General features: G+C 48.0%; 1 protein-coding gene across 7 annotated transcripts; it reads right to left on the minus strand.

Moving 5' to 3' along the window:
• Positions 1-884: 884 nt before the first annotated feature.
• On the minus strand, positions 885-44,628 carry parp10 (poly(ADP-ribose) polymerase family member 10). 7 transcript variants are annotated; one of them, XM_070881809.1, is made up of 12 exons: positions 44,570-44,628; positions 34,436-34,522; positions 32,025-32,211; positions 30,532-30,777; positions 27,726-27,956; positions 20,419-21,278; positions 16,598-16,810; positions 15,278-15,410; positions 12,930-14,003; positions 8,159-8,295; positions 6,755-6,923; positions 885-5,350 (listed from the first exon to the last, which is right to left on the minus strand). In XM_070881809.1, exons 3-12 carry the CDS (start codon positions 32,200-32,202, stop codon positions 5,058-5,060), a joined length of 3,534 nt encoding a protein of 1,177 aa, XP_070737910.1. In that variant the 5' UTR covers positions 32,203-32,211; positions 34,436-34,522; positions 44,570-44,628; the 3' UTR covers positions 885-5,057. The 7 variants fall into 7 exon arrangements, with proteins under 7 accessions (XP_070737910.1, XP_070737911.1, XP_070737912.1 ...); XM_070881810.1 differs by having other exon boundaries at positions 44,566-44,601; XM_070881811.1 differs by lacking the exon at positions 44,570-44,628 and adding an exon at positions 43,945-44,266.
• Positions 44,629-72,089: the final 27,461 nt, after the last annotated feature.

Below are 72,089 nucleotides of genomic sequence, written 5' to 3' on the forward strand. Positions count from 1 at the left end.
CAAAAAAGTTGTGCATACTGGGGGTCAATTGCAGCTCAAGACAGATGGGGGGGGAAAAAAAATTAGGTAAGGATATCATGAAATATGGATCAAAAGCAGGTACATGGAGTTGAGATAATCAGCCACAATCTTAATTGAAGGGCTGAATGGCCTCCTGCTATTCCTATGATCCAGTTCAAGCACTTGCACCAAGGCCAATAATAAGATAAATCTAGAATACAGTGTCATGAAAGTAACAGGATCAAGGAGGAAAAAGAAATGGGTTGGACAGTCCCCTCTCAAACCCAGCTGCAAAGGTCATTGTATCTTTATTACTGTCGTATTGGGATTTGTTTCAGCATCATGTGAGCTGAATACTTTTTTTTTTTAAATGGCCAGGCCAGAGTCAAATTTAATTTGTACAATGGTCTTAGGAACAATCAGTGAACAGTTTCGCTTCAAATGGCAGGTAAGGACCTAGAAAACTGTAAATAGGTAGAAAATAGTGCAAGATGAAGTAAACAGTTAAATGCAAGTTACTGCACACTGGAAGGTAAAAGGTGGGCAACATACACAGTGCAGGAATGGCGTCAAACTGAAAGAGATCCCAGAATATTAGACATTGGCACTTACCACATATGGTACCTGTGAAGAAGCAAATTGAATTTCTCAGTAAATCCATATCATACCCAGGACGGTGCACTAACATTATGACACACACAATATATTCAGGACCCAGTGCCAGTATAGAGGTGAGCCACGAGACTAACCACCAGCATCAGAGATTTGGACTGTTCAGCCTTGAAAGGAGGGAGTTGAGAAGGGATCTTAAAAAAGCTACATTAAAATATAGCAAAGATAAATCCAGGATACTACATCAAGGTATATTATGAAAGTGGGACTAGGGCTACAGGATCAAACAGGCCAAAGGCAAATTTCTGACCAATGTCAGAGATATCTATCTTAGGAAATACACAAAACTCACATGCATGTTTATTTTCTTGTTTATTTATTAATCAATTTTCCAATCCCCCTTCCTGAGTGTGTTCACTCCTTACTACAACATGATTTGATATAATTGACACAAGTACCAGAGGGGTAATGAGGACACATTGTTTTACACAGTCGTTCTGATCTGGAATGCACTGCCTGAAAGAGTGGTGGAAGCAGATTCAATAGTAACTTTCAAAAGGGAGTTGGAAAGATTTACAGGGCTATGGGGAAAAGAGCAGGGATGTAGGACTAATTGGATAGCTCTTTCAAAGAGCTGGCACAGGCATGGTAGGCTGAATGGCCTCCTGTGCTGCACGATTCTATGATTTCATGGGTGTAACTTGGTCAAGTGTGAGCCTCGACAGACTATTCAACCACCACCGTCTAGCCGGCTTCCTGACCTCATTTCCGGCACTGGATTGGATAGCATGGTCACTGGATGATGGGCAGTCAATGGACAGGGTGACAACAGGAATCCTGCCCATTTTTCCACCTTCCTAACCCGAAGGTACGAAGTCAATGGTAGCATCCCGGCCAAGATTAGCTAACTCAGTATGGATCATGGACAGAACCTGGAGCCGTCCTGGTCGATGTGGCTCAGACTCCTAGAGCAGGCTGTGCAAAAGGCGTTTTGCTTTTCTCCCTTTGACTTTTGTTCACTTACAGCACCGCGGCAGCTGACCTGCTGCAGGGCCACCTCATAGTCACTGGCTGGAAGTTACAAGAGGGAGTCCCTGTGCCTCTCCAAGGCCACCTCGCCCCTGAGGCCACACGGTGTTCAAGAACTCACCAGCTTGAGTGAGTGAGAGGTGAATTTCTCAGTGCCATCTGCCTAGCCAAAAACAGGAGCATCTTACTCCTAGTCCTGATAACATGACCCAGGTGTGGAAAAAAAAGCAAATATCCCACAAAGCATTCACAGTTCATTTGGGGGGAAACTTTAATAAATCAAACAGCAGTTAGATTTGCTTCAACAATTGAAGAATGGGTCATGTAGCAAAGGGAATGCAGATACTGCACAGGGAGACTCCAACAGTGCATAGCTTAACGTCTCAGTTTTAAAAACGGATTCACTCATTAATCTTTCAGCTCCTGCTGTAAACATTCACAGTTTGGATATGAGACAGCTTAAGACATTCAACATTATATAGAGGGGCAAAATTTAGGGGTCCAAATACAGAAATCAACAGGTCTGGAATACAAAGGGGAGGAAGTTATGCTAGTTATATGGGTGTGTATTATAGACCCCCAAACTGGGAGGGAGATAGAGGAGCAAATATATAGGCAAATTGCTGTGAAACTGGCTTCGAGGTAGGAAGCAAAGGGTAATGGTTGATGGATGTTTGTGTGACTGGAAGAATGTTTCCAGTGGGGTTCTGCAGGGCTCAGTACTGGGTCTCTTGCTTTTTGTAGTATATAATCGACGATTTAGATTTGAATATAGGGAGTATGATTAAAAAGTTTGCAGATGACACTAAAATTGGCTGTGTGGTTGATAATGAAGAGGAAAGTCATGGGCTGCAGGAGGATATCAATCTACTGGTCAGGTGGGCAGAGCAGTGACAAATGGAATTTAATTCAGAGAAATGTGAGGTGATGCACTTTGGGAGGGCTAATAAGGGTATACTTAGTGTAGATGAACAAAGGGACCTTGGAGTGCTTGTCCACCCATCACTGAAAGTAGCAAGCAAGATGGATAAGGTGGTTAAGAAGGCATACGGAATGCTTGCCTTTATTGGCCGAGGCATAGAATATAAGAGCAGTGAGGTTATACTTAATTTGTATAATACTTTGGTTAGGCCACAGCTGGAGCACCGCGTGCAGTCTGGTCGCCGTATTATAAGAAGGACGTGATTGCACTGGAGAGGGTGCAGAGGAGATTTACTAGGGTGCTGCCTGGAATGGAGAATCTTAGTTATGAGGACAGATTAGATAGGCTGGGTTCGTTCTCATTGGAACAGAGGAGTTTGAAAGGAGAACTCATCAAGGTGATTTGAGGGGCCTGGATATAGTGGATAGAAAGGGCCTATTTCCATTGGTGGAGGGGTCTATTACAAGGGGGCATAGTTCTAAGGTGGTTGGTGGAAGGTTCAGAGAGAATTTGAGGGGGCTTCTTCACACAGAGGGTTGTGCGGGTCTGGAACTCACTGCCTGTAAGAGTGATGGATGCAGAAACCCTCGCCACATTTAAAAGATGGTTGGATGGGCACTTAAAGTGCCGTAACCTGCAGGGTTATGGACCTAGAGCTGGTAATTGGGATTAGACTGGATGACCTCTTGTTGGCCAGCGTAGATATAATGGTAAGTATTGCAGGGAATAGAATACGGCCAGGGTGATCTGGACTAGTTTCGATCGCCTGGATGGGTCGGAGAGGAATTTTCCCAGATTTTTGCCCCCCCTAAATTGGCCTGGGTTTTTAAATCTGGTTTTTGCCTCTCCAAGGAGATCACATGGCTCCGGTTGGGGTGTAGTGTAGAATGTTTCAGTATAAGAGGTGTCGCAGTTGTGTGGGGGCGGACTGGTTGGGCTGCTTTTTACCTTTCTGCCATTGTTGATAGGTTTATATGTAACCTTCAGGGCTGCTGACCGAGGGCCGTGCGGCTCTTTGTCGGCCAGCGCGGACACGATGGGCCGAAATGGCCTCCTGTGCAGTAAATTTCTGTATAAAGCTCTGGTCAGACCCCATCTAAAGCACTGGGTTTAGTTCTGGGCATCGCACCTGAGGAATGATATATCGGCCTTGGAGTGGGTTCAATGCAGATTCACCGAAATGATACTGGGGTTAAAATGGTTACATTATGAGAGACAGGTTGAACAGACTTGGCTTGAGTATAGAAAATTAAGGGGTGATCTAATTGAGATGTTTAAGGTGATTAAAGGAGTTGATAGGATAGAGAGAAACTATTTCTTTTAGGAGTCCAAAACAAGGGGACATAACCTTAAAATTAGAGCAAGGCTGTTCAGGGATGGCGTCAGGAAGCATTTCTTCACACAAAAAAGGGTGGTGAAAATTTGGAACTCTCTGCCCACAAAGCTGTTGAGGCTGGGGGTGAATTGGAGCTTTCAAAACTCAGACTCTGATAGATTTTATTAGGCATGGGAAATAAGGGTTACGGAAACAAGGTTGAGGGGCTGAATGGCCTCCTCCTGTTCCTACGATTTCCGAATTTACCACTTAATCACCTTGATTAGATCTCTTAAATCTGTTGTAATAGAAAAAGACCGAATTTTATTTTCAATATTAAACCCCGTCATGTCTGGTATCCCCGTAGTGAATTTTCTCTGTACCTCCTCCATGGCTTGCTGTGTTTCCTAAAATAACGTGCCCCAAACTGAACAATATTCTAACTACAGCCTAACCAATGATTTGTATAGGTTTCATTTTATTTCTCTGCTATATACCTATTTATAAAACCTAGGGTCCCATGTGTTTTTTTTTTTAAATGGGAAGACAATTTGATAAAACTGAAAGTATTTGATACTTCCCAGAATGCTGACGGAAGTCAGAAAGGAAATAGCAGAGGCTCTAACCACAATCTAGCACCCTTCGGAGAAGGAAGATGTGCCAGAGGAAGGGAAAACAGCCCCTCACCCAAGAAAAACTGACTACTCCCCAAACCTTAATTCTAAAAATGTGTTTTAAAAAAATGAAACACATACATGTAAACACATAATATAATTTATAACCTCATCTCCCAAAATGAATAGAAAAATGGCAGTAAGGCAGCTCGCTCAGAATGCAGTTGACAGCAGAGAATAAGTCCAAAACCTACCTGACCCTACGACTGGAATTACTTTTCAATTTACGATTCTAAAAGGAGGAGGAACCTTGTGATACAGAGAAGCTGACTCAAGCAAGCGAGAGCTGTGGGCTGGAGAATTAAAGAGACAAATCGGAGAATCAGCCTGCTACAAGCACAAGCACATCCACTGCCTGATTCGCTATCCCGGGTCACGTGGATGGAGGCAGACCTCCCGGGACGAGGGGTAGGATTCAGCGAGACTAAAACAGCAGCAGAATAATCTGGATACGCTGGAAAGTTGCAGCACAGCAATCTTCACTAGGAGGCGTTGTGCTGAGGTATCAGTTCCTCTGGCAGGTGATGAGGTACTGCGGGTACGCCTGGGTGTCATTGAAGATGACAAATATTTTAGGGTTTTTGCAATCGTCAACAACGGAGTCATATCTGAGCGGCATCTCACCGTTCTCTTTTAGTGGTGGAGTCTTCATCTCGAAGGCCCCATTGGTGTAGGCTCCAGTCAGGACTTTCGCCACCAGCACAGATTTATGTCCATTGGCATTGGGTGGGGTATACTGGTTCTGTACCGACAGGGAAGCGTTTACCGCAAAATAAACACCTTGTCCGTAGACAGTCGCTGAAAGATAATCGCATCAAACAGTTTTAGTCTCTTTATTTTCCTCCCCCGTCAATTTCCTCCCCTTCCCACCCGAAGGCACCCATTCTTGCTGGAGCGACAGTTCTACAATAAGCCAGTCCAATACCTCAGGCATTGAGAGGGGCACAGTACAGATTCACCAGAATTATACCGGAGCTAAAAAGGGTTAAGTTACGAGGATGGTTTGCATAAACTAGGCTTCTGTTCCCTTGAGTTTAGAAGGTTGAGGGGTGATCCAATTGGGGTCTTTAAAATGATAAAGGGATTCGATAGAGTAGATACACAGAGAAGCTTTTTCCTGGGGGAATCCTAAACAGGGAATAACCTTAAAATTCGAGCAAGACCATTCAGGAGGGAAGTCAGAAAGCGCTTTTTCATACAATGGGTTGGGAAAATCCCCACCCCCACCCCACCAAGACTCTGGGTGTTGTCTCTATAAACATTTTCAAGACTTTGAGATCACTAGATTTGTTTTGGCAAGGGTAACTAAGGAAGGTAAATGAAGTTGAGGTGCAAATATTTGCCATGATCTAATTGAATGGCTGAACAGGCTCCACAGGCTGAATGGCCGACTTGTGTTCCTATGATACTCTGTTCACAGGATGTGGGCAACATTGAAAAGACCACATGTACTGCCCAACTCAACTAAGTGGTGGGGGTGGCAAGTTCCCCTTTCTGAAAGATGTCAGCGAACCAGTTGGGTTCGCAACAGATTTCACGGTTCATTCTTTCCAATGCCAGTTCAAGAGGCCACCCAGTGCATGCCTGGTATGCTATTTAACTGCAATGTCAGACAATCCTGTCCACACACACATACACACACTGTATTTATTAGAAAAATTACATGTCAGGGAATAAACTAAGGAGCAATCAGATTTTACTCAGCTTGGTCACCTTGGAGCAGCCTCCTCAGAATGTTGATGAGTTTGCTCGCTGACCTGCATTGACTCCCGGTTAAGCAATGCCTCGATTTCAAAATTCTCTTCCTGGTTTACAAATCCCTCCATGGCCTCGCCCCTCCCTATCTCTAATCTCTTTCAGCCACTGCCCCCCCCCCCCCCCCCCCCCGCCCCCCAAAAAATTCTTCCCTCTTGAGCATCCCTGATTATAATCGCTCAACCATCGGTGGCCGTGCCTTCGGCTGCCTGGGCCCCAAGCTCTGGAACTCCCTCCCTCTATCTCTCTGTCCTCCCTTAAGATGCTCCTTAAAATCTACCTCTTTGACCAGGCTTTTGGTCATCTGCCGGTAATTTCTTCTGATGTGGCTTGGTGTCAAATTTTTTTTTTTTGTCTTATAACACTCCTGCAAAGCGCCTTGGGGTGTTTTCCTACGTTGAAGGCGCTATATAAATACAAGTAGTGGTTGTTGTTGATGATTCTTACCGTTCTTCCCACAGAAGCTCCTGTTGAAACCGTGAACATAGATCTCTTTGGCGCTCTCCTCAGTCGTCCCATGGTAGAGGACCCGTTCGACGTCGGGCTGGGTGGTCACCATGCTGGCCTTCTTCAGCAAGTATTGTTGGTACAGCAATGGGTTATTCACCTTCTCCACCTGAGTCAGGGACACATTCAAAGTTAACCCCAGTCTATCATTCAATCAGGGAAAGCTTCAGTTTAAAAAAAAACAGCACTATTCAATCCCACAGTACCATTTAATTAAACCATAATTTGATTTTCTTGTTCAACATAAATATTTTCCGACATTATGTGGCATAACACCTCTATGGTTATAAAATGCCAAATTCCTGATTCGCATGCTGTGGAAAAGCCACCAGTATCGACGGCAAAAAAAAACCAATCTGGCGACAGTAAGTGTCCTTCACAAGTCTGGCACACAGTTACAAATGGAAAAAGAATCTTAAAGCAAAGTAAGCCAATCACTGTCCAGGAGCTTGCGATTCACAATCAGTTAAACCTGCTTGTGAATGACCTCAGCCACGTACAACCAATTGCAATGACTTGAATGTCTAACAAAAAAAGGCCCAAGACACGTTGGCAGGTAAACATCACAGTCCTACTCTAGACCCCAGACTACCAATCCTACGGGATGTTCACTAGTACCTCAAAAACAGTTTACCTCATCAGTCACCGCATTGCTTTGTGTGGTTTGTACACAACGGTTGCCATGTTGCTTTACATAACACCGCTCCCTGCACTCGATAAGTAATCTCTTGTGTGAAGCACTTTGAGACATTGTGGCATTATGCATTATACATCAGTCGATCTTCTATAGTGTTGGAGCAAATACCAAGCATAGTCTTCAGGTGAAGTGGGGTTCACGGGTGGAGGGGAGGGGGAAGTTATTAGACCAGGATGTAATTCAGTCCTCATGAAAATTAATATTTTCTGTCCTTATGTTTATGTAATATTTGATATTATTTACAAGAATTTTACATCTGCGTGCACTTCCCATCAAATATACTCACATTTAGAATGGCAACTGCCTATGTGAACTTTACACACTGTAATTACATCCTCCCCCCAGTGGGGGTGATAGTTCTCAGTGAGATTGCCAATTTAGTCGATTGTTGCTGAATCTGGGACGCTTTTATCTTGTGGGTGCATGTCCTGTGCAACAGGTTAAACTGTGCCACTCTTTGTGTAGAACTTTACAATCACCATAAGGAGTGAACTTTCACACCATAGGTTGGAGGCAGATTGAAGACCGCATCCTGGAAGTGAAACGATAGCGTGCATGACCCAGCTAGCCCTTTCCCCACAATAATCATCTTCAGCAGTGCGCGAGTTTGACAATAAGTACAAGTTGAAAGTGCTTCATATTCTGACCTTTATAATGCGTATTTTATTGTGCAAGTCTTGCAAGGTGTCATAAAAATGTCGGATCATTTTAGAATATTCCTCGGACGCTTCATTCAGCCGGATGAGCTCTATCCGACCCGAGCCCAATGACGACACATCTGTATCTGGGAAAATGACATTCGGTTCCCAATCAGTAAATGTACAAGAGTCTGATCATGTGACATCTAACCTCTATGCCCCCCTCCCCGTAGCTGCTTACAGTCCTCTTCACTATTAACTAATTGTAACTACATACCGAGGACTAAATACTGCAGAATCTTTAAAGTATAGAAAGTGCAGGGGTGCAATTAAAAAGGATATTGGGAAAGTGAAGAGCATGAAAAATTCTTGGCAAGTAAAATCAAGGAAAACCCAAAAGATGTTTTATAAATATATTAAGAGCAAGTGGATAACTAAAGAAAGGGTAGAGCCTATTAGAGGCCATAAAGGTAATGTGTGTGTGGAGGCGGGAGACGTCGGTATGGTTCTTAATGAATACTTTACGTCTGTTTTCACAAAGGAGAGGGGCGATGCAGACATTGCAATCAGGGAGGAGTGTGAAATATTAAATGAAATAAACATAGTGAGGGTGAAGGTATTAAGGGGTTTAGCATCTTTGAAAGTGGATAAATCCCCAGGCCCAGATGAAATGTATCCCAGGCTGTTAAGCGATGCAAAAGAGGAAAGAGCAAAGGCCCTGACCATCATTTTCCAATCCTCTTTGGCTTCAGGTGTGGTACTGGAGGACTTTGTTTAAAAAAGGGAGAAAGGGATAGACTGATAATTACAGGCCTGTCAGCCTAACCTCGGTGGTGGGAAAATTACTGGAAAGAATTCTGAGGGACAGGATAAATCTTTATTTAGAAAGATACGGATTAATCAAGCATAGTCAGCATGGATTTGTTAAGGGAAGGTCAGGTCTAACAAACTTGATTGCATTTTTTGAGTTGGTAACAAGGAGGGTAGATGAGGATAGTGCATTTGATGTAGTGCATATGGATTTTAGCAAAGCTTTGGATAAGGTTCCAAATGGCAGACTGGTCATGAAAGTAAAAGTCCATGGGATCCGGGGCAAATTGGCAAGTTGGATCCAAAATTGGATCAGAAACAGGAAAGCAAAGGGTAATGGTTGATGGATGTTTCTGTGACTGGAAGGCTGTTTCCAGTGGGGTTCTGCAGGGCTTAATACGAGGTCCCTTGCTTTTTGTGATATACATCAATGATCTAGATGATGATGAGGAGACTTGAACATAGGGGGTATGATAAAGAAGTTTTCAGATGATACTAAAATCGGCTGTGTGGTTGATAATGAAGAAGAAAGCTGTAGACTGCAGGAAGATATCAATAAACTGGTCATGTGTGCAGAACAGTGGCAAATGGAATTCAAGCTGGAGAAAGTGAGCTAACTTTGGGGAGGGCTAACAAGGCAAGGGAATACACATTAAATGGTAGGACACTGAGAAGTGTAGAGGAACAAAGGGACTTTGAAATGCAGGTCTATAGATCCTTGAAAGTAGGCCAGGTGGATAAGGCAGCATACAGAATACTTGCCTTTATTAGCCGAGGCATAGAATACAAGAGCAGGGGGAGTTATGCTTGAACTGTATAAAACACTAGTTAGGCCACAGCTAGAGTACTGTGTGCAATTCTGGTCACCACATTACAGGAAGGATGTGATTACACTAGAGAGGGTACAGAGGAAATTTGAGGATGTTACTGGGAGTCGAGAATCTTAGCTATGAGGAAGGATTGGATAGGCTGGGTTTGTGTTCCTTGGAACAGAAGAGACTGAGGGGAGACCTATTTGAAGTGTATAAAATTAGAAGGGGCCTAGATATCATGGATAGGAAGGACCTATTTTCCTTAGCAGAGGGGGGGAAAACCAGGGAGCATTGATTTAAAGTAATTGGTAGGAGGTTTAGAGGGGATTTGAGGGGAAATTTCTTCACACAGAGGGTTGTGGGGGTCTGGAACTCACTGCCTGAAAGGGTGGTAGAGGCAGAAACCCTCACCACATTTAAAAAGTACTTGGATGTGCACTTAAAGTGCCGTAACCTGCAGGGCTACAGTCCAAGTAACTCTCCCCCTCCCTGATGTGTCGTAGTGTCTGCAGCTCAGATTCTAGCTCATCAACACAGAGCCAAAGTTCCTCCACCTGCAGTCGCCGTGGACCTCAATGGCATCCACCAGCTCCCACAAGCTGCAGCAGTGACGCATTGCCTACCCTGCAGAGAAGTCCTGCTACAACTGTACAGGGTATTGGTGAGGCCACACCTGGAGTACTGTGTACAGTTTTGGTCTCCGTATTTAAGGAAGGATATACTTGCATTGGAGGCTGTTCAGAGAAGGTTCACTAGGTTGATTCTGGATTGAGGGGGTTGACTTATGAAGATAGGTTGGGTAGATTGGACCTACACTCATTGGAGTTCAGAAGAATGAGAGGTGATCTCATTGAAACATAAAATAATGAGGGGGCTCGACAAGGTGGATGCAGGGAGGATATTTCCACATAGGGGAAACTAAAACTCGGGGACAGAGTCTTAGAATAAGGGGCCGCCCATTTAAAACTGAGATGAGGAGGAATTTCTTCTCAAGGGTTGTAAATCTATGGAATTCTCTGCCCCAGAGAGCTGTAGAGACTGGGTCATTGAATATATTTAAGGCAAAGACAGACAGATATTTGAGCGAGAAGGAAGTAAAGGGTTATGGGGAGCAGGCAGGGAAGTGGAGCTGAGTCCATGATCAGATCAGCCATGATCTTATTGAATGGCGGAGCAGGCTCGAGGGGCCAAATGGCCTACTCCTGCACCTATTTCTTATAATGTATTTAATTAATTAGATTTTAGTTTTTAATCCCTGCCCCTAATTTAAGGCCCTTAATTTAAGCAAGAGGGGGGGGAAAACTCACCAACTAATCACTTCCCTGCTTTCCTGTGACCACAAATGTAGTTGCCCTGTTTGCCTTTGTCGCCCTCTCCAAGCTGCTCTCTGTGGTGGCTGACTGGGCTGACTCTTTTATCCCCGCTGCTCCCACACAGGTTGTGGGATGGGGAGGGGGGGGTGCAGGTCAGCCGGGGTGGGGGGGGAGCCTGCTGTGTGCAAATTGCCTGCTGCGTTTCCCACAGTACAGCAGTGAATACACCTCAAAAGTACTTCTTTGGCCACGAAGTGCTTTGGGACATCCGGAGGTTGAGCAAGGTGGTAAATAAATCTTTCTTTTTAGATGAATGCCATGTGCAAGTGGCAGCTGGGTTTCACCTTTCTGACCCTACACTTGGCTGACGCCCTAAAGCACGACACTCACTGCAGGTCTGTAGGGCAGCGAGCCTGGTTCAAACATTGTTTCAGCTAACAACGCCAAGGTCAAAGGGGTGCAGCCGTGATTTACGCGATCACGGGGAACCAGTCCTTGCGGTAATGAAGAAAGCCCCAATTTATTATGGCCTTTTTTCATTGAAACGAAGGTGGCTGGTGGGACACAATCGAAACTTGCAAAATGAGGAGAGGATTCGGAGAGTGTGTGAGCAGCAAACGATGGTTTCCGCCGGTTAACGAGCTGTAAACTTGGGGGCATGAACTACCGATTATAACCAGAGGAACAAAGTGGAAGCAATGGGCAATTTTTTGTTCCACAGAGCGTTATTGTACGATGGAATGTTTTACCACAAGTGTGTCTTGAGGCAGAGACTGGAACGTAATTTCAGAGAGAATTGATAGGTATTTGAAGAGACTATAAAAGGAAATGGGATTACAGCAGACAGCTCCAATTAACACTGGCACAGGTGCGATGATCCAAATGGTCTCCTGTGCTTCCATATTTGATGGAACAGAGGAATATAAGAATCGCTGGACAATAAAATTCCAAGATCCATCGAATTCCCCATCATGGTAGTCACATGATACAATGATAATGGGGGTTTCTGACTAATCATAGCAATCAATCAATGTCTATTTGTTTACAACAGATAGAGATAGCACGAAGAAACCTTGGACCCAATTTGGGGCCAAGCATGCTATACTCGCCACACGTCATGTCTCAAAGTACTCGTATTACAATCTACAAGATGCACCGCAGCAACTCGCCACAGCTTCTTCAACAGCATCCCCCGACCTTGCGACCTCGACCACCTACCAGGACATGGGATCACCGCCACCTCCTAGTTCCCCTCCCTCAGTCACACACCATCCCGACTTGGAAATATATTGCCATTTGTTCATCGTCGCTGGGTTTAAAATCCTGGAACTCCCTCACTAACAGCACTGTGGGAGTTCCTTCACCATACGGACTAATGAGGTTCACCATCACCTTCTCAAGGGCAATTGGAGACAGGCAATAAATGCCGGCCTTGCCAGCGACACCCCTATCCCAGGAACAAATAAAAAAAAAATGATTCCATGAAGTACCCCAAGATATATGAATGCAAGAACTTTTGAGGAACAGGAAAAGGCCACGAGGCCAAGCAAGCCTTTTCCTAGACCAGTCCACCTACCCACCATATCCCCCAATACCTCCTGTCCAGGGATGGCCCCTTTGCTGCAGGGATGGAAGGGAGTAGGCCAGGGTTGATGAATATTCTCGAGCCTTGTTCAATTATCTTTGGAGATCAAGGATTATTTATACCGAGTTTTCCTTCAGACAACTAAATGAGGGGGGTAGAGTTTGTAATATAGCTGCAAATCGAGCACTGTTTTCACCTTCTATGCATTGCTATGTTCTTAATGAACATCTGTACAAAATAAACATTGAAAATATAATTACCAACTGGGCTGTTGAGAGACTTCCTCTCAATTGGAAGTGACACTGCTGCTTTCAAGCTATATTCCTCCATTTGTTCAAAGTCAATAGTGTAAGGCTGACTGTTGAATATCACATCGATCTTCTTCTGCTTCTGCTGAAAAGCTTTCTCTATGAAAGCGCCCGCTTTTGGTGTGTACGGAACAGTGACACCCTGCCGAATATGCTTCACCCATTGGACAGATTTAGCTATCGTAGCTCCTTCAAGCTCGGACATCTCTTCTTGGACAGCCCAGTGCATGAGTTGAGTAATGCTCTCCTTGGCGTGTACAGTGTAGTCTGCAAACCCGCAAACCTTGATCTCAATCCCTTGTACGGTGATTTTGACGGCGTGCTTCCGCTGAAGGTATTCCAGGTAACTCTGGTAATCGTTGGACAAGTTTTGGAAACATTTGTGCTTCACTGATTCTTCCCGCAGATGTGACCGGATGTTCCTCTCCAATTCATCTATTAATCGCTCGAAATCCATGTCAAAATTGCCATAGATTGTTAACTGGGCAGAATTGGAGGTCTGTGCAGCTTCAGCCATGGACATTTTGATGGCTTCCTCAAGGCTGGCCTCCGAGGTTCCAATGTTGGCAAGTTCCAGATGGTTTTCCTGCTGGCCCGAGGCCATTTCTTTTGAAAGTTGAAGGACTTTCTGAAGCTCTTCCTCTTCTCTTACCTGCTGGTATCTGTTGTCCATGGAGTATTGCAAGGCAAGATATAACTGGGCATCATCATCCACATCTTTATCGTCTACAGTCATCATCGAAGTGTCATCCAAAGGGCTACCATCGCCTGCATCGTCCTCGTTGTTGCCTCCATTTTCTTCCTGCTGCTTCTTATCAACGTCAATGGGATCTTCCTCCTCCACGACATCATTTCTAGCACCAGAGCACACACGAGATGGGAGGTCGGTATAGAGATCTTCTTCAATTGAAACATTTTCACTGCCGTCAGATGCTCGTCGGGGAATCAAGACATCTTCGCTCTTCCTTCGTTGGCTGGATGCAGCTTCGGGTTCTACGATTGATGCGAGCAAACTCCGGATCGCATCTGGAAAAAAAAAAGTCAGCATGAAAAATGTGCAAGAAAGTAACGTTTGTGCTAATTTTACTCCACATCACAGCCACCCCCGCCCCCCACCCCCCCCGACTCCACATAATTACGCACATAATTAATGTCAGAAGAGAATCATTAAACAAGAAGCACATTTGGTTCACGCCGAGATAGTGACATAGTTAGTAGTTTCAGGCAAAAGAACACCATTGGTCCATAGCCCACCTATCCACAGTGTTCCCTTGGTGGATTTCAACTAACCCTGGATCCCAATTGTTGCCAAGAACCTGTTTAGTTCCTTCTCAATACCCATGAAGATTTCTCGTTCCGCTACCCATACCACCCTTTTAGTAAAAATTTTTTTTCCTGCATTATGCATTTTCCTTTATTGTTCTTAATTTGTAAAAGTAACGTCTTTGGGTATAAATTCGTCTTGGGCGAGGTAGCGCAAAATGGGCGCCAGCAAATCGCCTGGCCATTTTGCTTTTCTCGTAGTGAAAAACAGACCAGTGATGTGCTATCGCTCGTTGGGAGCACGCTATGCATTGGTACCCTGCCAACCTGTGCCACTGTGCATTGACACACCAACCAGACTGATTCCTGGGATGGCAGGACTGTTGTATGAGGAGAGATTGGGTCGACTGGGCCTGTATTCACTCGAGTTTAGAAGAATGAGAGGGGGATCTCATAGAAACGTATAAAATTCTCACGGGGTTGGATAGACTGGATGTGGGGAGGATGTTTCCCCGGGGCTGGGAAGTCTAGAACAAGGGGTCACAGTCTCAGGATACGGGGTAGGAAATTTGGGACTGAGATGAGGAGAAATGTTTTCACTCAGAGGGTGGTGAACCTGTGGAATTCTCTACCACAGAAGGCTGTGGAGGCCAAGTCACTGAATATATTTAAGAGAGAGATAGACAGATTTCTAGACACAAAAGACATCAAGGGGTATGTGGGAGAAAGCAGGAATTATGGTGTTGAGATAAAGGATCAGCCATGATCATATTGAATGGCGGTGCAGACTCGAAGGGCCGAATGGCCTCCTACTGCTCCTATTTTCTATGTTTCTAACTCTGTTCCAGCATGCTCCCTGTTGAATGAAGAGGCAAATCCAAATCTGATTGGTGCCATTTTTTCCCTCAAACCCATTCACGCTGTAAAGTAGAGCTCAATAGCCAAGAACCAACACAATTCTTTTGCCGTTTTATAGCTCAATAATCAGGTTGCCCCTGTTGAAACACAGCATCATAAACAAGATATCTTGCACTTACCAAGATCCGGGAGATTCCCATTTGGATCAGTAATATTCACCGACTGCTGCTGCCGTGCTGGGAGCTTTGTGCCATCGGAAACATCTCTTACAAAGCTCGGTGTTGCCTGGTTGTTTTGGATTTCCAGGGGATGCTGATTAGAAAAGGACAGCGTTAGTAGCAGCAGCAAACTGAGCCTTTTCCGGTCTAAGTACAGTGGCTGCCTGCCTCGAACCACCACACTAGCAACCCAACTCGGTCACTGATGTCATTCGGGTAAGTGAACCTGCAGTCAGTCCCCCACTACGTAGTTGGTTCTTAATTCTCTCGAACATTTTTTTTTAAAAAACATGATCTGTTACCCTACAGTGTACAGGTGTTCAGGGATTTTAACCTCCTACCCTCTACCACCCCTGTTGAAATTAAAATATTGAAACATTAATCTATCTTTCTCTCAAGCTCACAAACTATCTGTGCACTCCCACCATTTTTGGTTTATATTGCATGTCTCCAGTTTTTCTTACAATGCAGGTTTGTACAGCACTGGGTTCCTGCCAGTGTAGTGGTTGTGTTACTGGACTACTAATAGTTCAGAGAACACGAGTTCAAATCCCGCCTTGAGAATTGGAATTCCGTTTTTAAAATAATTTGGTATCAGTGTAATTGGCCATGAAGCTGCCGGATTGTCGTACAAACCCGAAGGGAAGGAAACCTCACAGGTTCATCACTGGTCTGGAGCACAAAAATCTAGGCTGACACTCCAGTGCAGTGCTGCTATGTTGGAGGTGCCGGCTTTTGGATGAACCGTTAAGCCAAGGCCCCGTCTGCTCTCAGGTGGACGTAAAAGATCCCATAGCACTATTTTGAAGAAGAGCAGGGGAGTTATCCCCAGTGTCCAGGCCAATATTTATCCCTCAATCAACATAACAAAAAAAAAAACAGATTATCTGGTCATTATCACATTGCTGTTTTTGGGAGCTTGCTGTGCATAAAACGGTTGCCGCGTTTCCTACATTACAACAGTGACTACACTCCAAAAGTACTTGATTGGCTGTAAAGCACTTTGGGAAGTCCTGAGACCGTGAAAGGTGCTATATAAATTCAAGTCCTCTCTCTTCTTTCTTTCTGTGCTTCAAGATTCTACAGGGGGGGGTAATTTTAGCCTAATCCACCCATCGGCAAACTCACAGGTTCAGGTAGAATGCTGGTTTTAGACCCTGCCCAATATTACTCTGTGACTTCAATGGAAAGTACAATCAGACAGGGTTTAAAACCAGCACTGCACCCGACGGGCAGGTTAGGTTAAAATTGCCTCCGATGGTTCAGTGAATGACTGCGTACCTCATACTGCAGCATTATCCAACGCACTCTCTCCAGCCCGATCGCACACTTGTATTTTGTCTCCAGCTGCTTCAAGATATTGGCCCCGCGTTTCTCCAGCAGGAAGCGAGCGATGCCGGGTTCCTGAAGCCCCACCGACCTGCAGCAGATGTTTGAGATGACACTGCGGAGCAGCTCATCCACAGCTTGACAGGCCCTGGCCTCCCCGGTGATCTGTGAAAAGACAAGGGCAGGAGATGGTCATCGGGGATTTATTCCATCCATCAGCTGTACAGGCAACTTTGAAGCAAAAAAAAAAAAAAGCTCTCAGCAAATTCATTCCCAAAGATTTTGTTAAACAAAAAACAACTTGCACTTACTTGCGCCGTTAAACATAGAGAAATATCCCAAGGCCCCACCACGGGAGTTTAATCAGACAATATTTGATGCTGAGCCACATAAAAAGCTAGGACAGGTGACTAAAAGCTTGGTCAAAGAGGTAGGTTTTAAAAATGTCCTAAAGGATGAGAGAGAGGCAGAGTGGTTTTAAGGAGGGAGTTCTCTGGCTTAGGACCTCAGCAGCTGAAGGCATGACCGCCAATGGTGGAGTGACAGAATGGGGGAAAAAGAGCAAGCGACAGATTTTGGAGGCATCCAGAATGTTCTCGGGGGTGGAGTTTACAGAGATAGGGAGGGGGGAGGCCACAGAGGGATTTCAACACAAGGACATGGATTCTAAATTCAAGGTGTTTCTGGACAGGGAGCCAATCTCGGTCAGCAAGCACAGGGGGGATGGGCAAGTTCGGTTCTCTGCATGAGCGAGAATACAGCAGTACCTATCCGACATTACTGCTGTTGGTGGAGGCTCTCTGTGTCTTCACAGTTTCCTGGGGCGGAGAGCTCCCTGTGTGTTTACCGCTGTATTCATGGGTACTCCTGGTGGCCTTAAACTAAATAGTGGGGGTATAGAGGGTTCAGGTGAACGGAAATTTAAAAAGTCAAAGAGCAAGGAGAAGGCAACAGAGCAGGGTAGCGGTGGGGGCAATGATAACCAGAGTGTGACAGGAAGGGACAGAATGTGTAAAAATAAGTGCATCAGAAAGTGGGGTCAAAGTAGGGAAAAATGGTCAAAAGGCAAAATTAAAAGCTCTTTATCTGAATGCACGCAGCATTCGTAACAAGATAGACGAGTTGACGGCACAAATAGATATAATAGGTATGATCTGATTGCCATTACAGAGACGTGGTTGCAAGTAGGAACAGAATATTCAGAGGTATTTGACAATTCAGAAGGATAGACAGAAAGAAAAAAGGGGTGGGGTAGCTCTGTTAATAAAGGATGAGATCAGTGCAGTAGCGAGAAATGATTATTGGCTCAGAGGATCAAGATGTAGAATCAGTTTGGGTGGATAAGAAATAATAAGGGGAAGAAGTCACTGGTGGGCGTAGTCTAAAGGCCCCCTAACAGTAGCTACACTATTGGATGGAGTATAATTCAAATAATGGAGGCTTGGAAGAAAGGTATGACAATAATCATGGGCGATTTTAATTTTCATATTGATTGGACAAATCAAATTGGCCAGGGTAGCCTTGAGGAAGAGTTCATAAAAGAGTGTATCCGGGATAGTTTCCTTGAACAGTACATTGCGGAACCAACCAGGGAGCAGGTTATCTTGGATCTGGTACTGTGTAATGAGACAGGATTAATAAATGATCTCATAGTAAAAGGATCCTCTAGGGAAGAGTGATCATAGCAGGGTTGAATTTCAAATTCAGTTAGAGAGTGAGAAAGTTGGGTTTCAAACCAGTATCCTGATCTTACATAAAGATGATTACAAAGGTATGGAGGCAGAGTTGGCTAAAGTGGACTGAGAAAATAGATTAAAGTGTGATACTGTTGATAAACAGTGGCAGACATTTAAGGAAATATTTCATAACTCTCAACAAAAATATTCCAGAGAAAGATTTTAAGAGAAGAGAGAACCATCCATGGCTAACTAAGGAAGTAAAGGATAGTATCAAATTGAAAAAAATCGGCATACAAAGTTGCCAAGATTAGTGGGAGGCCAGAGGATTGGGATTTTTTTTTTTTAAACCAGCAAAGGACAACTAAAAAAATAATAGAGGGAAGATAGATTATGACAGTAAACTCGTAAGAAATATAAAAACAGACAGCAAGAGCTTCTACAGGTATATAAAAAGAGAGTAGCTATCGTAAACGTTGGTCCCTTAGAGGACAAGACTGGGGAATTAATAATGGGGAACCGGGAAATGGCAGAGACGTTGAACAAATATTTTGTATCGGTTTTCATGGTCGAAGACACTAAAAACATCCCAATAATAGATAATCAAGGTGGTGTATTTGGATTTCCAGAAGGCATTCAATAAGGTGCCACATAAAAGATTACTGCACAAAGAGTTGGGGGTAATATATTAGTTAGCCAATCTTCTATCCATGCTAACAGAAAACAGAGATTCGGGATAAATGGGTCATTTTCCGGTTGGCAAACGATAACTAGTGGCCTGCCACAGGGATCAGTGCTGGGGCCTCAACTATTCACAATCTATATTAATGACTTGGATGAAGGGACCGAGTGTAATGTAGCCAAGTTTGCTGATGATATAAAGATGGTGGGAAAGCAAGTTGTGAGGAGGACACAAAAAATCTGCAAAGGGATTTAGACAGGCTACAGTGAGTGGGTAAACATCTGGCAGATGGAGTATAATGTGGGAAAATGTGAGGTTATCCACTTTGGCAGGAAAAATAAAAAAGCAAATTATTATTTAAATGGAGAAAAATTACAAAATTCTGCAGCACAGAGGAACCTGGGGGTCCTTGTGCATGAAACACAAAGTTAGTATGCAGGTACAGCAAGTAATCAGGAAGGCAAATGGAATGTTGGCCTTTATTGCAACGGGGATGGAATATAAAAGCAGAGAAGTCCTGCTACGACTGTACAGGGTATTGGTGAGGCCACACCTGGAGTACTGCGTACAGATTTGGTCTCCATATTTAAGGAAGGATATACTTGCATTGGAGGCAGTTCAGAGAAGGTTCACTAGGTTCATTCCCGAGATGAAGGGGTTGACTTATGAAGAAAGGGTGAGCAGGTTGGGCCTATACTCATTGGAGTTTAGATGAATGAGAGGTGATCTTATTGAAACATAAGAGATACTGAGAGGGCTCGACAAGGTAGATGCAGAGAGGATGTTTCCCCTTGTGAGGGTATCTAGAAGTAGGGGGCATAGTTTCAGAATAAGGGGTGGCCCATTTAAAACCGAGATGAGGAGGAATTTCTTCCCTGAGTGTCATAAATCTGTGGAATTCTCTGCCCCAGAGAGCTGTGGAGGCTGCGTCATTGAATATATTTAAGGCGGAGATAGACAGATTTTTGAAGGATAAGGGAGTGAATGATTATGGGGAGTGGGCGGGGAAATGGAGCTGAGCCCAAGATCAGATCAGTCATGATATCTTATTGAATGGCGGAGCAGGCTCGAGGAGCCAAATGGCCTACTCCTGCTCCTATTTCTTATGTTCTTATGTACACAGGTTTTATTTAGGGGAAGATAGCAACGGTTCCATGATCTCTTTGGGGGGGTCGAGGTGGTCATTGTGGAAGCTGTATTTATGGGCACTTCTGGTATGTTTGTGAGTTTTATGGGGGGGGGGGGGGGGGGGGCGCAGGATTGGCAAAGATTCTCTGAATGTGGCGGGTCCCTGTGGTTTAAGATGTGTTTGTGGGAGGTTCCTGTGGTTTTAGAGGTGTTCGGACCCTAGCAAGTATTACTGCTCGAGTAAAGAGAAATAAAATAAAAGTGATGTACATAAAGGAAAGGCCTACCCTTAGCCCTGTGACATCGCCTTCCAATGGGAAAATCGAAACCTGACCAGTCCCAATGAGCAGATCTTGGTCATAATCCTGCAGGTATCTCAATTTGCCGGGTTCCATCCCTATCACAGATTCCAGTGGAACAGCATCTTTCAACAAGTCTTCCACCCGTTTCTCGTTTTCAGCTCTGAAACATTGGAGGGAGATGATGTAGACCTGGTCCCCAATCTCAGATACCCGAGCATCACAGCACTTCAAGGACGAGAGGAGCTTCTCCCAGTCAGGAGAGGTGAGCACGTGGAGCTGCTGGTATGTTATTGAGATGCTAAACTGGCACACTTGCTGCTCGATCAGTTGGGCAACCTGATGGGCAGCAGGAACCGAAGGGGCGGTGACTGTCATCACACAGTCCGAGATCGAGTAACAAGTTGAGAAGTCCTTCCCACGCAGCATGTTCTGCAAGAAATCCCGAATGTCGGCCCTGGACAGGAATTTCGACTGGTCTTGACTGATGGGGACATCCACTTGGGCTATGTTGCTCAGGAATTCCAGAATCCGGCTTTTTGTCTTCTCGATCTGGAGACGATCCTTTCCGCAAACGCAGACGTTGTTATTGTCGTCCACCTTCACGGCCAGTTCCGAACATTCATTCTTCAGGTCTTGCAGGAAGGTGCTGGAACACAGGATATTTAGCTTCCGCTTGTCAGGGATGTTTATTGTGCTCGACAGTTCTGCCGTCACCTCAGCCTCGGCGGCCGCTGTATTGTCGCATTGTTGGTCCGTGCCAGGGGGATGAAGAAAATCGTAATAAGGACAAACGACCAGCACGCGGTCCTGCAGTTTCTGGCACTTTTGAAGAACCCGGTCAACAGCTGCAAAATGAGCAAACAACAGATCTCAACATCGATGTCCAAGAACATGCTGGGTGACATTTTAAAGAGAGTTTGGTAACGCAGTGGTTAGTGACGTTGGGACCATATTGTGAAACTTAATAAATCTGGTCATTTACAACACAAACAGGCCATTCGGACCATGCTGACGTTTATGCTCTGCATGAGCCTCCTCCCACCTTACTTCCTCTAACTCGATCAGAAAATCCTTCTATTCCTTTCTCTCTCTCTCTCTCTCTCTCTCTCTCGTCCTTAACTAGCTTCCCCTTAAATGGAAAAAAATGAGGTGCTATTCACCTCAACCACTCCATGTGGTAACGAATTCCACATTCTAACCATTCTCTGGGTAATTCACTAGCGGATTTATTAGTGACTATTTTATATTTATGGCCCTAGTTTCGGTCTCCCCAAGGGGGAACACTTTCTCGATATCTACCCTATCAAACCATTTCACAATTTGAAAGACCTCCATCAGGTCAGTCCTCAGCCTTCTCTTTTCTGGAGCAAAGATCCCTAGCCTGTTCAATCGTTCCTGATAGATATAACTTCTCAGTTGTGCTATCATCCTCGTGTGATTTAGCACAGGAGGAAAAAAAATGTGCATGATTGTCAGGAGATCTGCCAAGGACATGGTCAGCCCAGACATGGGACCTCAGTCTTGCACAATGTGATTGACTCTTCGTGTCCTCTGAAGTGGCTGATTAAGCCAGTCTGCTGCGAATATAATTGCTGAAGTGGACAATAAAAAGCAACATGGCTCATTCCCAAGAACAGATTTAAAAAACAATAGGGGCAGCATATTGTGTTTGGTACATTGAGCACAGAGCACAGATGGGAATCGATATTAAAAAAAGTCTGCAGTGGTGAGTTAGTGTAGTGATCCACGGGATCGGGGTCATGATCAGCATCAACAAGAGGAGGCGAGAGAGTAGGTCTGCTCAGCCATTTGCCTGCAAAACCACACACATCCAGGGGGTCATTCTGACGCTGGCCGATAGTGTAAAGCAGATGAACTCGAATCAGCAGCCCGTGATGTATCCTCCGATTTTCAAAAATCTGATTGCGACAAACCCATCATAGGGATCAGCCTACACTCTCTCTCAAAGTCAAAGTTAGCTCCGTAACTCCTGCGTGCTAAGGAAACTCGGATTTAAATCTTATCGGAACAGGACAAACCTCGCTACTCCCCACCCAACCTCTGCAACCCCCCCCCCACCCCCACCCCCCACACACAGAAATACCAGTAAGTCCTCGGTCTTGATCAGTCTGCTGTGAATATAATTGCTGAAGTGGACAATAAAAAGCAGCATGGCCCATTCCCAAGAACAGATTTAAAAAACAATAGGGGCAGCATGTTGTGTTTGGTACATTAGGCGCAGAGCACAGATGGGAATCGATATTACAAAAACATCAGTCTGCAGTGGTGAGTTAGTGCAGGCTGATCCACAGGATGGGTGTCAGGATCAGCATCAACAGGGAGGTGGCGAGACAGTAGGTCTGCTCAATCACTTGCCTGGCTTGGAGTGACTACACTTGAAGTACTTCATGGACTGTAAAGCGCTTTGGGACGTCCTGAGATTGTGAAAGGCGTTATATAAGCAATGGGCGGTCAGCATAGGCGGTCCCTTGTATCGAGGATGACTTGCTTCCACGCCAAAAAGGGATGAGTTCACAGGTGTTTCAATGAAGGTCCGAATATTCCAGGTCGCAAACTACATGTTGGAGGGTGGAAGATGCCAGTGTGTGAATTTTTTTAACCTGTGGTGGCTGTTGCACACCAGCCACCACACGGGCTTGACAGAGCTAGGTCTTGGTCCAGTGGCAAGGGTTAACCAAGACGACTGGAGACCAGCTCTGCTGCACGGACCTAGTGCGCACACATATCGCAGTGTGGGCTGGGCCCGTGCTGCCCCCGAGCACTGCAACGGGCTGTGCAGTGCTGGTAAGAGACGGCTATGTATTTAATTCTCCATTTATTAAGCTGGGCTTAGTTTTTAAACAGGATATATTTTGATATAACTTGTCAGGAACCAGAGCTGGTGGCTGTTCTTCTTTTGCCTATCATCCCTGACTGCTGAGCTCTGGGACTCCACATAGGAAGGGTCACAGGGTGACACTGCATTATTTCACGCTGAGGGGCAGTACACTGTCAACTCATCTGCCAATTTAATGCCAGTGCCAGCAAAGCACTTGGGCCACATTTAATACCCCAAGGAGGTCAGGGTGCCTTCTAGCAATTGTTTTACAGCTGAGTTTCCTTACTAGGGCACTTCAGAGGGCATTAACAATCATAGGAATAGGAGAAGGCCATTCAGCCCCTCGAGCCTGTTCCGACATTCAAGAAGATCTTGGTTAACCTATATTCTAACTCCACCTGCCTTAGCTCCATATTCTTACAAGACTAGTTTATTTTTTATTCATTCACAGGTTGCAAGTGTCACTGGCAAGGCCAGCATTTATTGACTCTGGATCAGTTCCTATGGAGTGGAGGGTAGCCAATGTAACCCCACTTTTTAAAAAAGGAGGGAGAGAGAAAACAGGGAATTATAGACCGGTCAGCCTGACATCAGTAGTGGGTAAAATGATGGAATCAATTATTAAGGATGTCATAGCAGTGCATTTGGAAAGAGGTGACATGATAGGTCCAAGTCAGCATGGATTTGTGAAAGGGAAATCATGCTTGACAAATCTTCTGGAATTTTTTGAGGATGTTTCCAGTAGAGTGGATAAGGGAGAACCAGTTGATGTGGTATATTTGGACTTTCAGAAGGCGTTCGACAAGGTCCCACACAAGAGATTGATGTGCAAAGTTAGAGCACATGGGATTGGGGGTAGTGTACTGACATGGATTGAGAACTGGTTGTCAGACAGGAAGCAAAGAGTAGGAGTAAATGGGTACTTTTCAGAATGGCAGGCAGTGACTAGTGGGGTACCGCAAGGTTCTGTGCTGGGGCCCCAGCTGTTTACACTGTACATTAATGATTTAGATGAGGGGATTAAATGTAGTATCTCCAAATTTGCGGATGACACTAAGTTGGGTGGCAGTGTGAGCTGCGAGGAGGATGCTGTGAGGCTGCAGAGCGACTTGGATAGGTTAGGTGAGTGGGCAAATGCATGGCAGATGAAGTATAATGTGGATAAATGTGAGGTTATCCACTTTGGTGGTAAAAACAGAGAGACAGACTATTATCTGAATGGTGACAGATTAGGAAAAGGGGAGGTGCAAAGAGACCTGGGTGTCATGGTACATCAGTCATTGAAGGTTGGCATGCAGGTGCAGCAGGCGGTTAAGAAAGCAAATGGCATGTTGGCCTTCATAGCAAGGGGATTTGAGTACAGGGGCAGGGAGGTGTTGCTACAGTTGTACAGGGCATTGGTGAGGCCACACCTGGAGTATTGTGTACAGTTTTGGTCTCCTAACCTGAGGAAGGACATTCTTGCTATTGAGGGAGTGCAGCGAAGGTTCACCAGACTGATTCCCGGGATGGCGGGACTGACCTATCAAGAAAGACTGGATCAACTGGGCTTGTATTCACTGGAGTTCAGAAGAATGAGAGGGGACCTCATAGAAACATATAAAATTCTGACGGGGTTGGACAGGTTAGATGCAGGAAGAATGTTCCCAATGTTGGGGAAGTCCAGAACCAGGGGTCACAGTCTAAGGATAAGGGGTAAGCCATTTAGGACCGAGATGCGGAGGAACTTCTTCACCCAGAGAGTGGTGAACCTGTGGAATTCTCTACCACAGAAAGTTGTTGAGGCCAATTCACTAAATATATTCAAAAAGGAGTTAGATGAGGTCCTTACTGCTAGGGGGATCAAGGGGTATGGCGAGAAAGCAGGAATGGGGTACTGAAGTTGAATGTTCAGCCATGAACTCATTGAATGGCGGTGCAGGCTAGAAGGGCCGAATGGCCTACTCCTGCACCTATTTTCTATGTTTCTATGTTTCTAAGTGTCACTGGCAAGGCCAGCATTTATTGCCCATCCCTCGTTGGCCTTGAGAAGGTTGGTGGTGAGCCACCTTATACAATGGAGTGGCTTGCTAGGCCATTCCAGAGGGCAGTTAAGAGTCAACCACATTGCTGTGGGTCTGGAGTCACATATAGGCCCAGACCGAGTAAGGACGGTAAATTTCCTTTCCTAAAGGACACGAGTGAATCAGAGGTGTTTTTACGGCAATCCGGTCGTTTCATGCACGGGCCCAAGTTTCGGGTGGAGTTGCTCCAATTTTCTAGTTTAGTTTGGAGTATCTTAGAAATCGCAATTCTCGGCACTTAGTTTGCTCCAGTTCTAGTGAGTTAGTTTAGGTTCATTTTAATTCAGGTATTTTTTTTCAAAAAGGGGGTGTGTCCAGCCACTTAGGCCTGTTTTGCAAGTTTCAGCAGCGAAAACTTACTCCAAACTAACTTAGAATGGAGTAAGTGTCCACCTTTGTAAGTTCTGAAAAACCGTACCTAGAGTTAAGTTTAGTGCAGGCACAGCCAGAGCTGGAGAGGGGGGGGGGGGGGGGAGGAAAGCATTAAACACAAAGGACACATCAACATCACAACAGGGGGGGGGGGGGGGGGGGGGGGGGGGAGTTAGAGGATTTTCCATAAACACCTTCACAACAACATAAAGAAGCAAAGTACATTTAAAGCAGTAAGCACAAAACAAAGCAGTACATTTAAAGCACCAAGCACTAAGGAACCCTGCACCTAAAGCACCAAGACCAAAGTAATAAGCAACCAATCAATAAAAAAAAAATACAAGTCCTACCTTTATGTGAAGGGAAGGTGTCTCTCTCGCTGTATCTGACAGTGATGGGGGGAGGGTGTGTGTGTGCGTATATAAAACGCCGGGGGGGGGGGGGGTGGGGTGGGGGAACGCTGGACGGAGGCACCCCTGCTCTCTCCTCCGGCCCTTCGATCATTGAGTGCCCCCCAACCCACGCTCCTCCATCCCTTGCCACGCTCCTCCCCCTCCGATCACTTCCCCGGAGCCCCCTTCCCACGCTCCTCCCCCTCCGATCACTTCCCCGGAGCCCCCTTCCCACGCTCCTCCCCCTCCGATCACTTCCCCAGAGCCCCCTTCCCACGCTCCTCCCCCTCCGATCACTTCCCCAGAGCCCCCTTCCCACGCTCCTCCATCCCTCCCCGATACCCAAACACAGACTGGGGGAAAACGCTCCAACGCGCTTGCACTATGCTGCCAGCACTCAGAACACTGATCCCTAGCCCCGCCCCCCTGCTGGCTGCGATCGGCTTGCTCCGCCCCAGGGAGATTCCGCTGTGCCACACCACGCTCCAGGACGACCGGAGAATTCCCCAGTAAGATTTCGCCGCACTTTTTTCCCCCCCAGACAGGTTATTTAACGGAGGTGCGCCGATTTCAGCAGCATCGGAAACTGGGGCCCCTGGTCACCATGACTGAAACTAGCTTTTTTAAATTCCAGTTTGATTTTCCTGCCGTGCTGGGATTTGAACTCACGACTCTGGATCATTAGTCCAGGCCTCTGGATTACAACCACTGTGCTACTGTACCCTGTATGTAATTGCTGTTCAGAATGTTACCCTTGGAGCCCTGGTAACGCTCACATAGTGTGGACTGGGGTCCTGTGCAGGGATGGAAGGGCAGTGATCACTACCCATCATGCCACTGAGTTTATCACTTGTTTAAGAACACTTCCCATTCCTTCCGAATGGAATTTGAGTTCTTCCCAGATGGGAGAGGGACCAAGTCCGAACCCAACACACTGTCCGTTCTGCCTTACTGGCAGGCATTGCCCTGTGGGCTTTGCTACTAGGAAAGCTTAAGAAGATTAAGGGGTGACCTAATTCAGTTGTTTAATATGATTAAAGGATGTCATAGGGTAGAGAGAGAGAGAGAGAGAGAGAGAGAGAGAGAGAGAGAGAGAGAAGGAAACTATTTTCTCTGGGGCGGGGAGTCCAGAACAAGGGGTCATAACCTTAAAATTAGAGCCAGGCCGTTCAGGGGTGATGTCTGAAAGCACTTCTTCTCACAAAGGGTTGGTGGAAATCTGGAACTCTCTCCGACAAAAACTGAGATAGATAGATTTTTGCTAAGTATTAAGGGATATGGTAAACTGAGTTGAGGTACAGATCAGCCATGAATTAGTTGAATGGCGGAACAGGATTGAGGGGCTGAACGACCTACTCCTGTTTCTATGTTCCTATAAAGCTAACAATTGCCTTGGTTGCTTGGCCCTAAAGCTGGTAGTTTTCCTGAAGAACATTATTAAAACAGATGCGTTTTGACGACAATCCGTCAGCTTTTCTGGTAAGTTTTTCAAATCAGGTTCTTTTAAATTGAATTTCCCAACTTGCCAATGCTAATCGAACGCCACAACCACTACACTACTGTACCCACATGCAATATCTTATCTCGCGGCCTCCACCAGGAATAAGTTTATCCGCTAATAAATACCTTCCCATTCCTGGAACACGATGATGGCTTTTCCTCCCGGAACCATGGTAACACCGAGCACATTCCCTCCGTTGCTGCGGCGGCTCTCAAAGTAAAGGCTTAAGATGTCCTCGTCATCCGTGGGACCGAGGTTTTCCACCAGAATACGGTCAGTTCGGGGGAGCTGTTCGATTTCTATGGTGGCGCCCTTCAAACATCGACTTCCGGCCTTTTTCTTTATTGCCTCAAGAGCTGGAAAAAATTTTTTAAATGTAAAAAGCTTTCCACATACAACTGTCCCCAGTGTCCAAATGACTGAGATATTGTGCTGCATGTTTTTATAATACCATTATTGGTTGTCCAATAACCCCCCCTCCCACTTCTTCCACATAGCAGATATCTTGCCAGCTCTTCCCTTTCCAATAATGCCAAGTGAGGATCTCATTGTGCAGGGATTCAGAAACACAAGGCCACATAGTTTTCCAGCCCTATATTGGGGTGCACAAAACTGCACACATCCATAACGGTGGCCTAACAAGGTTCGGTGTAATCCACTGTAATTAATGCCTTACAGAAATATCTCTCACCTCAGATTCATAGGTTTAAGCCCCACTCCAGGACTTGAGTATCTAATCCAGGTGGAAACTCCAATGGAGTACTGAGGGAGTGCAGCACTGTTGGAGCTGCCATCTTTGGGATGAGACATTAAACTGCGCCCCCAACTGCTTGTTCAGGTGGCGCTATTCCAAGAGGAGCAGGGGAGTTCTGAGAGTCCCGGCTAATATTTAACCCTCCACACACCTTAGTAAAACAGATTATCTACTCATTATGGCATTGCTGTTTGTGGGATCTTGCTGTGTGCAAATTGGCTGCTGCTTTTGCCAATCTCTAAGTAACGTGTTGGTCCATCAAAGGCACTATAGGGACCGAGTGTAATGTAGCCAAATTTGCTGATGATACAAAGATAGGTGGGAAAGCAAGTTGTGAGGAGGATGCAAAGAATCTACAAAGGGGTATAGATAGGCTCAGTGAATGGGCAAAAATTTGGCAGATGGAGCATAATGTGAGGTTATCCACTTTGGTAGGAGAAATAAAAAAGCAAATTATTTAAATGGGGAGCGATTACAAAATGCTGCAGTACAGAAGGATCTGAAGGTTCTTGTGCATGAAACACAAAAAGTTAGTATGCAGATACAGCAAGTGATCAGGAAGGCAAATGGAATGTTGGCCTTTATTGCAAGGGGGATAGAGTATAAAAGTAGGGAAGTCCTGCTACAACTGTACAGGGCATTGGTAAGATCACACCGAGAGTACTGCGTACAGTTTTGGTCTCCTTATTTAAGGAGGGATATACTTGCATTGGAGGCTGTTCAGAGGTTCACTAGGTTGATTCCCGAGATGAACAGTCTGTCATGTGAAAATAGGTTGAGCAGACTGGTCCAATACTCCTTGGAGTTTAGAAGAAAAGTGGTGATCTTATTGAAACATATAAGATTCTGAGGAGGCTTGACAGGGTAGATGCAGAGAGAATGTTTCCCCTCATGGGGGAACAGTTTCAGAATAAGGGGTCGCCCATTTAAAACAGAAATGAGGAGGAATTTCTTCTCTCTGAGGAGTTCTCTACCCCAGGGAGCGGTGAAGGCTGGGTTTTTGAATATATTTAAGGTGGAGATAGACAAGATTTTTGTATGATAAGGGAGTCAAGGGTTATGGGGAGCGGGCGGAGAAGTGGAGCTGAGTCCATGATCAGATCAGCCATGATCTTATTGAATGGCGGAGCAGGCTCAAGGGACCAAATGGCCAACTCCTATTTCTTATGTATGTTTCTTGTAAATGCAAGTTCTTTCTTACTTACTTAATACAGAGGGCATTGAATGTGTGGCATGGGCTACAGAGAGGTAGATAATCAGGAATAATTCAAAAGAAAATTGGATGGATATCTGAGTGAACAATTGAAAGGTATTATGTCCTATCACTATCTCAAGTCAGAAGTGGAGTAGCGGTCCATAGTCAGGAGGCTGATACTCTTATTTTACGGTTTGTGAATAAATTGTTATCCTACACACAGAAGCTTCATGTAATGCAGTGCCTTATTCTGGAGTACAAGTCCCCCCCTATCCCCTGACAATCACAAATCTGTATCTCAGCTTCCCTAATGCCTTAATGGGGAAGATGAGCCACTTGCAGTGGTCCAAAGGGTGATCTGTGATCTGTGCTGTTAGACGATCGGAGTCAGGGCAATAGTTGAGGTACAGGGAGTCCGCTGGAAGGCAATCTTTTTTATATTTCATTCTTTATATATGGGTGTCGCTAACAAGACCGGCATTTATTGCCCATCCCTTGTTGCCCTGAGGTGGTGGTGATTATTCTCTGTAGTGGTTTGATACAACGGAGTGGCTTGCTGGGCAACTTCAGGAGGCAGTTAATACTCAACCACATTAGCGTGGGACTGGAGTCACTTGTAGGCCAGACCAGGCAAGGACAGCAGGTCTCCTTCCCTGAAGAGCCATTAGTGAACCAGTTGGGTTTTTTTTTTTTTTTTTTTAACGACAATCCGACAGCTTCACGGTCACTTTTTACTGATTATTATTTCCAAATTATTTTTTATTTAAATTGAATTCAATTTCACAAACTGCCGTGATGGGATCTGAACTGGTGTCTCTGGATCATTCGTCCAGGCCTCTGGGTTACCAGCCCAGTAACATAACCACCACACTACCGTCTCAGCACGATACATAATTCAGTGTCTTCAGGAGGGGAGGGCAGGGAATTAAATATCGGCTATGTGCTCACAAGCAGAAATCCACACTCACGCATGTACACATACCTTCTGCAGACAGAGCTTCCTGGAATTGCACGAGTGCGTGCATTCTGTCTGGGTTGGAGCGCACGGTGAACTGCTCACTGCTGAGGTCAGTGATCATCTCCAGGTAGAGAATGAGAGTGTCGTCCATGATCTCCGGCTTCAGTCCATGGAGCACGATCTTCCTCGGGTCCTTTGGCGGCACCCTCCTCACCACCAGATCGACATTCTGGAATTTGTGTCCTGCCTTTGACAGAACACTCTGAGCGTCTATAATCAGCAGTAAAAACCAAAGGAAGACCGTTTCAGGACTGAATTATAAATAACAGTAGGCCAAGCTGGAAAACTGAACACCCGACACCTGAAATTCTGGGAACTTCGAGCAAAGAAGTGGGGGAGAGAGAGAGGTGAGGGGGGGGGGGAGGATTGGAAACATTTCAGACTTGGAAATGAAGGAATCCCAACACATTTTTGTATTTTATTTAATTTTACAAAATTTAAAAGAGAGAGTGAGCGAGACCGAGAAAGAGGACGTGCAAATAAGCACTTGGCTTTTAAACTGGGTTGACGCTGCAAAAGGACTGCAGCCAGGAAGCCACATTTTGGTATTGGGATCCAGGGTGTGCCGAGCCTCCGGCATGCTGCCTTACTGCCCCGTTCCTTTAATTGGAGGGGCATTTGGTACAACTAGCGCTGCCCAACAGACATCATGGGAGATGCACGAGGACCACCAAGGTTGGCTTCCCTGCCCCCAGCTCAGATTTAACCCGTTCTTCTCATCAATTGGCCTCCATTTGAGGTCACCTTCCATTCCCACCATCCTGATCTTTGAGGGGGGGGGAAAAAAAAAAAAAGAGAAAATAATTGGTGCAAACTCATGTCCATGGGACAGAGCACTTCTGCACCGAGCTCACCGTCACTATTGATCACTGCAGATCAGCAAGGAAAAAAAACATTTATTCGCACATCAATATTGCAATGAATACAAAAGCACCTCAGTTTTCTAAGAATTGCTAGCGGGACATGGCAAGCATCAAAAGGCTGTTGCATTTAGGGTTTTTTGGACCCAAATCAAGACAATACATTTCTCCTTTAAAACTTTCAAATCCATCAGCCAGAGGAGTTGCTTGTGATAGGGTTTGCGGGAGGCTGTTCGCACAAAGACCTCGGGGAAGAAATTGCCCTGCATCCCGACCGGGGGGGTGGTAACCAGCCGGTGATGGGACTTTCTGCCGCCCAGCGCAGAGGTCTCGCCCCGGCCTCTGAATTGCCCCCTCAAAAGGAAGTGGAGTGCAATCCCGCGTGCTCCACTTCCGGTAGGGGCAGTTCCCGGAAATGCTGTGAGGACTGCAGTGCTACGTGGATGGGGGGGGGGGGGGGGGGGGAAATAAATGACAGCCCGCTCCCCTTCCTTAACGGTGACTCATACACTCGTTCTTACTGCATGTTTGTTCTCTCTCGCGCTCTCTCTCTCTCTCTCTCTCTCTTCCCTTGCCTTTAATCATTGGCCACTTTACCTGCTGGGTTCTCAAAGGTGAGCACAGCGCAGTCACCCTGCCGTTTGATGGACACGATGGTCCCACCTCCTGAGCGGCGATTGCTCTCAAAATACAAGGTTAGAATGTCCATGGGCATATCGTCAGTGATGCCATGCACCTCCAGGATGTGATCATCTGTGGGGCCCTGCTGCTCCATCTCAGCCTTCTGTGACACGGGACAGACAATGCAAAAAGGTAAACGTTTGGTTAAAATAGATGGCCTTGCTTGGCCAACGTTTGAAATTCTAGCAGGAAACAAAAAAAATGCCAATTCAAAGCAGAGTGTGTTAACCAAGTAAAGATCACCATTAAATCGGTATCGGTTGAGGAATCAGCGTATTGCAGCATAGATGGAGACCATTTGGTCCATCATGTCTGTGCCTGCCGGCTCGTTGCTACAGCAATCCAAAACTAATGCTGCTGCCCTGCACTCACCCCAGAGGCCTGTATCTTCTCCTGCTTCAAGTATTTAACGCCCGTTCCCTTAAAAGGTGTAATAGTCTCTGCCTCAACTACTCGCTGCTCCAACAATTCGTTGTGTAAAGACATTCGTCCTAGCCTCTCCCTCTACTCCAAAATGACAATTTTAAGTTGCTGACGTTCCCCGCTCCCCCCCCCCCCAACAATCCCCCACTCCTTATTAACTCTCCAGCTGAGGGAATAGTCTTTCTCTCTACTACAATATTCAACATGTTAAAAATCCCAATTAAATCTCCTCTTAGTCTTTGCTGCTCCTATGGAAATATTCCCAGCCTCTCAAGACCCACCACACAAGTATAATTTCTCATCCTGGTGAATCGACACTGCATGTACACTATATAATGTCCTTTCAATACTGAGGTGCACAAATCTGCACACACCTGTAACTTTGGCCTCGCAAGGTTTTGTACAGATTTATTACTACACCTTTACTATTATTTTCTATGCCCCTATATATAAACCTAAAATTATGCTGCTATATTTTACTTTATCTACCCGTCAGCTTGGCTCAGTGGGTAGCACTCTCACCTCTGAGTCAGAAGGTTGTGGGTTCAAGTCCCATTCCAGAGACTTGAGCACAAAAATCTAGGCTGACACGCCAGTGCAACGCTGAGCGAGTGCCGTCTTTCGGATGGACAGGTTCCCCCGTGGTGCTATTACGAAGAAGAGCAGGTTATCCCCGGTGTCCAGGCCAATATGTATCCCTCAATCAACATCACTAAAACAGATTATCAGGTCATTATCACATTGCTGTTTGTGGGAGCTTGCTGAGTTCAACTTGGCTGCCATGTTTCCTATATTACAACAATGGCTACATTTCAAAAAAGTACTTAAATGGTTGTTAAGTGTTTTGGGAAGTCTAGTGGTTGTGAAAGGCGCTATAGAAATGCAAGTCTTTCTTTTGCATTCACATATTCTGGGGAGCTGTTTTTGAACCTCTAGATCTCGTTGTTCATCCACACCCTTCAGTGTATTTTCAATAAATACATGCATCATCCATTTTTTATTCCCATTTAGGGGAGCTTTGATGGAGGCATTCAAAATTAAAGGGTTTTGATAGAGTACACAGGGAGAAACTGTTTCCAGTGGCAGAAAAGTCAGTAGCCAGAGGGCACAGAGTTACAGTAATTGGCAAAAGAACCAGAGGCGACATGAGGAAAAAAATCTTTGAGTGGTTATGAGCGGGAACGCACTGCCTGAAAAGGTGTGGATGCAGAGTCAATCGTGGATTTCAACAGGGAATTGGATAAATACTTACAAAATAGTTCCAGGGATGAGGGACTTGAGTTAACGTGGATAGATTGGAGAAGCTGTGTCTGTTCTCCTTAGAGCAGGGAAGGTTGAAGGGAGATTTGAAAGAGGTATTCAAAATCATAAGGGGTCTGGACAGAGTAGAGAGAGAAACTGAACCCACTGGCAGAAGGGTCGAGAACCAGTGGACACAGATTTAAGGTGATTGACAAAAGAAGCAAAGACAACACAAGAAAAAAAACTTTATTTAAAAAAAACGCAGCAAGTGGTTAGGATCTGGAATGCACGGCCTGAAAGGGTGGTGGAGACTTGCATTTATATAGCGCCTTTCACATCCACCGGACATCTAAAAGCGCTTTACAGCCAATGAAGTACTTTTGAAGTGCAGTCACTGTTGTAATTGTAGGTTACACTCCTCTTCCTTTGGGTACCTGGCTACTTCCCCTCGCTGCTCAATCATGGCTTTCAAAAGGGAGTTGGATAAGTTGCTGAAAGAAAACAAATTGCTGGGGAATGGGCGAAGCGAGTGGGACTAGTTGAAGCGTTCTTGCAGAAAGCCAGCACAGACTCGACGGGCCAAATAGCTTTCTTCTGTGCTGTAACCATTCTATGATTCTATGTACAACTGAAATCGTAATCTGACGAGTCTCAGTTCTAACCTTAGAATTCAAGAGGTGGATATAAGCCAGTCCAATCCTCTGTGTCACAGTCTGTAATGTATCTGAACCCCTCAATGGGATTCCAGCCTGTCGGGAAAAAAATTCAATTATATTTGGCTGATCATTGATGAGACAAGCACAGGATCAGTGCTTTTACCAATAGTCAAATTAACTGTACAGTAGTGCTCTTTTTACACTGTTTTTTTTACAGAAGTGTTACCAAAAGCAAAATTACGAATGTTTCTGGTTTGACTGATGCAATCGTGTTATCAATCTTCAAATTGGAGTTAGGTTAGTAAACAACTTGCATTTATATAACCCCTTTAATGTAGGAAAACATCTCAAGGCACTTCACAGGAACACAATCGGACAAGAATTGACATAGAAACATTGAAAATAGGTGCAGGAGTAGGCCATTCGGCCCTTCGAGCCTGCACCACCATTCAATAAGATCATGGCTGATCATTCCCTCAGTACCCCTTTCCTGCTTTGTCTCCATACGCCTTGATCCCTTTAGCCGAAAGGGCCATATCTAACTCTCTCTTGAATATATCCAATGAACTGGCATCAACAACTCTCTGCGGCAGGGAATTCCACAGGTTAACAACTCTCTGAGTGAAGAAGTTTCTCTTCATCTCAGTCCTAAATGGCCTACCCCTTATCCCAAGACTGTGTGCTCTGGTTCTGGACTTCCTCAACATCGGGAACAATCTACCCGCATCTAACCTGTCCCGTCCCATCAGAATCTTGTATGTTTCTATGAGATCCCCTCTCATCCTTCTAAACTCCAATGTACAAAGGCCCAGTTGATCCAGTCTCTCCTCATATGTCAGTCCTGCCATCCCGGGAATCAGTCTGGTCTCCCTCAATAGCAAGAACGTCCATCAGATTAGGAGACCAAAATTGAACACAATATTCCAGGTGAGGCCTCACCAAGGCCCTGTACAACTGCAGTAAGACCTCCCTGCTCCTATACTCCAATCCTCTAGCTATGAAGGCCAACATACCATTTGCCTTCTTTACCACCTGCTGTACCTACATGCCAACTTTCAATGACTGATGAACCATCACACCCAGGTCTCGTTGCACCTCCCCTTTTCCTAATCTGCCATCATTCAGATAATATTCTGTCTTTTTGGTTTTGCCCCCAGAGTGGATAACCTCACATTTATCCACATTATACTGCATCTGCCATGCATTTGCCCACTCACCTAACCTGTCTAAGTCACCCTGCAGCCTCTTAGTGTCCCCCTCACAGTTCACACCGCCACCCAGTTTAGTGTCATCTGCAAACTTGGAGATATTACACTCAATTCCTTCATCCAAATCATTGATGTATATTGTAAAGAGCTGGGGTCCCAGCACTGAGCCCTGCAGCACTCCACTAGTCACTGCCTGCAATTCTGAAAATGACCCGTTTATCCCGACTCTCTGCTTCCTGTCTGCCAACCAGTTCTCTATCCACGTCAGTATATTACCCCCAATATCATGTGCTTTAATTTTTCACACCAATCTCTTGTGTGGGACCTTGTCAAAAGCCTTTTGAAAGTCCAAATACACCACATCCACTGGTTCTCCCTTGTCCACTCTACTAGTTACATCCTCAAAGAATTCCAGAAGATTTGCCAAGCATGATATCCCTTTCATAAATCTATGGGCTGACTTGGACATGAATGCCAAAGGAGGAGCTATTAGGGAGGACTGAGTAAAAGCTTGGGCAATGGTTCGATTTTAAAATTCTGATCCTTGTTTTTCAAATCCCTCCATGGCCTCGCCCCGCCCTGTCTCTGTAATGTCCGACCACCAATGTTCCCCAAAGGTTCATGCAGGCCACTCATCAGCTGCTGCCGCTGGAAAGGACAGCGCATGTGCAGAACCGTGCAGCAACTTTAAAAGGGACCATGCGCCCATGAAATTACAGGGAACGTTGCCTACAACTCTCGGAACGCTCTGGCCTCTTGCACATTCCCCGTTTTAATCGCTCTAACATTGGCGGCTGTGCCTTCAGCTGCCTAGGCCCCAAGCTCTAGGATCACTTCCCTAAACTTGACCACCTCTCTCTCCCCTCCTTTAAGGCGCTCCTTAAAATCTACCCCTGACCAAGCTTTTGGTCAGCTATCCAAATATCTACTTATTTAGCTCCGTGTCAAATTTATTTTGATAACGTTCCTGTGAACCACCTTGGAACGTTTTACTATGTTAAAGATGCTATATAAATACAAGTTAAAGTTCTCTGATAAAGTGCAACACCCGCACTGACACCTGGGAGTCCCTGGCAGTGCACCCGGGAGGGCGCTGAGCACCTAGAGTCTCATCGCCGAGAGCATGCAGAAATCAAGCGCGGGCAGCGAAAAGAGCGTGCGGCAAACCAGTCCCACCCACCCTTACCCTCAACAACTATCTGTCCCACCTGTGACAGGGACTGTGGTTCTTGTATTGGACTGAGAGCGAGTAGAGCAAGTGAATGGTTATCCCTTCTTTTACCGCCCTTCTTTTTCACTGGAATATATTTTTGTTGAGCACTATGAAAGAGCTCCTTAAAAGTCCTCCACTGTTCCTCAATTGTGCCACTGTTTAGTCTGTGTTCCCAGTCTACTTTAGCCAACTCTGCCCTCATCCCACTGTAGTCCCCTTTGTTTAAGCATAGTACGCTCGTTTGAGACACTACTTCCTCACCCTCAATCTGTATTACAAATTGAACCATACTGTCATCACTCATTCCGAGAGGATCATTTATTAGGAGATCGTTTATTATTCCTGTCTCATTACACAGGACCAGATCTAAGATAGCTTGCTCCCCTGTAGGTTAGATGTAGTCCTTACTACTAGGGGGATCAAGGGGTATGGCGAGAAAGCAGGAATGGGGTACTGAAGTTGCATGTTCAGCCATGAACTCATTGAATGGCGGTGCAGGCTCGAAGGGCCGAATGGCCTACTCCTGCACCTATTTTCTATGTTTCTATGTAACATACTGTTCTAAGAAACAATCCCGTATGCATTCTATGAATTCCTCCTCCAGGCTACCCTGTGCGATTTGATTTGACCAATCGATATTTAGGTTAAAAGCCCCCATGATTACTGCCGTTCCTTTTTCACATGCCTCCATTATTCCCTTGATTATTGCCCGCCCCACCGTGAAGTTATTATTTGGGGGCCTATAAACTACGACCACCAGTGACTTTTTCCCCTTACTATCTCTAATCTCCACCCACAATGGCCCCAAGTTTCCACACGCGGCAAAACAGGCGCTCCTTCGAGCTGGGCGCCCGTTTTTCGTGCCGAAAACGGCGCCTGAAAAAAAACGCGCTATTCTCGAGCGCTTTGCAGCACGATGTCAGCTTGGCGCGGCACCCAGGGGGCGGAGCCTACCACTCGCGCCGATTTTGTAAGTAGGAGGGGGCGGGTACCATTTAAATGAGTTTTTTTCGTGCCAGCAACCCTGCGCGTGCGCGTTGGAGCGTTCGCGCACGCGCAGTGTGAAGGAAACATTGGCACTCGGCCATTTTTGTGGTTCTTTGTAGCTGTTCAATTTTTAACATTTTTTTAATAAAACCACATTGCCCTTCCATGATCAGCACTGAGGCTTCTTGCAGCAGTGAGAAGGCTGCAGGAAGCCTCAGAAGTTGAGGCAGCCGTTTCCCGACGGGCACGACCGACGGCAGGGGGGCCTCGCCCCACCCCCCCCCCCCCGCCGTCGGGAATGGCTGCCTCAACTTCTGAGGCTTCCTGCAGCCTTCTCACTCACTGCCTCCCCCCCCACTGCCGTCGGGAACGGCTGCCTCAACTTGTGAGGCTTCCTGCAGCACTTTCACACAGGTAGGAACATGGTTCAGCTTTTCTTTGCTTATAAATTTTTATTCAGGTTGGAATTATTGTATAATATTTGTATAAGTATAACTAAGGATTTATTGTAGAATGAAATGACTTCCCTTCGCGCCCCCCCCCCCCGCCCCCCACCTCGTTCCGGACGCCTAATTTGTAACCTGCGCCTGATTTTTTAATGTGTAGACAAGGTTTTTTCAGGCCTACAAAAATCTTCACTTGCTCCATTCTAAGTTAGTTTGGAGTACGTTTTCACTGTGGAAACTTTCAAATCAGGCGTCAGTGGCCGGACACGCCCCCTTTTGAAAAAAAAATTCTGTTCAAAAGTGAAACTGTTCTACATGACTAGAACTGCAGAAAACTTAAATGTGGAGAATTGCGATTTCTAAGATACTCCGTTCTCCACCAGTTGCTCCTAAAAATCAGGAGCAAATCATGTGGAAACTTGGGGCCAATGATTCAACATTTTGTTCATTAGAGCCAATATTATCTCTCACAACTGCCCTGATATCATCCTTTATTAACAGAGCTACCCCACCTCCTTTCCCTTCTTGTCTATCTTTCCGAATTGTCAGATACCTCTGGACTGGGTGTTATGTAATGAGAGAGGATTAATTAGCAATCTCGTTGTGCGAGGCCCCTTGGGGAAGAGTGACCATAATATGGTGGAATTCTGCATTGGGATGGAGAATGAAACAGTTAATTCAGAGACCATGGTCCAGAACTTAAAGAAGGGTAACTTTGACGGTATGAGGCGTGAATTGGCTGGGATGGATTGGCGAATGATACTTAAGGGGTTGACTGTGGATGGGCAATGGCAGACATTTAGAGACCGCATGGATGAACTACAACAATTGTACATTCCTGTCTGGCATAAAAATAAAAAAGGGAAGGTGGCTCAACCGTGGCTATCAAGGGAAATCAGGGATAGTATTAAAGCCAAGGAAGTGGCATACAAATTGGCCAGAAATAGCAGCGAACCTGGGGACTGGGAGAAATTTAGAACTCAGCAGAGGAGGACAAAGGGTTTGATTAGGGCAGGGAAAATGGAGTATGAGAAGAAGCTTGCAGGGAACATTAAGACGGATTGCAAAAGTTTCTATAGATATGTAAAGAGAAAAAGGTTAGTAAAGACAAACGTAGGTCCCCTGCAGTCAGAATCAGGGGAAGTCATAACGGGGAACAAAGAAATAGCGGACCAATTGAACAAGTACTTTGGTTCGGTATTCACGAAGGAGGACACGAACAACCTTCCGGTTATAAAAGGGGTCGGGGGGTCTAGTAAGGAGGAGGAACTGAGGGAAATCCTTATTAGCCGGGAAATTGTGTTGGGGAAATTGATGGGATTGAAGGCCGATAAATCCCCAGGGCCTGATGGACTGCATCCCAGAGTACTTAAGGAGGTGGCCTTGGAAATAGTGGATGCGTTGACAGTCATTTTCCAACATTCCATTGACTCTGGATCAGTTCCTATGGAGTGGAGGGTAGCCAATGTAACCCCACTTTTTAAAAAAGGAGGGAGAGAGAAAACAGGGAATTATCGACCGGTCAGCCTGACCTCAGTAGTGGGTAAAATGATGGAATCAATTATTAAGGATGTCATAGCAGTGCATTTGGAAAGAGGTGACATGATAGGTCCAAGTCAGCATGGATTTGTGAAAGGGAAATCATGCTTGACAAATCTTCTGGAATTTTTTGAGGATGTTTCCAGTAGAGTGGATAAGGGAGAACCAGTTGATGTGGTATATTTGGACTTTCAGAAGGCGTTCGACAAGGTCCCACACAAGAGATTGATGTGCAAAGTTAGAGCACATGGGATTGGGGGTAGTGTACTGACATGGATTGAGAACTGGTTGTCAGACAGGAAGCAAAGAGTAGGAGTAAATGGGTACTTTTCAGAATGGCAGGCAGTGACTAGTGGGGTACCGCAAGGTTCTGTGCTGGGGCCCCAGCTGTTTACACTGTACATTAATGATTTAGATGAGGGGATTAAATGTAGTATCTCCAAATTTGCAGATGACACTAAGTTGGGTGGCAGTGTGAGCTGCGAGGAGGATGCTGTGAGGCTGCAGAGCGACTTGGATAGGTTAGGTGAGTGGGCAAATGCATGGCAGATGAAGTATAATGTGGATAAATGTGAGGTTATCCACTTTGGTGGTAAAAACAGAGAGACAGACTATTATCTGAATGGTGACAGATTAGGAAAAGGGGAGGTGCAAAGAGACCTGGGTGTCATGGTACATCAGTCATTGAAGGTTGGCATGCAGGTGCAGCAGGCGGTTAAGAAAGCAAATGGCATGTTGGCCTTCATAGCAAGGGGATTTGAGTACAGGGGCAGGGAGGTGTTGCTACAGTTGTACAGGGCATTGGTGAGGCCACACCTGGAGTATTGTGTACAGTTTTGGTCTCCTAACCTGAGGAAGGACATTCTTGCTATTGAGGGAGTGCAGCGAAGGTTCACCAGACTGATTCCCGGGATGGCGGGACTGACCTATCAAGAAAGACTGGATCAACTGGGCTTGTATTCACTGGAGTTCAGAAGAATGAGAGGGGACCTCATAGAAACATTTAAAATTCTGACGGGGTTAGACAGGTTAGATGCAGGAAGAATGTTCCCAATGTTGGGAAGTCCAGAACCAGAGGTCACAGTCTAAGGATAAGGGGTAAGCCATTTAGGACCGAGATGCGGAGGAACTTCTTCACCCAGAGAGTGGTGAACCTGTGGAATTCTCTACCACAGAAAGTTGTTGAGGCCAATTCACTAAATATATTCAAAAAGGAGTTAGATGAGGTCCTTACTACTAGGGGGATCAAGGGGTATGGCGAGAAAGCAGGAATGGGGTACTGAAGTTGAATGTTCAGCCATGAACTCATTGAATGGCCGTGCAGGCTAGAAGGGCCGAATGGCCTACTCCTGCACCTATTTTCTATGTTTCTATGTATGTTTAATTCCCAGTCTTGGCCACCCTGCAACCACGTTTCTGTAATGGCCACCAAATCATACCCATTTGTAATGATTTGTGCCGTCAACTCATTTACTTTATTTCGAATGCTGCATGCATTTAGGTAGAGTGTTTTAATACTAGTTTTTAAACCATGATTTTTAGTTTTGACCCCTCCTGCAGCCCTTTTATATTCATATTGTCCCTTCCCATCACCTTGTGGTTTACACTTACCCCTGTTCATCGCAGCTCTTACCCACTCTAACTAGCTCAGAGCCCTCTCCTGGGTTCCGAATACTCCTTGCATTGAGGCACCGAGCTTTCATGCTTGCCTTTTTATTAAACTTTGACCCTTTAGAATTTTGCTGTACAGTGGCCCTTTTTGTTTTTTGCCTTGGGTTTCTCTGCCCTCCACTTTTACTCATCTCCTTTCTGTCCTTTGCTTTTGTCTCCTTTTTGTTTCCCTCTGTCTCCCTGCATTGGTTCCCATCCCCCTGCCATATTAGTTTAACTCCTCCCCAACAGCACTAGCAAACACTCCCCCTAGGACATTGGTTCTGGTCCTGCCCAGGCGCAGACCGTCCGGTTTGTACTGGTCCCACCTCCCCCAGAACCGGTTCCAATGCCCCAGGAATTTGAATCCCTCCCTGCTACGCCACTGCTCAAGCCACGTATTCATCTGAGCTATCCTGCAATTCCTACTCTGACTAGCACGTTGCACTGGTAGCAATCCCGAGATTACTACTTTTGAGGTCCTACGTTTTAATTTAGCTCCTAGCTCCTTAAATTCGTCTCGTAGGACCTCATCCCTTTTTTTTTTAAACCTATGCCGTTGGTACCAATGTGCACCACGACAACTGGCTGTTCACCCTCCCTTTTCAGAATGTCCTGCACCCGCTCCGAGACATCCTTGACCCTTGCACCAGGGAGGCAACATACCATCCTGGATTCTCGGTTGCGGCCGCAGAAACGCCCATCTATTCCCCTTACAATTGACTTTGGGTTTTATCGGGGGCTGCACAAGAGCCGTGCGTAACAAAATCGTAAACTGCTTATTTATATAAAAAATGTCGAGCACAGTGGAAACCTGCCACTGGGATTAATAGCAATGCACAAAATAAGCCAGACCGTGTCAGCACAGAGATGAGCAATTTGAGATTTAAACTGTGCAGTCATTTGGCTCACGTGATATTTTCAGAAAGATCTTAAACTTAAACAAAATGAAATCTCAAATCATAAATCAGTACAGCTGTTTGACAATTTTCCCTAATATATCGACCCGGGACTTTTTCAAACAACAATGCACATTCCAACACCGTACATTCTCCAACAAGATTGTGGGCCAGTTAATCAGGAAAGGAAAGAGGAAGAAAGGAAAGAGGAAGATATGAAAGAGAGAGAGAACAATCAGTTGTGTGTGCACCTAGTCTCAGAAACATGACAAAACTGGACAAGTACAGTCCCCCATCTCCACACAAATAAGCCCACCCCCCCCCCATATTTCCACACCCAATAAGCCCACCCCCCCACATATTTCCACACCCAATAACCCCACCCCCCCATATTTCCGTACCCAATAACCCCCCCCACCCCTAGCTCCGCACCCAATAACCCCCCCCACCCCCAGCTCCGCACCCAATAACCCCCCCCACCCCCAGCTCCGCACCCAATAACCCCCCCCACCCCCAGCTCCGCACCCAATAACCCCCCTCACCCCCAGCTCCGCACCCAATAACCCCCCTCACCCCCAGCTCCGCACCCAATAACCCCCCTCACCCCCAGCTCCGCACCCAATAACCCCCCTCACCCCCAGCTCCGCACCCAATAACCCCCCTCACCCCCCTCTCCGCACCCAATAACCCCCCCACCCCCAGCTCCTCACCCAATAACCCCCCTCACCCCCAGCTCCGCACCCAATAACCCCCCTCACCCCCATCTCCGCACCCAATAACCCGCCACCCCCAGCTCCGCATCCAATAACCCCCCCCACCCCCAGCTCCGCACCCAATAACCCCCCACCCCCAGCTCCGCATCCAATAACCCCAGCTCCGCACCCAATAACCCCCCCTGCCTCCACACCCAATAACCCCACCCCACACCCAGCTCCACACCCAATAACCCCCACCCCCAATACCCAATAACCCCACCCCACCCCCAGCTCCACACCCAATAACCCCCCCCCACCCCCAGCTCCACACCCAATAACCCCCCCCCACCCCCAGCTCCACACCCAATAACCCCCCCCCACCCCCAGCTCCACACCCAATAACCTCCCCCCCACCCCCAGCTCCACACCCAATAACCCCCCCCACCCCCAGCTCTAAACCTAAGCTCCACACCCAATAACACCCCCACCCCCAATAACTCCCCGCCATTTCCACACCCAATAACCCCACCCCCAGCTCCACACCCAATAACTCCCCGCCATTTCCACACCTAACGAACTATGGCGTAGAATAAGGCGATCAAGCGAGGGGTGGGAGCCAAAGTGGTTGCAAAGACCAGGCCCTTTCGTGCACCCGGGAAGCGGAGTTCAGATATGTCCCCTCCCTGCCCCCAAACTCCTTCCCACTCACTATCAACACTCCCACCTTGTCCCCACTTGGACAATGACTCACCTTCCAAAACTTCAAATACTGCTGATCTTCCCTTTAAACAAAGCAACACAATCTATCTGGAGGCACCAGTATTCACTGCCCTCCTGGCCTGGGTGCCAATTGCTGGTTTCCCCCCCCCCCTGCCAACCTGTGCCAGGAGCCTGGGACTCTGAGACTCTCACTGAGCAGTGGCCGGAGCCGGCGAGACTCGGAGCGCCTGTCGGGCTCTGCGAGAGGAAGCCATGGATCCACAAGATGCGTCGCCGACAACAGGAAGTAAACTGGGGCCAACCAGTCCACGCACCAGAAATAGTAACGCTGCAACCTTGTCTTTTTTTTGTTGCAAACGCGCTGTGCAGGAGTTTATTGCAAACGTGTCTGACTTTGGTTACACAACCAAAAAAGCAGCTTCACCCATTGCTGTTTAGCAAAAAAAAAACAAGTCGGATACCGAAGCTCGCATGGAGAAATGGGAGGGGGGGGGGGGGGAACGAAACTGAAAGTAAGAGCAGAAAATGAGAGTGATCCGGGGGTCCTCCTGCCTGCCGTGTACAAAGAATGATAAACCTGGTCAACCGAACACCTTGTAACCGATCAGAAATAACACTGCGCCTTATAACTCCATTCACCAGCTCTTCTCCCACGATTAATGTTCCCCTCCGTTGACCATGAGGACCGGAAAAAAATGGATTTCCCTTCCCCTCGCTCAGACCGAGGCGTAACTTTGACGGGTGGGACCCTTGCCCCTTGTTCAAAGTTCAGAGGGTACTCACTCACTCACTCCGCGATCTCGGTCTGGCGGCCTCCAGAGCCAGCACCTGCAACCCGGAGATTTCCGCAGCGAAATATACCCAGATTGCCAGGGAATGTACACAGACTGACGCCCACAGTCTGCCAGGGAATATACAGACTGATGTGTGTACCCCTTATACACACTGCAGGGAAATATACAGGCTGATGTGTGTACCCCTTATACACACTGCAGGGAAAGAAACAGGCTGATGTGTGTACCCCTTATACACACTGCAGGGAAATATGCAGACTGATGTGTGTACCCCTTATACACACTGCAAGGAAATATACAGACTGATGTGTGTACCCCTTATACACACTGCAGGGAAATATACAGACTGATGTGTGTACCCCTTATACACACTGCAGGGAAATATACAGGCCGATGTGTGTAGCCCTTATACGCATTGCAGGGAAATATACAGGCTGATGTGTGTAAGCCTTATACACACTGCAGGGAAATATACAGGCTGATGTGTGTACCCCTTATACACACTGCAGAGAAATATACAGGCTGATGTGTGTAGCCCTTATACACACTGCAGGGAAATATACAGGCGGATGTGTGTAGCCCTTATACACACTGCAGGGAAATATACAGGCTGATGTGTGTAGTCCTTATACACACTGTAGGGAAATATACAGACTGACGTGTGTACCCCTTATACACACTGCAGAGAAATATACAAGCTGATGTGTGTAGCCCTTATACCATCATCATAGGCACTCCCTTGAACGAGGATCACAAGAGTTCACAGATGTTTCGATGAAGCACCCGATGTTCCAGTCCTGAACTCCAGTTGAAGGGTGGAAGATGCCTGTGCGTGAATTTTTTTTTTACTGTTGCACATCAGTCACCACATGGACTTGACAGAGCTAGGCCATTATCCAGTGGCAAGGATTAACCAAGACAACTGGAGACCCGCTGTTCTGCAGAGACCTAGTCCGTGCACATATCGCTGCCCTGGGCCCTCGGCTCTTCTGGGCCCCGTACCCTCATTTGCCGCACCTCTGCCACAATCTCTCACCGCTCCTCTGCCACAAACATTCACCGCCTCTCGCCGCTCATCCGACCCGATCTTCCCACTCCTCTGTACCTGGGCCCTGCCGATGTTCCTGCCCACGCTCCAAAACGGCGACCAGGGTTTTGATGACATTACCCAGTCGCCCATCTCAAAATCGTCGCGCACTTGGAGCAGCTCGCACTGGAGGTTGAAGTGGTACGTCGCTCCAGCTCTTTTATAGCCCGACCTGCGTGCAGGGAAATATACAGGCTGATGTGTGTGCCCCTTATATACACTGCAGGGAAATATACACGCTGATGTATGTACCCCTTATACACACGGCAGGGAAATATACAGGCTGATGTATGTACCCCTTATACACATGGCAGGGAAATATACAGGCTAATGTGTGTACCCCTTATACACACTGTAGGGAAATATACAGGCTGATGTGTGTACCCCTTATACACACGGCAGGGAAATATACAGGCTGATGTGTGTACCCCTTATATACACTGCAGGGAAATATACAGGCTAATGTGTGTACCCCTTATACACACGGCAGGGAAATATACAGGCTGATGTGTGTACCCCTTATACACATGGCAGGAAAATATACAGGCTGATGTGTGTACCCCTTATACACACTGTAGGGAAATATAGGCAATCCCTCAGAATCGAGGAAGACTTGCTTCCACTCTAAAAATGAGTCCTTAGGTGGCTGAACAGTCCAATAGGAGAACCACAGTCCCTGTCACAGGTGGGACAGATAGTCGTTGAAGGAAAGGGTGGGTGGGGAGTCTGGTTTGCCGCACGCTCCTTCCGCTGCCTGTGCTTGTTTTCTGCATGCTCTCGGCAATGAGACTCGAGGTGCTCAGCGCCCTCCCGGATGCACTTCCTCCACTTCGGGCAATCTTTGGCCAGGGACTCCCAGGTGTCAGTGGGGATGTTGCAGTTTTTCAGGGAGGCTTTGAGGGTGTCCCTGTAACGTTTCCTCTGCCCACCTTTGGCTCATTTGCCACGAAGGAGTTCCGAGTAGAGCGCTTGCTTTGGGAGTCTCGTGTCTGGCATGCGAGTGATGTGGCCTGCCCAGCGGAGCTGATCAAGTATGGTCAGTGCTTCAGACTGATGTGTGTTGCCCTTATACACACTGCAGGGAAATATACAGGCCGATGTGTGTAGCCCTGATACACACTGCAGGGAAATATACAGGCCGATGTGTGTAGACCTTACACACTGCAGGGAAATATACAGACTAATATTGGCACCGCATGCACAGACTAGCGGAGAGGTTTAGGCTGGGAATTCCGGTGCTTAGAGCCTAGGCAACTGAAGCACGGCCACCAATGATAGAGTGATATAAATCGGGGATGCACATGGTATTGTGTTCCTAACACAGATGAGGCTGCACACAGGGAGGTTAAAGTAATAGTGACCTCAGTCTTTAATAAGACACTCCAGAGTGAGGAACAGGCCTTAGGGGCCGGCTTATATACAGTGCTCCCAAGGGATACTGGGATCCCTTGGGACTTCAGGGGATGCGCTCCCTGGTGGCGGAACATGGGAGTGCATGCTTTACAGTTACACAACATCACTCCCCACCAAAGTCAAAGTGAAAACTATTTACAAGGTGAGGCGGTCGGGAGCCTTTTTTTCCCTGGTGGACCGCCTCGGTACAAATGTCTGTTCTGGTGTGTTGGCTGTGCCCTCGCTGGGCTGGCGTGTTGTTAGCCCTGCAGGGCTGCTGGGTGAGCCTGGCCTTGCTGGGCTGTTGGGCATGATGGGTTCGATTTCCTGGTCCGGGGTGGTGTTGTGGGCTCGACAAAGGTGGTATCTACTGTGGGTTATTCAGGGCAGTCTGTGAACTGCAGTCTCGTTTGGTCCAGGTGCTTTCTGCAAATTTGTCCATTGTCTAGTTTGACTACAAACACCCTACTCCCTTCTTTAGCTATCACCGTGCCTGCGATCCACTTGAGACCATGGCCATAGTTTAGCACATACACAGGGTCATTCAGATCAATTTCCCGTGACACATTGGCGCGACCATCGTTTACATTTTGTTGCTGCCTCCTGCTCTCTACCTGATCATGCAGGTTGGGGTGAACCAGCGAGAGTCTGGTTTTAAGTGTCTTTTTCATGAGTAGCTCAGCCGGGGGCACCCCTGTGAGCGAGTGGGGTCTCATGCGGTAGCTGAGCAGTACTCGGGACAGGCGGGTTTGGAGTGAGCCTTCTGTGACTCGTTTAAGGCTCTGTTTGATTGTTTGTACTGCCCGCTCTGCCTGCCCATTGGAGGCTGGTTTAAACGGGGCCAAGGTGACATGTTTGATCCCATTGTGGGTCATGAATTCTTTAAATTCGGCACTGGTGAAACATGGCTCGTTGTCACTGACCAATATGTCAGGCAGGCCTTGGGTGGCAAACATGGCCCTCAGGCTTTCAATGGTGGCAGTGGCGGTGCTTCCCGACATTATTTCACATTCAATCCATTTTGAAAAAGCATCCACCACCACCAGGAACATTTTACCGAGAAGCGGGCCCGCAAAGTCGAAATGGATCCTCGACCATGGTCTGGAGGGCCAGGACCACAAACTTAGTGGTGTCTTTCTGGGCGCGTTGCTCAACTGAGCACATACGCTGCATTGCCGTACACAGGACTCTAAGTCAGAGTCGATACCGGGCCACCACACGTGGGATCTGGCTATCGCTTTCATCATGACTATACCCGGGTGTGTGCTGTGGAGATCCGAGATGAACGTCTCCCTGCCCGTTTTTGGGTAGCACTATGCGGTTACCCCACAACAGGCAGTCTGCCTGAATGGACAGCTCGTCCTTTCGCCGCTGGAACGGCTTGATTAGCTCTTGCATTTCAACGGGGATGCTGGCCCAGCTCCCATGCAGTACACAGTTTTTTTTACTAGGGACAGCAGAGGACCTTGGCTGGTCTAAGTCCTAATCTGGCGGGCCATGACAGGTGATTTATCATTTTCAAATGCTTCCATGACCATCAACAAGTCTGCGGGCTGTGCCACCATCAACAAGTTTGCAGGCTGCGCCATTTCCACCCCCATGGTGGGCAATGGTAGTCGACTGAGAGCATCCGCACAGTTCTCGGTGCCTGGCCTGTGGCGGATGATATAGTTATACGCTGATAGCGCGAGTGCCCACCATTGTATGCAGGCTGAGGCATTAGTATTTATCCCCTTGTTTTCAGCAAACAGGGATGTGAAGGGCTTGTGATCGGTTTCTGTCATGTATGTAACCACAATGTAACACCACTGCATTACTGTATACACTCAACCTAGATGCACACCTTGACCACAAGGGGTGAACTTGTGGGAGACACTGCTTACCTGATCACTCAGGTATAAAAAGGGAGGTCCCACACAGGGTCACTGTCTTGGGAGTCCTGTGAATAAAGAGTTCAGGTCACAGAGTGACCTTGTCCCCAGAAGGTGCCTCGTGTGGTTTCATACTGTAGAGTAAGGACTTTACATTGGCGACGAGAAACGGGAATTCACGACCCACGAGAATGGCCACCAGTAGCACAGAGGAACGGTACTGTGTTGGGAAAGACTGGGATGATTTTGTCGAGAGGCTTCAGCAAAGCTTCGTTACAAAAAAATGGCTGGGGGATGCAGCGGCCGACAAGCGAAGGGCTCATCTCTTGACCAGCTGCGGACCAAAGACTTACGCGCTCATGAAGGACTTGCTAGCACCTGAAAAGCCGGCGGACAAAACCTTTGAAGAACTTAGCAAATTGATCGGTGAGCACCTCAAACCGGTGACTAGTATACATATGGCCCGACACAGATTCTACACCCACCGACGTCGTGAAGGACAGAGCATACCGGACTTCGTAGCAGATCTCCGGCATTTGGCCAGCCTCTGTAAGTTCACAGATGCCTGCAGGGGGGAGATGCTAAGGGACTTCTTTATCGAGGGCACCGGTCATGTGGGAATTTTCCGCAAATTAATTGAGACCAAGGATTTGACCTTGGAAGCGGCGGCGTTGATGGCTCAAACTTTCATGGCGGGGGAGGAAGAGATGAAAATAATATACGCGCGCAATTCTGCCTCTAACACGGCGATGGATCAGGGTATCAACATCATCAATGCGACTCAGAGCCCCGCAGGCAGGCAGTGGCAGTCCGAAGCAATAGACCCCAGAGCAGGACTTCAACAGAGACAATGGCAGGCTGAACGGACATTCATGCCATCACAGTGGACAATGCGGCCCGGGATGGGGCCATTGACATCCACTAATAGGGTACTTAAGGGCAGTCAAAGGGACAGTCAGCGCGGAATGCCTGGCTATAGCCCTTTTGTTCCCAACAATGGAAACTTTAACTCATGCTAGAGGTGTGGGGGAAAACACTCAGCTGGATCTTGCAGATTTCAACAGTTTGTCTGCAGGAACTGCAATCTCAGAGACCACTTAGCTCGAATGTGCAGGAAGCCTGCAACCAGACTAATATATGAGGCGGATGGACCAGAAGAGGGTTCTTTGAGGCAGGATGACTTTTGGGGCAAATCGATGGACGCCGAGATGCAGCGGGTCCATGCGGCGAATATTCACAGTTCATACACCAAAACGCCACCAATGATGATGAGGGTTTTACTAAACGGTATCCCAGTACGCATGGAGCTGGACACTGGGGCCAGCCAGTCACTCATGGGTGTTCAGCAATTTGAGAAGCTATGGCCACTTAAAGCCAGTAGACCCAAATTAGCACGTGTTGACACACAATCACGGACTTACACGAAAGAAATCATTCCGGTGCTAGGCAGTGCAATATTGGCTGTCACACACAACGGGTTAGTGAATCGGCTGCCGCTCTGGATTGTCCCGGGCAATGGTCCCGCACTGTTGGGGAGGAGCTGGTTAGCCGAGATGAACTGGAAATGGGGGGATGTTCACGCAATGTCATCTGTGGAGCGAAGTTTGTGCTCACAAGTCCTACAACAATTCGATTCACTATTCCAACCTGGCGTCGGGACTTTCAAAGGTACTGAAGTAGTGATACACATCACCCCGGACGCCAGGCCAGTGCGCCACAAAGCCAGAGCGGTGTCGTATGTGATGCGGGAAAAGATCGAGGGCGAACTGGACCGGCTGTTGAGAGAGGGCATCATCTCGCCTGTCGAATTCAGCGACTGGGTGAGCCCCATCGTTCCCGTACTAAAAGGGGATGGCTGTGTCAGGATCTGTGGCGACTACAAGGCCACCATCAATCGGGTGTCCCTACAAGATCAATACCCGCTCCCGAGAATGGAGGACTTTTTCACCACACTGGCAGGCGGCAAGCTGTTCACCAAGTTGGAACTCACTTCAGCCTATATGACCCAGGAACTGGCCAATGAATCTAAACTACTGACCACCATCACCACGCACAAGGGAGTGTTCATCTATAACAGGTGCCCGTTTGGCATTCGATCAGCGGCCGCGATTTTTCAACGAAACATGGAAAGCATGCTTAAATCCATTCCTGGAGACACCAAGGAACCTGGAGGAGGTGCTACGCCAACTGGACCGGGTAGGCCTGCAACTCAAGAAGTCTAAATGTGTGTTCTTAGCTCCTGAGGTTGAGTTTCTGGGCAGGAGGGTTTCAGCAGATGGGATTCGGCCCACCGAATCCAAAACAGAAGTGATTCGATGAGCACCCAGGCCCTGCAACACATCGGAGTTGCTTTCATTCCTGGGTCTGTTGAACTATTTCGGGAACTTTCTGCCGAACTTGAGCACATTGTTGGAGCCGCTACACGTGCTCCTGCGTAAGGGTTGTGATTGGTTCTGGGGGGACTGTCAGGAACGGGCTTTTGATTGGGCGCGGAACCTGCTTTGTTCAAACAAGTTGTTGACCCTGTACGACCCCTGTAAAAAAATTGATTCTGACATGTGATGCATGGTCCTATGGTGTTGGGTGCGTGTTGCAGCAGGGCAATGCTGAGGGTCAACTACAACTTGTGGCTTATGTCTCCAGGTCGCTCTCTCAAGCTGAACGAGGATATGGAATGGTTGAGAAGGAAGCACTCGCAGTTCAACACACCCCAGGCAGCAATAGACCCAAGAGTAAGTCTCCAACAGAGACAATGGCAGGCTGAACGGACATTTACACGCCCCCCCCCCCCCCCCCGCAGTGGACAATGCGCCCGGGATGAGGCCATTGACACCCACTAACAGGGTGCTCAAGAGCAGTCAAAGGGACAATCAGCGAGGAATGCCTTGTAACAGCTCTTTTGTTCACAACAATGGGAATCTCAGTTCATGCTGGAGGTGTGGGGGCAGACATGCTGCCAGGACTTGCAGGTTTCAACAGTTCGTCTGCAGAAATTGTAACCTCAATGGCTGTCACACACAATGGGTTAGTGAATCGGCTGCTGCTCTGGATTGTCCCGGGCAATGGTCCCGCACTGCTGGGGAGGAGCTGGTTAGCTGAGATGAACTGGAAATGGGGGGATGTGCACGCCATGTCATCTGTGGAGCGAAGTTCATGCTCACAGATCCTACAGCAATTTGAGTCACTATTTCAACCTGGCGTCGGGACGTTCAAAAGTACCAAAGTAGTGATATGCATCACCCTGGACGCCAGACCAGTGCATCACAAAGCCAGAGTTGTGCCGTATGTGATGCGGGAGAAAATTGAGAGCGAGTTGGACTGATTGCTGAGAGAGGGCATCCTCTCGCCCGTTGAATTCAGCGACTGGGCAAGCCCCATCGTTCCCTTCCTAAAAGCGGATGGCTCGGTCAGGATCTGTGGCGACTACAAGGCCACTATCAACCGGGTGTCCCGACAAGACCAATACCCACTCCCAAGAGCGGAGGACCATTTTGCTACGCTGGCAGGCAGCAAGCTGTTCACCAAGTTGAACCTCACTTCGGCCTACATGACCAAAGAACTGGCCGACGAATCTAAACTACTGACCACCATCACCACGCACAAGGGACTGTTTGTTTACAACAGGTGTCCGTTTGACATTCGATCAACGGCCGCGATTTTTCAAAGAAACATGGAAAGCCTGCTCAAATCCATTCCCGGAACAATTGTATTTCAGGACGACATCCTCATCACCGGTCGTGACACCGAGGAACACCTCCACAACCTGGAGGAGGTGCTACGCCGACTGGACCGGGTAGGCCTGCGACTCATGAAGTCTAAGTGTGTGTTTTTGGCTCCCGAGGTCAAGTTTCTGGGCAGGAGGGTTGCTGCAGACGGGATTCGGCCTACCCGAATCCAAAACGGAGGCAATTCGACGAGCGCCCAGGCCCTGTAACATATCTGGGACTCTTGAACTATTTCGGGAACTTTCTGCCGAACTTAAGCACATTGTTGGAGCCGCTACACGTGCTCCTGCGTAAGGGTTGCGATTGGTTTTGGGGGGACTATCAGGAACGGGCTTTCAATCTGGTGCAGAACCTACTTTGTTCAAATAAGTTGCTGACCCTGTACGACCCCCGTAAGAAATTGGTTCTGACATGAGATGCATCGTCCTATGGGGTTGGGTGCGTGTTGCAGCAGGGTAATGCTGAGGGCCAACTACAACCTGTGGCTTATGTCTCCAGGTCGCTCTCTCAAGCTGAACGAGGATATGGGATGGTTGAGAAGGAAGCACTCGCATGTGTCTATGGGGTGAAAAAGATGCATTAGTACTCTTTTGGCAGGAGGTTCGAATTAGAAACGGACCACAAGCCATTGACATCCCTGCTGTCAGACAGCAAGGCTGTCAATGCCAATGCATCAGCTCGCATACAGCGATGGCCTCTCACGTGACTACACCATCCGGCACCGGCCCGGCACCAAAAACTGCGCTAACGCGCTCAGCAGGTCACCACTGAGTGGGCAGCGGAGCAAAGCGCTGAGATGGTCATGGCTGTCGATGCCTTTGACAGCGCAGGCTCCCCCATCACAGCCCGCCAGATCAAAATCTGGACCAACAGAGATCCCCTCCTATCTCTGATTCAGAAATGTGTCCTGACTGGGGATTGGGCGCCCGCACACAGAGCATGTCCTGAGGAGGTCAGACCATTTCACAGACGGATGGATGAGCTCTCCATCCAAGCTGACTGCCCTCTATGGGGCAGCCGGGTAGTCATGCCCCAGAGGGGCAGGGAAGCATTCATCAGGGAACTCCACAGCGAGCACCCAGGCATTGTGCTGATGAAGGCCATTGCCCGGTCACACATTTGGTGGCCGGGAATTGATTCAGACCTGGAACACTGTGTTTGCAGATGCACAACGTGTGCCCAGCTAGGTAATGCCCCCAGGGAGGCCCCACTCAGCCCGTGGCCCTGGTCCACCAGGCCATGGTCACGTATTCACTTAGACTACGCGGGCCCTTTCATGGGAAAAATGTTTCTCATTGTGGTTAATGCGTACTCGAAATGGATCGAGTGCAATATTTTGAATTAGTGCACGACATCCACCACCGTGGAGAGTCTGCGCGCGGTCTTTGCGACCCGCGGCTTGCCGGACATCCTTGTTAGCGATAATGGCCCAATTTCACAAGCTATGAATTCTGGGAGTTTATGTCGGGCAATGGCATGAACCATGTCAGGATAGCACCATTCAAGCCGGCCTCCAATGGCCAGGCGGAACGTGCGGTCCAAATCATAAAACAAGGCATGCTCCAGATTCAAGGACCCTCCCTACAATGCCGCCTATTGCGCCTCCTGCTGGCCTATAGGTCCCGACCGCACTCGCTCACAGGGGTCCCGCCCGCGGAGCTACTCATGAAACGAACACTCAAAACTCGGCTGTCCCTCATTCATCCAGTTCTGTCCAACATTGTTGAGGGCAAGCACCAGTCCCAAAACGAGTACCATGACCGAAATTTAAGGGGGAGATGTATAGAAATTGATGACCCCGTATTTGTTCTCAATCACGCTTTGGGGCCCAAATGGCTTGAGGGTACTGTAATAGACAAAGAGGGGAATAGGGTCATAGTGGTTAAAGTTAACAATGGGCAGATATGCCGCAAGCATCTGGACCAAGTAAAAAAAGGTTCAGCATGGACACTGAGGAACCTGAGGAAGATCATGAGATGGTATTCACACCACCGCCAGTGAACAAGCAACAAGAACATTAAGCAGCATGCACAGTCCCTGCGGTCAGCCCGGACAGGCCGGAATCACCACAGGTGACAGACACGCATACCAAGGCTCAACAACCAGAGCCTCAACTGCGGCGCTCCATGAGAGAGCGCAGACCACCCGAGAGACTTAACCTATGATCCCAATAAGATGTTGAGGGGGAGGTGATGTCATGTATGTAACCTTTATGTAACAACACTGCAATATTGTATATACGGAAGAAATGCACACATTGACCACAGGGGGTGAACTTGTGGGAGACACTCCTCACCTGGTGATCCAGGTATATAAAGGGAGGTCCCACGCAGGGTCATCACTTCTTGGTCCTGTGAATAAAGGTTCAGGTCATGGAGTGACCTGGTCCATAGAATGTGCCTCATGCGCATTTGTGGTATTGTGTAAGGACTTTACAGTTTGGTGGCCTGGAATTGATTCAGACCTGGAACACGGTGTTCGCAGGTGCACGACATGTGCCCAGCTGGGTAATGCCCCCAGGGAGGCCCCGCTCAGCCCGTGGCCCTGGCCCACCAGGCCATGGTCACGCATTCATGTTGACTATGCGGGCCCGTTCATGGGTAAGTTGTTCCTTATTGTGGTAGATGCGTACTCGAAATGGATTGAGTGCATCATTCTGAATTTATGCACGTCATCCACCACCGTGGAAAGCCTACGTGTGATCTTTGCAACCCATGGCTTGCCGGACATCCTGGTTAGTGATAATGGCCCATGTTTCACAAGCTACCAATTCTGAGAGTTTATATCGGGCAATGGCATCAACCACGTCAGGACTGCGCCGTTCAAAGCCGGCCTCCAATGGCCAGGCGGAACATGCGGTCCAAATCATTAAGCAAGGTATGCTCAGGATTCAAGGGCCCTCCCTACAATGCCGCCTATCGCGCCTCCTGCTGGCCTACAGATCCCGACCGCACTCGCTAACGGGGGTCCCACCCGCAGAGCTACTGATGAAACGGACACTCAAAACTTGGTTGTCCCTCATTCACCCGGTCCTCACCGACATAGTTGAGGGCAAGCGCAAGTCACAAAACGAGTACCATGACTGTAATGCGAGGGGGAGATGTATAGAAATAAATGATCCTGTATTCGTCCTCAATCACGCCATGGTGCCCAAATGGCTTGAGGGCACTGTAATTGACAAAGAGCGGAATAGGGTCACCGTGGTAAAACTCAACAATGGTCAGATATGCTATAAGCATCTGAACCAAGTAAAAAAAAGGTTCAGCATTGACACGGAGGTACCTGAAGAAGACCATGAGATGGAGCTCGCCACACCGCCAGTGAACGAGCAACAAGAGCAATCAGAAGAATGCACAGTCCCTGAGGTCAGCCCGGACAGGCCGGAATCACCACAGGTGACAGACACTCACGTCAGTGTCCAACAGCCAGAGCCCCAACTGCGGCGCTCCACGAGGGAGCGTAGACCACCTGAAAGACTAAACCTATGATTCGAATAAGACTTTGTGGGGGGAGGTGATGTCATGTAGGAAACCACAATGTAACACCATTGCATTACTGTATACACTCAACCTAGATGCACACCTTGACCACAAGGGGTGAACTTGTGGGAGACACTCCTTACCTGATCACTCAGGTATAAAAAGGGAGGTCCCACGCAGGGTGTCCTGTGAATAAAGAGTTCAGGTCACAGAGTGACCTTGTCCCCAGAATGTGCCTTGTGTGGTTTCATACTGTAGAGTAAGGACTTTACAGTTTCCAGATCAAATTTGAGGCCAAACAGGTACTGATGCATTTTCTTTACCCCGAACACACACGCTAATGCCTCTTTCTCAATCATGCTGCAGGCGCTCTCGGCCTTAGACAAGCTCCTGGAGGCATTGGCGACAGATTGCAACTTCCCTGCAACGTTAGCTTGTTGTAATACACACCCGACTCCGTACGACGACGCATCACATGCTAGCACAAGTAATTTACACGGGGCATACAATACAAGCAGCTTGTTGGAGCATAAAATGTTTCTGGCTTTCTCAAAAGCAATTACTTGATTTTTTTTCCCATACCCAGTTCTCACCTTTACGCAATAACACATGTAGGGGCTCTAAGAGGGTGCTTAACCCCAGCAGGAAGTTACCAAAATAGTTGAGGAGTCCCAGGAACGACCGCAGTTCCATGACGTTCTATGGTCTGGGCGCGTTCCTGATAGCCTCTGTCTTGGCATCTGTGGACCGAATGACGTTAGCCGCGATCTTTCTTCCCAAAAACTATACTTCTGTTGCCATGGAGACGCACTTCGACCTGGTTTTGTAGGTGCTCGACGGTGTCCCGACCCGTGACCAATATGTCGTCCTGAAAAACCACCGTGCGTGGTACCGACTTGAGTAAGCTCTCCATGTTTCTCTGGAAGATCGCTGCAGCCGACCGAATTCCAAACGGGCATCTGTTGTAGATGAACAGTCCCTTGGGCGTGTTGATGCAGGTGAGGCTCTTCGAAGACTCCTCCAGTTTGTGCGTCATGTAGGCCGAAGTCAGGTCGAGCTTGGTGAACGTCTTGCCTCCTGCCAGCATCGCAAATAGGTCGTCTGCCTTAGGTAGCGGGTATTGGTCCTGGAGCGAGAAACAATTAATAGTTACTTTATAATCACTGCAAATCCTGACCGTGCCATCACTTTTGAGTACTGGAACAATCGGGCTGGCCCACTCGCTGAATTCCACTGGGGAGATGATGCCCTCGCGTTGCAGCCTGTCCAGCTCGATTTCCACTCTCTCCCTCATCATGTGAGGTACCGCTCGCAACTTGTGGTGAATGGATCGTGCCTCTGGGACCAAGTGGATCCGCACCTTTGCCCTGGAAAAGTTTCCAATGCCTGGCTCAAAAAGGGAAGAAAATTTGTTGAGAACCTGGAAACATGAGGCCTCATCGACGTGTGATAGCGCTCGGATGTCATCCCAGTTCCAGCGGATTTTGCCCAGCCAGCTCCTTCCAAGCAGTGTAGGGCCATCGCCCGGGACAATCCAGAGTGGCAGTTCGTGCACCGTGCCCTCATAGGTGACCTTGACCATAGCACTGCCCAGGACAGTGATAAGCTCTTTGGTGTACGTTCTCAGTTTCGTGTGGATGGGGCTCAGGGCTGGTCTGAGTGCCTTGTTGCACCACAGTCTCTCAAACATCTTTTTACTCATGTTGGATTGGCTAGCGCCAGTGTCCAGTTCCATGGCTACGGGTAAGCCATTCAATTTTACATTTAGCATTATAGGTGGACATTTTGTCGAAAATGTGTGCGCCCCGTGTACTTCAGCATCTGCCTCCTCTCTCTGAGGCTTGAAATTGCTTTGATCCACCATGGACCGATCTTCCTCTGCCACGTGGTGGTTAGCAGGTTTTTCAGAGCTTGCAGCTCGTCTGCAAGCTCGTTGGAGGTGCCCCATTGTTTCACAGCTCTTGCAAACATACCCTTTGAAGCGGCATGAATAGGCTGAATGGAAACCTCCACAACGCCATCAAGGTGTGAATTGCCTTGCATTCATTCTTTGTTGGGGAGTCTGAGTCACTTGGGTCACCTGAGGCCTACTGGCAGTTGCAGACTCATGGTTTCTGCCCCGTACATTTCTGCTCGCAAACACAGTTCCAGTTAATTGATGAACATTGCTAGCACTTGTGTGCTGAGAGATTTGTTTGGTGTTATCACTGGTGGACATAAACGCCTGTGTTATCCCAATGGCCTTACTGAGGGTCGGTGTCTCTACAGTCAAAAGTTTTCGTAGGATGGTCTCGTGGCCAATGCCCAGTACAAAAAAGTCTCCGAGCATTTGCTCCAGGTAGCCATCAAACTCATATTGTCCCGCAAGTCGCCTTAGCTCGGCGACATAGCTCGCCACTTCCTGACCTTCAGATCGCTGGCATGTGTAGAACCGATACCTTGCCATCAGCACGCTCTCCCTCAGGTTAAGATGCTCCCGAACCAGTGTACTCAGCTCCTCATATGACTTATCTTTGGGTTTCACTGGAGCCAGAAGATTCTTCATGAGGCTGTAGGTCGGTGCCCCGCAGACTGTAAGGAGGACCGCTCTCCTTTTTACAGCGCTTCCTTCTCCGTCCAGCTCGTTGGCTACAAAGTACTGGTCTAGCCGTTCGACATAGGCTTCCCAATCCTCACCCTCTGAGAACTTCTCCAGGATGCCCACAGTTTGCTGCATCTTTGCGTTGGATTCGTATACTCGTCGCCAGTTATTGTGTTCCTAACACAGATGAGACTGCACACAGGGAGGTTAAAGTAACAGTGACCTCAGTCTTTATTAAGACACTCCAGAGTGAGGAACAGGCCTTAGGGGCCGGCTTATATACAGTGCTCCCAAGGGATGCTGGGATCCCTTGTGACTTCACGGGAAGCGCTCCCTGGTGGCGAAACATGGGAGTGCATGCTTTACAGATACACAACACAAGGGGCCAGAATTGGAGTTGCGCAGAGAACTGGGAGGGTTGTAGGTCTGAAGGAGGTTACAGGCAGGGCTGAAGCCATGGAGGGATTTGAAAACAAGGACGAGAATTCTGAAAGCAGCACGTTGCCAGGCTGAGAGCCAATGTGGGTCAGTGAGCACAGGGGTGATGAGTGAACGGGACTTGGTGCGAGATAGGATATGGCAGCAGAGTTTTGGATGAGCTCAAGTTTACAATGGTTTCAACTTGGGAGGCCAGCCAGTAGACCATTGGAATTGTTGATTCTGGTAGTAACAAAATCATGGATGATGGTTTCAGTAACAAATGAACTGAGACAGGAGTGCAGACAGGTGATGTTACGGAGGTGAAAGTAAGTGGCCTTGGTGATGGAGAGTATATGGGGTTGGTAGCTCAACTCAGCGTCAAATAGAACGGCGAACTTGCGAACAGCCTGGTTCAGCCTCAGACAGTGGCCAGAAGGAGGGATGCGGTCAGTGGCGAGGGAACAGAGGTGTGCCAGGGACCGAAGACAATAGCTCCAGTCTTCCTCATAACTAATTGGAGGAAATTTCTGCTCATCAGAGTTTGTGGAGTGGTTGCGAGAGGTGGTGCTGAGACAAAACTTGTCGGGTGTTTTGTGTGCCCCGTGTCTCTATGAATCTCCCTTGAGTTGACCCGTGCTTTAAAAGTCCTCGGTTCGGGTTGTTTCCCTTTGGACGGCAGGAGCTTTTGCCAATAGTTCCTGCCTAGCCCATCGATTAGCGGCTAATCCCAGAGAGAGAGAGACCAAGGACAGATAGGTCTTCTCCTATGCCCAATGCGCAGTGTCCCCAGCGGGATTACTGTGTAACCCGGCTGTGAGCAGATGCCACCTGGTTGGTCTTCCGAATTATTCCGCGAACCTCAAGCCCCACAACCCCCAAGTTCAGACACAATGAGTTACTATTGATAGATTATAATTGACTCAGACAAAACAAAACAGTTCAGGTTGGTCACCCTGAACGTATAAAATTCTGACTGGGTTGGATAGATTGGATGCGGGGAGGATGTTTCCCCTGACTGGGAAGTCTAGAACAAGGGGTCACAGTCTCAGGATTTCTGGTAGGAAATTTAGGACCGAGATGAGGAGAAATTTTTTCGCTCAGAGGGTGGTGAATCTGTGAAATTCTCTACCACAGAAGGCTGTGGAGGCTAAGTCACGGAATATATTTAAGAGGGATATAGATAGATTTCAAGAAACAAAAGGCATCAAGGGAATATGGTGTTGAGATAAAGGATCAGCCATGATCATATTGAATGGCGGTGCAGACTTGAAGAGCCGAATGGCCTACTACTGCTCCTATTTTCTACGTTTCTATGGTCAAAGATTGATTCATAGAAACATAGAAACATCGAAAATAGGTGCAGGAGTAGGCCATTCGGCCCTTCGAGCCTGCACCGCCATTCAATGAGTTCATGGCTGAACATGCAACTTCAGTACCCCATTCCTGCTTTCTCGCCATACCCCTTGATCCCCTTATAGTAAGGACTACATCCAACTCCTTTTTGAATATATTTAGTGAATTGGCCTCAACAACTTTCTGTGGTAGAGAATTCCACAGGTTCACCACTCTTTGGGTAAAGAAGTTTCTCCTCATCTTGGTCCTAAATGGCTTACCCCTTATCCTTAGACTGTGACCCCTGGTTCTGGACTTCCCCAACATTGGGAACATTCTTCCTGCATCGAACCTGTCTAAACCTGTCAAAATTTTAAACGTTTCTATGAGATCCCCTCTCATTCTTCTGAACTCCAGTGATTACAAGCCCAGTTGATCCAGTCTTTCTTGATATGTCAGTCCCGCCATCCCGGGAATCAGTCTGGTGAACCTTCGCTGCATTCCCTCAATAGCAAGAATGTCCTTCCTCAAGTTAGGAGACCAAAACTGTACACAATACTCCAGGTGTGGCCTCACCAAGGCCCTGTACAACTGTAGTAACACCTGCCTGCCCCTGTACTCAAATCCCCTCGCTATGAAGGCCAACATGCCATTTACTTTCTTAACCGCCTGCTGTACCTGCATGCCAACCTTCAATGACTGATGTACCATGACACCCAGGTCTCATTGCACCTCCCCTTTTCCTAATCTGTCACCATTCAGATAATAGTCTGTTTCTCTGTTTTTATCACCAAAGTGGATAACCTCACATTTATCCACATTATACTTCATCTGCCATGCATTTGCCCACTCACCTAACCTATCCAAGTCACTCTGCAGCCTCATAGCATCCTCCTCGCAGCTCACACTGCCACCAAACTTAGTGTCATCCGCAAATTTGGAAATACTACATTTAATCCCCTCGTCTAAATCATTAATGTGCAATGTAAACAGCTGGTGCCCCAGCACAGAACCTTGCGATACCCCACTAGTCACTGCCTGCCATTCTGAAAAGTACCCATTTACTCCTACTCTTTGCTTCCTGTCTGCCAACCAGTTCTCAATCCACGTCAGCACACTACCCCCAATCCCATGTGCTTTAACTTTGCACATTAATCTCTTGTGTGGGACCTTGTCGAAAGCCTTCTGAAAGTCCAAATACACCACATCAACTGGTTCTCCCTTGTCCACTTTACTGGAAACATCCTCAAAAAATTCCAGAAGATTTGTCAAGCATGATTTCCCTTTCACAAATCCATGCTGACTTGGACCTATCATGTCACCTCTTTCCAAATGTGCTGCTATGACATCCTTAATAATTGATTCCATCATTTTACCCACAACTGATGTCAGGCTGACCGGTCTATAATTTCCTGTTTTCTCTCCCTCCTTTTTTAAAAAGTGGGGTTACATTGGCTACCCTCCACTCGATAGGAACTGATCCAGAGTCAATGGAATGTTGGAAAATGACTGTCAATGCATCTGCTATTTCCAAGGCCACCTCCTTAAGTACTCTGGAATGCAGACCATCAGGCTCTGGAGATTTATTGGCCTTCAATCCCATCAATTTCCAGGTATTACTACAGCCCTGTGTATTATACAGGGTATAAAGATGCTGAACTTTGGGAGAAACCACAGACTCCGGCCCCGGTTGGGACAGATAGTCGTTGAGGGAAGGGGTGAGTGGGGCTCATTTGCCGCACGCTCCTTCCACTGCCTGCACTTGATTTCTACATGCTCTCGGCAACAAGACTTGAGGTGCTCAGCGCCCTCCCAGATGCACTTCCTCCACTTAGGCAGGTCTTTAGCCAGGGACTCCCAGGTGTCAGTGGGGATGTTGCACTTTATCAGGAAGGCTTTGAGGATGTCTTTGTAATGTTTCCACTGCCCACCTTTGGCTCGTTTGCCATGAAGGAGTTCCAAGTAGAGCGCTTGCTTTGGGAGTCTCGTGTCTGGCATGCGAACTATGTCATTGGCGGTCCCTCGAAGCAAGGATGACTTGCTTCCACGTCAAAAAGGAATGAGTTCACAGGTGTTTCAATGAAGGACCTAATATTCCAGATCACAAACTACATTGTGAAGGGTGCAAGATGCCTGTGCTTGGATTTTTTTAACGTGTGGTGGCCATTGCACACCAGCCACCACACGGGCTTGACAGAGCTAGGTCTTGGTCCAGTGGCAAGGGTTAAGCAGGATAACTGGAGACCTGCTCTGCTGCACAGACCGAGTGCGCACAGCTATAGCAGTGTGGGCTGGCCAGTGCTGCCCCTGGGCCCTTGCCTCTTCTGGGCCCCAGATTCACGCCTTTCCTGGGCCCCGGTCACTTCCCTCTATGGACTCTTGCCGCTCCTTCGCTCCTCCTGCTGTGTCTGCCCGCACTACAATCAGCGACCTGGCTTCGCAGCCGTCGCCCTCCTGCAGTGGTATGCCGCTGCACACTGCTCCCTCTAATGGCCCCGGCCTGCTGATGGTCTTGCAGGCTGGGACCGCGCCGACTTCCGGGCCTGCCCAGCGGAGCTGATCAAGTGTGGTCAGTGCTTCGATTAAAAGAGAGTCGTGATCCTCTGGAATACAATGCCGGCTGGTGTGTTGGGTGCTGACTCTGCATTGCCTTCCAGAGGGGGCTGGACCGGTTGCTGACTGGGGCAGAGATCGTATCATATTGAAGGTCAGTGCCTTCATAGACAACACTCGGTCCATGTGATCTCCTGGACTGGATTCGATTACCTGAGGGGCGGTCGGAGAGGAATTTTATATAGATTTTTTTTCCTTACTGATCCTGGGTTTTTCTCTGGCTTTCCCCTCTTTTTTTATGGATGTGCTTATTTGTACTGTCAAAATGGCCAACATGCTCCACCCTTTGTTTCTGATTGGTCCCCTCGGAGGATAAGCCACACCCTGAAGTTTCACAGGAATGTGTAACTGGAACCGTCCATCCCAAGGTCTCACTGACTTGCAAATTGTAACTTGATCCACTTTGATTTCCTGAAGCAGAGGACAGAGGGCAGAGCTCCCCAGAAGACAGCAAGGGCCAGCCAAAGTGCCTCCCCCAACCGAAGTGCCTTACCCCAGTCCAAGTGCCTCCTCCCCTAACCCCCCGCCCACCACCACCACCATAGATGGGGCAGGCCTTGTGTACGGAATGTTAACAGGTTTATTGGGTATGAAGTGAATAGTGACAGTATCATGACTTCTGGATATCATCCACTCCGACGGGGGTTGGAAGAATGTGATCCGTCTTCTTCCCCTTCCGCAGCTTTCTTCCCCCCCCTCCCCGAGTCTCTCTCCCCCGCCCCCCCCTTGTCTCTCCCTCCCTCATCTCGCTCCATCGCCCCTCTCTCCCTCCCCCCGCCAGCCTCCCTCCCCCCTGCCTCGCTCTCTCCACCATCCCAGCCTCTCCCACCCCCCCAGCCTCTCTCTCTTCCCCCCAGCCTCTTTCTCCCCCTCTCTCTCTCTCCCTCCCTCACCAGCCTCTCTCTTTCTCCCCCCTCTCTCTCGCTCCCTCCCCCACCAGCCTCTCTCTTTCTCCCCCCAGCCCCTCTCCCTCCCCCCCAGCCTCTCTCTCTCTCCCCCCCCAGCCTCTCTCTCTCCCCCACCCCCACACCCGGCCTCTCGCTCTCTCTCTCCCCCCGCCCCCCTCCTCCAGCCTCTCTCTCTCGCTATCGGGCCCACGCCGGCCAAGGGGGAGAGAGTTGGAGCTTCAGGTCATGCTTCTCAGCACCATGTTCATGGAATGATTCGGCCGGTCGGGGGGGTGGGCAGAGCTTGACAGGGGCGAGGCTTGTCACCTGTCAGTCAAAACATTGCAGTACGGGCAGGTGGGTGTCGGGAGCAGGGCTGGACAGACACCTGTCTGTCAAAGAAAGTGCAGTACAAATAGTTACATCATTTTTTTATTCATTCACGGGATGTGGGCATCACTGCCAAGGCCAGCATTTATTGCCTATCTCTAGGTGGTGAGCGGCCTTCTTGAACCGCTGCAGTCCGTGAGGTGAAGGTGCTCCCACAGTGTTGTTAGTGAGGGAGTTCCAGGATTTTGACCCACCATGATGAAGGAATGGTGATATATTTCCAAATCAAGATGGTGTGTGACTTGGAGGGGATCTTGCAGGCGGTGGTGTTCTCATGCACCTGCTGCCCTTGCCCTTCTAGGTGATAGAGGTCGTGGGTTTGGGAGGTGGTGTTGGAGAAGCCTCGAAGAGTTGCTTCAGTGCATTTTGTAGATGTGCAAGAAATCATGAATCTGAAGAAATTGCGAATTATAAAAGAAGTAATAATTTTATTTAAAAAGTACTTATGTCAACTCAGCAGACACAGAGAACTAAGGTCGTTACAAGGTTAATACACGAAAAGCAGGTCTCCCAGCAGACAAGACTAAACTGATGATGGCATCATCATCATAGGCAGTCCCTCGAATTGAGGATGACTTGTTTCCACGCCAAAAAGGGATGAGTTCACAGGTGTTTCAATGAAGGACGTAATATTCCAGATCTACATCTTGAAGGGTGGAAGATGCCTGTGCGTGGATTTTTTTAACGTGGGGTGGCCGTTGCACACCAGCCACCACACGGTCTTGACAGAGCTAGGTCTTGGTCCAGTGGCAAGGATGACCCAAGACAACTGGAGACCAGCTCTGCTGCACGGGCCTACTGGGCATACATATCGCAGTGTGGGCTGGCCCGTGCTGCCCCTGGGCCCTCGCCTCTTCTGGCTCTGAACTCACGCCTCTCCTGGGCCCCGATCACATCCCACTCCTTCGCCCCGACCTCGCTGCTCCTGCTGTATCTGCCCACGCTCCAATCACCGACCTGGACCTTGATGACATCCCTCTTGGCTGCCATCGCCCTCCTGCACCAGCTCGAAGTGGTACACCGCCACTCTGCCCATGGCCGCTGCTCGCCGCTCCTTTTATGGCCCCGACCTGCCGCTGATGGTCTCTCGCAGGTCGGGGCTGCCGCGCTGTCACTGATGATGGAGGTAGCAAGAAGCTGTGGGATGAGCAAACTGACCATAGAAAAACAACAAGACATTTAGAACAGAGATAAGGAAAAAGCTAACCTCATGAGGATGAGAGGGGGCTGTCAGAGGTACCCTCTGCCCTGTAATTGTACCATGGAATGGGTAAAAATGATTGATGCAAGGTATCCACCGGCCCACTGAAATAATGTATAAAATGGGCAACTGACAGAGAGAAACAGGCAGTTAGGGGAAGAGCATCCCCGGGGTGGATACATGCTGGCTACGGCCTAACACCTTGGACAAGCTCAACCTCTGGGCTGGATCAATGCTGGCTATGACCTAACACCTCCAACAGCTCGGGGAATGGCCAAACAGAAGGGACCACTGCTGCAGGCTGCAGGAATCCACCCAATCCGAGACCACCGTACTGCCTCACCATCCGTTCGTTCCAGGGCCGTAGAGTGTTCTTGTCATGTATCTCACATTACTGTATATAACTGTATCTTACCATGCTATACATGAACTGTAATTGGATATGACCTGTAACAATAAGCATACCTTACCACTTGCAGGAGACACTCCATACCTGTCCCACTGTGGTATATAAAAGGGAGGTCTCAGGCAAGTGCAGCACTGGAGAGCTGTGAATTAAAGGTGCAGGTCCTGAGTGACCTTGACTTCAGCATGTGTCTCGTGTAAGTCAGTACATTAGAGTCAGGACTTAACAGTGGCGACGAGTTACGGGATCACAGAATCCATAGAATGGCTACCAACAGCTCAGATGAGAAATACAATGCTGGAGACAATTGGGATGACTTTATAGAAAGGCTCCAGCAAAGCTTTGTAACCAAAGACTGGTTAGGCGACGATAAGGTAGACAAGAGAAGAGCCCATCTCTTGACCAGCTGTGGCTCGAAAACATACGCTGTAATGAAAGACCTGCTGGCACCCGAGAAACCAGCAAACAACTCATTTGAGGAGTTGAGCACACTGGTGAGAGACCACCTGAAGCCAGCGAGCAGCCTACACATGGCTAGACACAGGTTCTACAACTACAGACGCTGTGTGGGCCAGAGCATACCCGACTTCGTGGCGGAACTTCGGAGGCTCATGTGAGTTCCCCGATGAACTAAGGAGAGAAGTACTGAGAGACTTTTTTATTGAAGGAATAGGCCATGCAGGCATATTCCGAAAGCTTATAGAGACTAAGAACTTGACTCTAGAGGCAGCAGCACTGGTCGCACAGACATTCTTGGTAGGAGAAGAAGAAACGAGGCTGATCTATACTTCAGGTATGACAACCAACGAGGCATCGGAACAAGGGGTTCACATTGTGAAACAAACAATTACCCCCACACACAGACAAAGGCAGGAGAACAGGCCTTCAACAGCAGACAGTGGTGCCAGAAGCCATCAAAATCAAGGGCCACATGAATGGCCGATCACACCTCATCAACCACAATGCGAGCAATCAACAACAGATTGAGAGAAGCTCAAGGGAGATCAGCTAGACGCAGCTCATCCTTCGGAAACAATGGAAGCGATCTGTGTTGGAGATGTGGGGGAAGGCACTCAACCAGGATGTGTCGATTTCAGCATGCCGTTTGCAGAAACTGCAACTATACAGGGCATCTGGCTAGTATGTACAGAAAAACAGCAGCTCGGCTGGTATACGAATCGGAAGGGTCGGAAAGCGGACCAGAAGACGGTTGGAACAGTGCACGGGACGCCGAGGTACAGCGGGTTAACACGATCAATGTCCACTGTTCTTACACCAAGACGCCTCCAATTATGATGAGGGTCCTACTCAATGGGATACCCGTCAACATGGAACTGGACACGGGGGCCAGTCAATCCCTCATGAGCGTTCAACAATTTGAACAGCTGTGGCCGCACAAAAGCAACAGACCAAAACTCACAAAGATCGACACCAAACTAAGGATCTATACTAAAGAAATCGTCCCAGTCCTTGGCAGCGCCATGCTCTCAGTCACACACAAAGGGATGGTGCACTGACTTTCCCTGTGGATTGTCCCCGGGGATCTCCCAGCCCTGTTGGGGAGAAGCTGGCTAGCAGAACTTAATTGGAAATGGGATGATGTTTATGCCATGTCGTCAGAGGAACGGACCTCCTGCTCAACAGTTCTAAGCCGTTTTGAACATCTCTTTCAGCCAGGTGTGGGCACCTTCAAAGGGGCTACAGTTAGAATCTACATCACACAGAATGTCAGACCGGTCCATCACAAGGCTAGAGCTGTGCCTTATGTGATGCGGGAAAAGATTGAAAACGAACTAGAACGGCTTCTGCGGGAAGGCATAATTTCTCCCATGGAATTCAGCGACTGGGCAAGTCCCATCGTCCCAGTCATGAAGCCTGATGGATCCGTGCAAATCTGTGGGGATTACAAGTCTACCATAAACAGAGTCTCCCTACAGGACCAATACCCACTGCCCAGAGCGGAGGACCTATTTGCCACGTTGGCTGGAGGAAAACTTTTCTCGAAACTTGACCTCACATCTGCGTATATGACGCAAGAACTGACCGAAGAGTCTAAGCTACTCACCACCATCAACACACATCAAGGCCTTTTTGTGTACAATCGATGCCCATTCGGCATCAGGTCGGCAGCTGCTATATTCCAGCGCAACATGGAAAGTCTGCTCAAGTCCATCCCGGGGACGGTTGTGTTTCAAGATGACATACTCATCACGGGCAGGGACACCGACTCCCATCTCCACAATTTGGAGGAAGTACTAAGTCGATTGGACTGTGTAGGCCTAAGAGTTAAGAAATCCAAGTGTCTGTTTCTCGCGCCCGAGGTTGAATTTTTGGGCAGAAGGATTGCCGCTGATGGAATCCGCCCAACCGAATCCAAAACCGAAGCGATTCGCCTGGCACCCAGGCCCCGGAATGTCTCGGAACTGCGCGCCTTTCTCGGGCTACTCAATTACTTTGGGAACTTTATGCAGAACTTGAGCACGCTGCTGGAGCCTCTCCACGTGCGACTCAGAAAGGGGTGCGATTGGTTTTGGGGGGACGCCCAAGAACGTGCCTTCAATAAGGCACGCAACCTTCAATGTTCCAAGAGTGTTTTAGCCTTTTTTGACCCAGGTAAAAAGTTAGTCCTTACGTGTGATGCATCAACATACGGGGTCGCGTGCGTTTTACAGCATGTCAATGATGCGGGTAAATTGCAGCCTGTTGCTTATGTTTCCAGGTCACTTTCATGGGCGGAGCGCGGGTACGGTATGGTTGAGAAGGAGGCGCTCGCGTGGGTGTACGGTGTCAAAAAGATGCACCAATACCTTTTCGGGGCCAAGTTTGCATTAGAAACTGACCACAAACCCCTCACGTCCCTCCTATCCGAGTGCAAGGCAATAAATGCCAATGCCTCGGTGCGCATTCAGCGGTGGGCACTCATGCTGGCGGTTTACGACTACACAATAAGGCACAGACCAGGCACAGACAACTGCGCCGATGCGCTTAGCAGGCTACCCCTGGCGACCACAGAAGGGCCTGACGAACAGGACTGTGAGATGGTCATGGCAATCAATGCCTTTGAATCCACAGGTTCGCCCATGACTGCTCGCCAAATCAGAGCCTGGACGACCAGCGACCCCACGTTATCCTCAGTAAAAAGATGCGTTTTAACCAGTGACTGGGCAGAGGCTAGCGATGCCTGCCCCGAGGAGGTCAAACCCTTCCATCGGCGCATGCATGAACTCTCACTACAAGCAGACTGCCTGATGTGGGGCAGCCGAGTAGTTATGCCCTTACGAGGCTGGGAGGCGTTTGTCCGGGAGTTCCATCGCGAGCACCCGAGGAACGTCCTTATGAAGGCCATAGCCAGACCTCATGTCTGGTGGCCAGGCATTGAAACATAGAAACATAGAAACATAGAAAATAGGTGCAGGAGTAGGCCATTCGGCCCTTCTAGCCTGCACCGCCATTCAATGAGTTCATGGCTGAACATGCAACTTCAGTACCCCATTCCTGCTTTCTCGCCATAGCCCTTGATCCCCCTAGTAGTAAGGACTACATCTAACTCCTTTTTGAATATATTTAGTGAATTGGCCTCAACAACTTTCTGTGGTAGAGAATTCCACAGGTTCACCACTCTCTGGGTGAAGAAGTTTCTCCTCATCTCGGACCTAAATGGCTTACCCCTTATCCTTAGACTGTGACCCCTGATTCTGGACTTCCCCAACATTGGGACATCTTCCTGCATCTAACCTGTCGAAACCCATCAGAATTTTAAACGTTTCTATGAGGTCCCCTCTCATTCTTCTGAACTCCAGTGAATACAAGCCCAGTTGATCCAGTCTTTCTTGATAGGTCAGTCCCGCCATCCCGGGAATCAGTCTGGTGAACCTTCGCTGCACTCCCTCACGGACACGGATTTGGAGCTCTGCGTCCGTTGGTGCACCATTTGTGCCCAACTCAGTAATGCTCCCAGGGAGGCCCCCCTAAGCCCCTGGCCCTGGCCCCCCAAACCGTGGTCGCGGGTGCATGTAGACTATGCGGGCCCATTCATGGGCAAAATGTTCCTCATAGTCGTTGATGCATTTTCAAAATGGATCGAGTGCACCATTTTAAACTCGAGCACCACCTCCACCACTGTGGAGAGCCTTAGAACCATGTTTGCAACGCACGGAATTCCTGACATATTGGTCAGTGATAATGGTCCGTGCTTCACCAGCGCAGAATTTCACGATTTTATAGTTGACCACGGTATAAATCACGTTAAGACGGCACCTTTCAAGCCGGCCTCCAATGGCCAGGCGGAGCGAGCAGTGCAGATCATTAAACAAGGCATGCTCAGAATCCAAGATCCCATGCTGCAGAGCCGCCTGTCGCGACTGCTGCTGGCATACAGATCTCGTCCGCATTCGTTGCCTGGGGTCTGCAACTATTGATGAAACGAATCGTAAAGACCAGGCTCTCGTTAATCCTCCCAGACATGCATGAAATTGTTGAAGCTAAGCGTCAAAAGCTAACTGAGTACCATGACCGAAATTCGAGTGGGAAGTGGAATGAGCTAGGGGACAAAGTGTTTGTGCTCAATTATGGCCGGTGCCCCAAATGGCTTGCAGGAACAGTAATAGACAAAGAGGGAAACCGGCTACTGGTTGTACAAATGGACAATGGCCAAACCTGCCAGAGGCATGTAGACCAAGTAAAACGTAGATTCACTGATAACACTGAAGAACCAGAGGCAGACTACAATGTGGAACTCACAACTCTTTTAGGGGAGACAAAATAAAACATTTAAATCAAGTACCCCCCAATCTGGGGGGCCACTCCAAACATTTTCCAATGCCCTTTACAATGTGGAACTCACATCACACCTGGTGGACAGACAGGTGGAACAATCTGAGGAAAGGGCAGTCTCAACAGACAGCCCAGGCAAGATACCAGCAATCACACCAAACGAAACAGACAGCCCAGGCGAGATACCAGCAATCACACCGAATGAAAAACAGGCACCAAGGCAAACAACTGAACCACAACTAAGACGCTCCACGCGAGAGCGTAGACCACCTGAGAGACTGAATCTATAAAGGCAATAAGACCTTGGGGGAGGGTGATGTCATGTATCTCACACCACTGTATATAACTGTATCTTACCATGCTATACATGACTGTAACTGGATATTGTAAAGTCCTGACCCTGCAGTACAGACTTACACGAGGCACATGCTGAAGTCAAGGTCACTCAGGACCTGCACCTTTATTTCACAGCTCTGGAATGCCTCACTTGCCTGAGACCTGCCTTTATATACCTGTGTGGAACAGGTATGCAGTGTCTCCTGCAAGTGCACCCCTGGTGGTAAGGTATGCTTGTGGTTACAGGTCATATCTAGTTACAGTCATGTATAGCATGGTAAGATACAGTAATATACAGTGGTGTGAGATACATGACAGATATGCTGACAGCACACCATGGGTGACCAGATTTGAGCTGCTAGATCCGTTTTGAATCTATCCCATTTAGCACAGTGGTATTGCCACGCAAAACGATGGAGGTGTCCTCAATGTGACGGAACTTCCCCTCCACAATGACTGTGCGGTGGTCACTCCTACCAATACTGCCATGGACAGATGGATCCGTGACAGATAGATTGGTGAGGACGAGGTCAAATAGGTTTTTCCCTCGTGCTCACCATCTGCCGCAGGCCCAGTCTGGCAGCTATATCCTTCAGTAGTGGTGCTACCAACTTGGGACTTTGAAGACCCCACCCAGAGTACATTCGGTGCCCTTGCTTCAGTGCTTCTTCCAAGTAGAGGAGTACTGATTCATCAGCTGAGGGAGGGCGCACGGTGGTAATCAGCAGGAGGTCTCCTTACCCATGTTGGACCTGATGACATGAGACCTCAAGGGATCAGAAATCATTGTTGAGGACTCCCAGGGCCACTCCTTCCCAACTGTATACCACTGTGCCACCCCTGGTGTGTTTGTCCCAGCAGTGGGGCAGGACATACCCAGGGGTGGTGATGGAGGAGTCTGGGACGTTGGATGAAAGATATGATTTTTCTCCATGGAACGGGGGGTAGGTGGGTGGGCATTAGGGTGGAGTGGTGGAGGGGTAGGGAGTGTCTAGTCATGATGTTCCTGCCATCAT

The sequence above is a fragment of the Pristiophorus japonicus genome, chromosome 5 (genome assembly GCF_044704955.1).
Source record: "Pristiophorus japonicus isolate sPriJap1 chromosome 5, sPriJap1.hap1, whole genome shotgun sequence".
Lineage (NCBI taxonomy): Eukaryota > Metazoa > Chordata > Chondrichthyes > Pristiophoridae > Pristiophorus > Pristiophorus japonicus.

Excerpts from the sequence above, each read along its gene's own strand:
- parp10 (XM_070881809.1), bottom strand. The coding sequence starts at position 32,202 with ATGGAGCAGCAGGGCCCCACAGATGATCACATCCTGGAGGTGCATGGC. Across the intron at positions 30,778-32,024 it reads CACCTTTGAGAACCCAGCAG|ACGCTCAGAGTGTTCTGTCA; the intron begins GTAAAGTGGCCA and ends TGCTGATTATAG. Across the intron at positions 14,004-15,277 it reads TGGGAATCTCCCGGATCTTG|ATGCGATCCGGAGTTTGCTC; the intron begins GTAAGTGCAAGA and ends TTTTTTTTCCAG.